A 72,089-nucleotide genomic window follows, 5' to 3' on the forward strand; every position below is an offset into this window, starting at 1 on the left:
AATAATAATAATAATAATAATAATAATATGAAACCCATATTTCTGAACTTGTTTAGATGTTGATTTCCATCCCACCAAAACCAGCCTTTTCACCTCCACAAAGTTATGGAATTCAGAAGAATCGCAGAACAAATCATTTGACAGTGTGAATAGATCCTCAATAAAATTGGTGCAATTTCCTTTAAAAGAGATGCAGAATAAATCTCATTATATCTGGAAAGGTGATTGCAGACAGGAATGCAGAGGAGCATCCCATTTACACCATTCCTTAAATTTCAAAACAGTAAACCACTGAAGAAAATAAAATCTCTTTGCATGTTCTTTGGTCTCTGTGTGCTTGTGAGACCAAACTGGCACCATCACTAGTGCCATAGGCTGTGACCACAAAAATGTGATACTACAGCTAACAAAGCACCAATGTCTATATGAGCTGTTCAGAGTAAGCAAGCATATGCTCTGATCCAAAATGCATTCATGTGGAGGATTGAGTAGATCAGCCTTCAGGAAGACTATCACCACCCAACCTTTATCTGCAGGGTCCCAAATGTTAGGGCCGCTCCTAAGAAACTGCATACCTGAGCTCAAACCTCAAGTCCCAGAGTCTCCATGAAGGAATCTGACTCCTGAGACTTGCCCATAAAACCTTATTTCTGAGCTTTCCTACATTAAATAAAGCCAATTTATTAGGTGAGGGAGCTTGTTTAACAATCAGGTTACATTTGTTTTCGGTCACCTGGGAAACATAGGTTTTAGCCCTTGATATAATAAATCATTATCAGGATTCTGAACATATTTGAACACATGGGATGTTTTGCCCCACACTGTGTTTTATAAAGAAAGACTTGAGCAGTTTGCATCTGGATCTAAATTGCCTTTAGGTTCTTTGGTATATTTGTAACTGCTGTTTCAATGCATCCCTGATGCACAGCACTCTCTTGATCTACTTGGGCAATGTCAAGATTTGCTTCCTAGTTGTTTGAAATGTACAGATTTATGAATGAGGGCACTTAATATTAGCATAAAGAGAAAAAGCAGATACACAAACTTTGTCAGAGTTAAGGATACTGAAACTGAAGGTGATGCCATTGTACTTCATTCATTTAAACCTGAGTGGCACAGATAGGGAAAACAAAACAAAACAAACAAAAACAAACAAACAAACAAAACAGATTTAGATTTGAAAAGAGACCAAGGCTTAACATTATTAATATAAGATTGGCTTAAAAGCAAACTTTTCAAAACCACCCAATAATCCTCAAGTCCCAGTGAAATTTGGTTGTTTAACAAGGTTGCCTTCAATACACTAAATTTATATTCTTAAAAACTCTGAATAGACATAGTTGCCACTTCCTTTGTGAAATTGGCCAAGTATTATCTCTCTATGCTTCAGGTTGCTTATCTTTAAATAAGGATTACACTACAGAAAGATAGACAGGCAGACAAGCTTTTTTTCATTCATTACATACACACATTACATTATACATGTATTCAGTCAATAACTGCAAAAGGAAAGTTCTGTTTTTATTTTTTTTTTACCCCCATGATTAGGAATTGTCATCATAAGGACACTTAGACTTTTTATATGTTTGTAAAATGCACTGAGTTCTATGATTTTGTTGCCACCTGCCCCATTATTAGCTACAACATGTTTCTGCTTTAAGAAGAAATACATCACACAGTGTCATATCATCTTCAGGGAAATTTTATTGTTGCTTATAGGCAAGAAAGTCTGTGTTCTTTACAAAGTGAACAAAGGGTCTTCAGAGGTCACAGACGTCCACCAAGTTACCCACCCAAATAATGTAGTTTTATACATCGGGAATCTAAATAGTTGAAAACAAATCTGTTGTTGCTGCAACACTAGAATATGTTGCTAATAGGTACGACAAAGCAGTAATATTATACCAGCATTTTTTGTATTTCCACTTCAAACAGTAAATCCGACTGAATTTACCTAATACTTCAATAATCCAATTATAACACTTTACTAGCAGAAATCATCACCACATAAGCCTCAGAGTCTGTTAAATTAGGACTGTGTCGAGCTGCTCACCCAAGATGCATTTCAAACTGATGAACAAGTTCCTCCAAATTCATCAGGCTCATCTTATGCCACCATGCTGGCCATAGGGAATGAGCATAAAACACCTCCTTTCACACAGGGAGACCAAGCTAGTGAGAAAGCCAGACCAACCATGGCAGTAATGATAGGTGCAAGACACCAAGCAATGAGACAAAGCTTGCCATTTTCAAATCAAATTAAAATACAACAAACTTCTCTGTTTGTAACTTGGCAGAAATTGTGCATTTGGATGTCAACCTTGGAAGCTGCAGATTTATTGACTGAAATCCATTTATACTAAATACTGTATGTTCTAAACACAAATAGCCAACGTTTTTCAATACTGGAGAATTTAATGCCCATAAGCGTAATTTCATTTATCTTTTCACAGTCATATGACTTCCCTTTACTCCCTTACACCATAAATCTGCCCACAGTGATTGCATTTCTTGCATATCAATCTAGCTCCATTTTTTCCTCACATGTAGTATTTATTTAATGGATCAAGGGAACTATCCTTCAAACAAAATGGAATGTTCTATTCACAGTTAGAACATTAATATGTCAGTAAAGTTTTTTACCTTCAAAGAAGGAGAAAATAAATCATGAAGACTTAAATCCACACAAGCTGTTAATGAGCAATGATGGTGTGATTTTTCAAAAATAACATGAATTAGCCAATTTCTAAAATTTAGACAAGAGTTTCAGTCCACATTTAGTATTTATTTATGTATTTATTTATTTAATTACAGCTGAAATACTTTTTTGGCACTATGATAACAAATACCCTTCTGGTTGTTAAGTTCTCATGAAAAGTACCTTGTTACTAAAAGAAAGCTTAGAAAAATGTGACGCATCATGACTAGAAGAAATGTTTTGTCAGAGTTGCTTCCTAGTCCCTTAAAGTAAACCAAAACCTCAGATTAAATAATACTCACAGAGTAAGTTTTATCCTGCTCCCCCAGTCTGGTGCCTCTATGCAGATCTGAATTTCCTCAAAGCATCAGTTGTTCAGCCAATAATTGAGCTGGGCCCACCTCTATTTTTTTTTCGGGGAATTGTACAGCTAAATATCAACGGCAATTAATAGTGAGAGTGTTAAAAGACAGCTTATTACTGAAAATTCTACTGACATTTTGTGTGCAGTATGTTTTTCTTTACTAATTAAATACAGTGAACTATTTTCTGAGGGTTAATACATTTCACAAAATTTCCAATTTAAAACAAGTCAAACACAGAATATTTATTTGTGGTTATGTTGCACTCTAAAACAGAGATGGGATAGAAGAGGTACATTTCATAAGAAGAAATATAAATTGTATCTATTCCATGTTTCACAGTTGGCTGTGGAAAATATAATCCTGCCATAAATCTACAAACCAACCCCAAATTTGTACTGCATTATTTTTAAAATAATTGCAGCATTTCCACATCCCCTAAAATGTGCCATAAATCCATAAAAATTATCCATATGTTATATATCTCAGAATGAATTAATTACTTTTCACTGTACTGTAAAATACAGATAAAGGAACTCTACCCAGAAAGTTAAAAATGCCTTTAATAGATACTTTTCCATATGCATAATAAGGAATTATTTCACTTAGGGATTATCTGAAAACTGAATTTATATGACAAACAGTTAAAATATGGATATTTTTATTTAATTTATTTTATTTAAAAATATTTTTAGCTAGTGCTCCTGCCTGTACAAGAGCCTGTTTCTATGTTCACGTCTAGAAATAGGTGAGGACAGGCAAGTTACCTGTGCTGGCAGCTCTGGCACAGGTTACGGCACAGCTCACAGCTCAGACCTGCTGAAAAGCCCGCAGCCAGTGTTTCTAAACTTCCCATAGGAGTGCTTTTATTAAGGGCTTGCATGCAACCCATAGCAATTTTTAAAATATTCTTCTGATTATTTAGAACAGCAGAAAGAGTCTCGTGTTAGCAACGTATATGAACCCTTATGTCTTGTTAGTACAGACAGTAAGATGTCTGACAGAGAGAAAGAGAAATAAAAAGGAAAAATCATGGTGGAAAATTTGAGATACTTGTAACAAAGACCTTTTCAAACTCATTCATATATATATATATATTATGTATATATATATAATCCCTTTCCATTAGGGTTCCTAAATATGTTTAAAAAAAAAAAAAAAAAAAAAAGGCAAGCAAGAAACTGGAATATGTCTTTAAAAATAATTAGAACAAAATCAAATCTGCAGATTCCCCATAGCCCCTCTGTTTAACCACATACTCCTCTAGTTACCGTTGCCCGGACCCTTGCCATCTAATGCTTTTGCTATGCTAATTTTCTAAAGAGGATACCAGAGCGGTATGCAAGGAGCTGTGTCTGGGAGGCAGCCTGGCTTCCATCAGCTTGTCATGCCAAGGCCGAGAGCCCCCAGCCGCAGCAAAGCACAGGGAGGGGAACACGGGGCCGCAGGTCTAGGTGGCTGCTCACCCACACAGGGCAGGAAAACACTGGGTAGGGGAGAGCAGAACAGTTACAAGCCCCTTATTTTAGACATTGAATATCTGGAGGACAGCTGGAAAAGATTTAAACAGCGTTTCGATCTCTCTCCAAGCAAGGGGTGCCAGCAAGAAAAAACAAACGTAGCTCTCTCTAAATATATATTTTTCGTGACAAAAGCTGATTCTCAAGTTGTGGATGTTTTTAATATAGACAGAAAAAAAAAATAACTCTGAAAAAACTATTCAAGGAGTGTTATGGAAAGGAAAGACTGTTCTTTCAAAAAACGGAAGGGACAAAGTAAAGTAAAATCCTAGGAGAGCTGTGGCTGATCCAAGACTAAGAGACAACCTCTCCCCCACCCCACTCCCACTAAACGTGAATATTGATGAAGTCACGGTAATGCCCCAAGACAAACATTCAGAATCAAACCCTGCAAAGCAATTAAAAGTTTGTGATGGAAGCACCAAGGCCAGGGCGAAACATACGGAAGGTGAATACTCAGGATGCTTCAGATTTTCAGGTTTGGGAACACACAATATGACAAGGTCTGAGGCAAAAACATTGCAGTACAGAAAGTGAGAGACCCAAAGAAAATAGCACATAGAAACACGCATGCTGTGACAAACAACTTGTGTCAAGGAAAAGCACAACCTTCAGAAGGTACAAGGTCTTAAGTGGATTACCCTGCTTGTCAAGACATTTTAACTAGACATATAGAGTACTTTGTGAAGAAGTAGGACAAGTAGCATCACTACCTTAGAGATTTTGTTTCCAAAGAGCCAATAGAGAGTACAGAAGTGAAAAAAGAAATCATTTACTTGTGACAACACAGACATTTATTAATTCTGTACTGAGTGACCATATCAATAAGGGGCTAGGCATAGATGAGACCAAAGTAGTTGGTTAGTAACATTTGGGATGCTAGAAGCTGCCAGCTTTTCATACTTGCTTAGCACTGCACACAAAAATCTTGGGGAGAGACAATGCTACAGCAGCTAGACCCCCAGCTATAGAGCTACACAGGTATCTGGCATCATGAAAGAAGCTTTACCCCAGATTTCTCCCTTAAGTTGGGATTTTAAAGGCTGCTAACATTATGTGCTGGGATGATATCTTGAACTCCTCGTGTGTAGAGACAGAGCAAGGAACACTTACAGGAACACCAGCAACTGAAGGAGGTGGAACCAGGACCTCACTGAGAACAGTATGCAGCTTCTCCAGCACTTTGAAGACATAATTTTATCTCTACTATATGTTTCACGATAGCAGCAACAATTCTTGCAAGATGCTTTGTGAGTGGATCCTCATATCACCATGTAAATTTGTGATTTTTCTCCATCTAGTGAACATTTTCTTTAATGATGTGTTTGAACAGAGCCAAGCATATCTAAGGTCTCCTTGGTTGGGACCTTTAGGAAATTTTTCAATATGAAAAACACAAACAAGAAGCTAATAGCAATCTATCACGTCTAAAATCCATCCCGTAATCACTCTGTGGTGCAGCCCTGGCTTTTATGTGGTTTGTTAAATGTCTTGCATACTGTGTGGGTGTTGCATAAGTAATAAATAATAATAACTAATATTTGTAATGCTCTTATAACAGTGGCTAAACCACTAGCATGCTGACTAATACTGTCTCATTGGCTCCCTATACTGTCTGCAATCCATCTGCATTCATCTCGCTCCTACACAAAAAGCTAACAACCCGAGTGTAACGCAGGAGGGGCCCTCCCACAGTGAGGTGATAATGAAAATTGCAAGTTAATAATATTAATAATATCTTCCTATGAACATGTTTATTTTAGGACAGGACATTGTTCCTCAACAGACTGTGTATTTGCACGTGCTACCTTCCTTCCCCTTTCAAAGATATATTCCATATTTCACCAAGGAGTCAAATGCATTTTTCTCCTCAGGAAGGCAGGAACCAGTCAAGGGACTGGTCATGGAGCAGTATTGTTGCATGTAAACTGTTCATCGTTTTGATCCTGGCTGTATGTATCTGATCTTTCCTGAGTCAGAAGGCTCCTTTCTTCATGGCACCTCCTGGGCTGCCCTGGTTGGAAGATGAAGCAGGAATTGCCTTGGCGTCAGACTTCTAGGTATGGATTCCAGGAGCACAGAAAGCAAAGCAGACAGAGAAAACAGCAAGGAGGGAGTTGAGGCGCAACAGGAAACTATTTATACAGGTACAGGGATGTGGAGAAGTCCAAAATTTTCTTATTATTCTCTTGGTCAACAGTTTTGACTAGCAGAAAAGGGAAGGTGAGATGCAGGTGCTCACCTGCAGTTCCTGCATCCTAGACAATCTGTCAAAATGCTCTAAATACACTGTTTTACAGAGGCAATCTTTGTGAGACTGGCAATGAAAGATAAACTATGATCTGATTTGACACTTCACTTTATCGCGGGTGGAACCAGGCCCCAGATTTTTAATACTAATGCTTTGGGACATTGAAAATCCACATGTGAGGCTTGGCTCTCTCTCTGCTGTTTACATGCTAAAGTGACATTCTGATTCAGTCTATCTCATCAAATTCATGATTTCAGAAGTTCCTTTAAACATGTCTGCAACATCACGCTAACTTTTCAATACCTCTGTGTCAATACATGCCAGTTGCTTAGGGTTATTTTTTTCCTGTTGGAAAGAAGGTCAAACCAGCAATGCAAATGTATTAGGGGGAAAAAATGAATTCAAGTAACATTACTTGTTTCTGGACTCAAGATGCCAGTCCATCTTTAAATCACACAGCTGAGTATTCAATTCACAAATACAATGAGGGAACTTTTAAATTTTAGCTGTCATATTCTGTTATGTTGCCTGATGTTAAGTTGCATTGTACTAGCAGTGAATGGGATAGGACTGAACATAATTCACCACATTATAAACAGCATAACGTAACTTGACAACTGAAATTTAAAAGGAGGAAATTCTTAACTGTAGAATCATAATGTATACTCCCATACATTTATAAACCCAGCAGCAAAAGATCCAAGTATAAAAGCTGATAAGATACTTATTGCCAATAAATAAATATTGTCTCATTTTGTGGCATGCAGACAATTTGTGGTATTTTTCTTTACATTTTAATTTCCTGATTGCATGGCTGCCCCTTTCCTTTCTGTGCTACTTAGAGAGGTACATGGTGCTGGTATCATCTGAAAACTTTGTTCATACCTCAGCCGCAGGGCAACATTCACTGTTCCGGATGCTGTTTTGTTTGCTGTCCTGGGCTAAAATAAAGAATGAAGTAACACATTTCTTCAACATGAATATGCTAACAGCCATAAATCTGCTCCCTGGCATTACTGTAGAACAAACCATAGTAAATGTTTAAAAATGTGCTCCTAAAATAAGCCCTGGCTGAGCTTTGATGTCACTTTATTTAATTCACATTGGCATTGCATACACAGCTCAGTTTACCAGAGAGGATTCATTCTTTACTGAAGCATAATTACATTATCAGATATTCAGTAGAGGCCATAAACCACAAAATGGAAATTAGACCGTCAATGGCCATTTTATACTACAAGGATTATTGTATTTTAACGTTTGTGTTGTCAACCACTGTGCTGGCAATCTAGCATGCGGACCCCAATTTTCAACATCACTCCAACCTGAATAAAATTTAAATATATGAACACCAAATTGAACAATCAATAACAATCTTTTAAGCCATATAAGCTTCTGACTGGCAGCAAACTAAGCAATAGTACAGAGGCAAATCAATCAGGAAGATCTTTTTTCCTTTCTAGTCCTATATGTTTTGGGCTGATGGAAACTTATTTTGGTGCATTGTTTCCTGATCTTCAATATAAAAAAAAAGAAAAAAAAAAGAAAAAAAAATTAAGCTACAGCTTTCCCTTCATTGCCCACTCAGATTTGTAAATGGAATTTATTGCACGCAATGTCCTCTTATAGATTAAATTAATGTTATTGTAAAGAGGTTTAATGCTCAAAGATATTTATGACTCATGCTGAGAAAGAAGCTGTACTCAGTTATGATGATTAATATAATTTTCCCAAGTTCTCACAGATGAAATTGCTCCATGTGCATATTTTGAGTACAAAACAGATAACCATAATTCTAAGAAAAGGCAGCCATGATTGTGTTACTGATGCATCATTTGGAATTAGCAAGTTGCTCATGGAGTGCATGAAATGTTTTTGCTGGGTTTGGTTTCTGTTTGATAGGCACGGGAAGAAGCAACATTCACATGATTGCAACCTGTGCTTGTGTTTTGATCCTAACATAACAAAAGTTGGTGCTTATAGTTATTTAGCTTTTATGGTCATCCACTAATAAGACAGATTGTGATTTAAAACTTAAATCCTCTGTCCAAAATGAAAGCTGGATTTGACAATTTATATCATGAAACTAAAGATTTACTAATTCCTCTGACACGTGGACCTGTAAATGGTGCAATCTCTACACTGTTGCAGTTAAAGGCTCAAAATGGATCACATGTGACCAGTTAGAAGAGCTCTCCAACACTTTTGCAAGGTCAGGGCAGATTAAACTAAGGATCTCATCTCCTTACCTTTTGTGGGTCAACCCTCACTAATAGTAAAGATTACAAATATTCATTCTGTTTATTATGGACTTCATTTTTACCATAATTAGATTCAAGTACTGTGGCTATGTTTCAAAAATACAGTTCCAAACTTTCCTTTCGGACATTTGGTAATCGTTTAGTGGTCATGTGAGAATAGCAAACTAAGGTATGTATCCTGCAACCAAGATATGCTTATTCCTAGAACTTTTCCTTACTTGTGAATTCCTTCACACCGTACCTAAGAAGCTGGTACACTTCCTAATCTTACCTGAATCAAACCAATTTTATAATGTAAATTTGAATGACTAAAGACCATAGATGTCATAGATATTAGGGAATTGATACTACTTCTGCCAAAAACAAGGACTTCCCATCCTGTGTCAAAGAGCTTTGAATCTGATCTGAAAGTGATGTGAAGCCATGAAGGGAATTGCAATATCAATGCCTTCTATCAGTGAACTGATGCATCTTACAAAACAGCGTAGTCATACAACTTGACAGAAGTGCCAGAAAAGCGTAGTCCTATTTTCTCACACATTTTCACCATAGTGAAACTGAAATAAACCTGTTCAAGAAAGGTCCTTAACAGGAAGGCTTCCTGCCTCTCTAGGTCCCACTGAGGCAGGGCTTCCTAGGTTACACATCTAAATCTTACTGACTTTCTCTAGGCTTTGCCAAAGGAAGAAGTGAAGAGTATATGGTACAATCACTTTGCTGAATGCTATTCAGAAGATAGTGCATAGATGGTGAACTGGAATTAAATCGTTTACTTAAAACATATTTTTAAAGTTATATTTAAGATTTTTTTAAAAGCTTTGGAATAAATGTTTCTCAAAAGAAATACAAATAAATTTCTTTCTCACTTCCTTATGTCATTGTCCCTGCATTTTAATTTCCAGAGCCATTTGAAAACTAATTGCTATAGGTTATTTGGTTTAATCTGATTGGGGAGTTATCTATTTTTACCTGCAGTTAAAATATGTCAAAATACCTACAGATATTACTATCAATTTCTAATTAGTTAAAATAAAAAGAACACATTGCTCTTTACAAACACATTCTCTTTCCATTGGCTCCTCTAGAAGTAATCTGGTGTGTATTTGTGATGCTCATGCTTAGCCATTGCTCCAAATTAGAGTAAAATCATTTAGGGTAGAGATACTAATAACAATAAACATGATTTTCTACAGTGATATAAAGTAAGGCAAACATGAATTTTAAAATAATAAGTAGTATTTCCAGCTTCAGAAGTCCAGAAAATTCACAACTCAAAAACCACTTCTATCTGAAAACTGCATATGAAAGCATAGAAATCATAGACTGGGTTGAATACAGTTTTGAGAAAGCAATGAGATATTTCTAATAACATTGCAATTTATCGCATTATCTTTAGGAAATATAAACACTTAATTTGTTTGCTAAGGTTACTACTGAGAACCGTATGATGTAACTACACAGCTATAGTGCTTCAGGATAAATATCTATCACAACGGGAATTCTGACAATTCACTAATATACATAGATTCCATCCTCGGAAACAATCATTTGCAAGAGTTATAAAAGCAATGTAACCATGATTTTTGAAAGGGGAACATCGTGGATAGGGTTGCAGATCTCTATCTATGCTATCTAAGCATATCAAAACTCAGATACATTTGGCCTAAAAAAAAAGCTATTCTGCCTTCCTACTATCTGCAGTCTTGGGTGCCAACTCCAAACACGATTCAATTTAAAAACAAACAAACAAATAAAAAACAGTCTGTCATTGAGGGTTTTGTTCACACTAGCCAATACTAGATGTTTGCAAAGGCTAAAAAATTATTTATTTATTTATTTTAAGGGCTAGATTTAAGATAGATTCAATTTCTCCAAAATGACATCATTTGAAAAAAAAAAAATATCACACAGTATACATTCTTTCATACTAATTCATAGCTAGATTGCTATAGGAATCCACGCAGCATAAATATAAATATATATATATATGAGATCTATACATTGTGTCCACCATTTTTCTCAAAGTTTTCCATAGAAGGTGCTAGTCCAGTAATTTCCCAGAAATCTTTTTCCACGGAAAATTTTATTCCAGTTTCTATCCCCCTCCCTCTTTCCTATAGCTCTTGTCAGCTATCATTATAAGCAAACAACACAAAAGCTTAAAGACATACCCTCTGGTTAAAAAAAAAAAAATCCCACAGCTTTCAAGTGTGAACTGGATTAATCACACATAATAATTATACAAAGTGATAACACTTATTATAAGATCATATAAACACCATTAAACCAACAGTGGCAGTAACCTTTAGGAAGGAAAAATAAAGCCACCAAAAATAATATAAATCAAAGTTTCTATTGGTAAGACTTTCTGGACAAGGCTTCTCTGAAACCCTTAATGAAACTAAAGTGCAGCATTTCAAAGCAAATGACAGTCACAGTTGATTTACATGTTCCATGCGTCTTCAAAATATAGTGTGAAAAACATATACAAAATAAGGGTGGAGAAAAATCTCTGGTCTCCAATCTCTCATCCTTCAGCCTCATTTTTAAAAAAAAACTCTTTTTTAAGCTTGTTTTCTAGATCGTCAATGTAATTATAAAATAATTCATACTCTCAATATTAGCAATTCTTTGTTGAGCTTCATGCAGCTCTAAACCAAGGCTTTCAAAGATAGTTTTTTTATTGCATTAGTTGTGGCTTCAAACATATCAGCCTTTTCCTTGCAAGTGCTTTGTTTTTCTTAAGAAACTCCACTTGGTTGAAAGTTTTGTTTTGATCACATAGTATCACTCATTTTTATAGTTTCCACTAAGTATCTGAAGAATAGTTTCCAAGAAATTCTTCATGGACAACTGCATATTTTCAAGCATAAACAAATCCTGGTGCATTCTGATACCAAGGAGAAGATTTGTTACCCCAAGTCATTGGGTGAAAAGAAGACTGTGATACTTCCACAGTCACAGAATATGTCCCTATGGATACGTGGATACTACTGCTTACAAACCCACCATGGCTTCCCCCTTCCAGCTTGATCAATGTTAGAAGCTTTTGAAAAGGTTTCAAAGTCAAGGAGGGGATCATGATCCAAAGATAAAGATCAAGCAGAGGAAAAAATTAGGGGAAGCTGTAGAGCACTATGTAAGCTACAGAAGTGTAAGGAAGATGGAACATATTATATATGCAATTATAATTATATGCATATTATATATGCATTTTTTTTACATTTGTAGGTAGAAAGACAAACATCTTGACAATTTAAAATCTCTAAATATTTTTAACATACAAAAAAATATAATTAACAAGCATCATGGGCAGACTTAGGGCAAGGAAATGACTATATGAAAGTCCTGTATATGTTGAAACAAGCAAAATAATTGAGGAGGATACAAATTGTGCAGACAAGCTTTTATGCAGCAAACCAAGTGGTTAAGGAAGATAACCCTAATGGTAGCGTTTCACCTGGAGTAGAGTAGGAATGAGCTACAGAAGCAGTTTAACTTAGAGTGAAAGAAAAAGAGAAAGAGAGAGAGGAAGAAAGAGAAGACTTCTATCCTACAAGAGCATACTACAAGAAATACTTTGAAACATGCTGCCGTGGAGTAAGGTAGAAATAAAATTCATTTAGGATAGCAGTGAGGTGGGAAAAATAAAAATCGTATTGCTGAGGAAGGCTGGTGATTTTACCTATAGTGAAAAAGAGGATAAATTTGGGGATAGAAATATTACATTTTGTTGATGATTCTTGTCTCACATTTTTAGAATTCTTCAGCACTTCTCCCCACATTTCTTCAATGCCACTTTAGCTGTCAAAGCTTTCTCTTCTTTTACATTTTAACATGTAGGATGCTTTACCTCAATGGGGACAAAAGCAATCAGAGGATAGCTATGGAGAAAAATGGAGATGCAGGATCAATTGGAAGGAGAAATGAGAGCAATTGAAGATTGTATTCTGTGGATCAGCCCAGAGTAACAGAAGCAACATGGGATTATTGGACCTTCAGAGTCAATTTGCCAAAGCAACTGACGACAGCCTCTGACAAGAGAGTTAGCAAAGAAATCATGGAAATTCTCAGAGAAACCTCCAACTTGCAGAAATTCATAAATGAAAGATCAACTGTCCATTGGCAAATGTATATATAATTATAGCACTAAAATCAAGTGGTTTTAATCTTCATAGCAATTAACAACATGTACAGCAGCTACTATATGAAAAATAATTGCTAACATAAGAAAGGAACAGCTTGTTCGCTGAATTTCTTTCCTCTCCTTTTTCAAATGAATGGCATTTTTCTATTTGCCTATTGTCCAAAGAATTGTTTGGGATCATTAAATATATAAGGGGCTCAGATATCTATATTTTACCTTTATGTCAAATATTTACATGTCATACATAGGACCTCACCAAGGAGTTGTTGTGATTAGTTGCCAAGAAGCATCAAGAATCAAATACAGTTGTTAGTGTTTAAGGGTTTTCCTGTTTATTTCTACAAACATACAGGATAAACACTGTCAGTACAAAGTAAACTATAGAGTACACATTTTTTTCCAAAACTAATACCCCATAAAAGCCTAGGATGGTTGAAAACTACATTTAAACCAATTCATTCTGGTGACTAGTACCATTTGTGAAGACTCAAAGGTATTTCATAACCCAGAAACTATGTTAACTAGTTAAAATTATCATTAAAAAGCTACCCATGGTTTTGGCCTGAAATGATGAAGATCATCCTAAACACATCAACAAAAAATTGAGGGAAAAAAAAAAAAAAAAAAAAAAAAAAGTAAAACAGATGATATAGTTTTAACAAACAAAATCTTCAGCTTAGACTATAAAAAAAAAAAAAAAAAAAAAAAAAATCAGCCATGTGTACACTATCATAAAATCTAACCCACCACACCAGGGACTGAATTTTGAGTGACATTCAAAAGATTTTCATTAAAGCATCCATTTGTTTCAGTCATTTGAGAACTATTTAGTCACTTAACTCTCCCAGCTGAATTTTTTTCAGATGCCAATTGACAGAGGAAATTCATTCCAACTAAAGATAAATCCCTACTTTGTCTGCCAAGAGTTTTCCTGCCATAGACAATTATTGGTCTAGAGGGGACTTTTTCTTTCTTCTTGAAATTTAGCTCCTTCTAAGAAACCTATGTAAAATTAAGTACTTCATTAAACTGACAATCTGGTAAGTCTACCTTTGTGCTTTGTTTCTTCCAAGGCAAAGTTAAAGAACATATGAAATGGAGGAAACATATAGAGTTCAGTAAATTTGTTTTTTAATTCAGTAGCTAGAATGGTAAAATGGGGACATAAGAGAAGAGAAAAGATTGGTTTATGTCAAACAGGCACTTTCTTTTGAAAATAAAAGGTTTTCTGATAAAGCAAGCATTTATTTCAAAACAGATCATGCACAATTAATTTCAAAAATAATTAACTACATAAACTCTTATATTACTTGTTTGTAAATTTTATTTAATTCTATGATATCAGATACTGTATTGCTGGGCAGAATTTTTCGAAGCATGAAAGGTATTTGCAAACGCTGGGTGTAAATTTATATTTTAATGGCAACTATTCCGTGGCATCCAACATTGTTTTGATATCACATTTTTAGATGAGGAGGAATCTCTGAGTTTACTAAAGGTTTTTGAAAGAGATGCATAAAACAATTCTGTTGACTTGAGGTTATCAAAGATCAGAACAACATGTAGAACTTGTCATCAAGTAAGAGCATTAGCAGTAATGTTGCCTCTCTTTCAATAAAGGCGATTTTTTTTCTATTTTTTTTTGTATTTGGAAAACTCTACATCTTATTCTCTATTATGTCTCGTATCTCTGTGTTCATTGCTGTTAATTATTGAAGACAGTTACCCATTAGAGAAATGAATTTGCCCATGTTTGTCTTCTGAATTCTACCCTGACATGCTTTAACTGGCCAAAATATCCTGAAAATCTTCTCCGAAGTAAATGACAATAAAAAAAGTAGAGAAAAATTAGAAAGTTCATCATTTTAAGCACTTAAAATACATATGATAGCATAAGAATATTGGATTAAAAACACTCTAAATTGGGCCTAATGGAGACAGAATTTGGTTAGTTGGGATGTTGATAGAGGATAGTCATAACTGCAAAGAAACAAGCAGTGAAAAAAGGTACAGGATCAAAAAAGAAAAGTCATTGGACCCTAAGACAAGGAACAGAACAGGTAGAAGCTCATTTTATAATGTCCATAATGTAATATACATTTCTTTGAGGACTAATTTAACTGTAATTTATTTTAAAAATATTTTTTTTTAAAAAAAAGGTCATGATTAAAAAAAAAAATAAAAATGTGTGTTCTTAAAAAACTTCAGGGTTTTCTAAGGAAAAAACTGAAAAGGTTTTGCCACATTCATTATTCACAATTACATCAGGAATACTTTGTCACTGAGGTAATGTCAAGGAAAAAAAGAAAAAAAAATAAGTATGGTAAGGTAGAGCAATAGCCTGTCTGCCACAAGGCTGAACAAGATGCATTAAAGTGGGCCTAAAGCAGTTCATGAGATGTGTTTCCCTTTCCCCAGATGGTTATGGTAGAAACAGAGGCTCCAGTATTGTTTTCTGTGTTTTCCCATTGAATGATTATCTATCAGAAATAAATTTCCAACAGGACTGCATTTTGTGTTATTTACATATTTTTTTTTTTAACAATTCACCATGTCTCAAGAAAAGAGCCTGAAGAAGGATTTGGAGTTGTCACATGCCCTTATTGCATCTCAAGGGGGAAAGGTGGGATGTGTTATATTATATAATAATTCTCACTGTATGACAATTGTATGTTTTCATTGTATGAAAACATCTCGATAAAATTCAAATTATTGCAAATTTGGGCGGGGGTTGTCTGTTTGTTGGCTTGGATAGGTTAATTCCAGAAAGCAAAAGTAATAGGCTGTATGTTGTTGTTTTAGATGTCACCAACAGGAGTGTTGAGAGACCAATGAAAGAGCCCAGGGCAGTCATGGGAAAAATTCTTGTTGTCATCCACGGTCTCCAGGCCGTGCTCAAGGGGCCTGATGTGAATCAAAATCAAGATGGGACATGCACAGTTTGCATTTGAACACCAGGTGGCTTCTGGAGCTGGTATCTCCATGCAAAATGAGGCTGGAGAAGCTCATTCTGTGTCCTGCACCATTTAAGAATGGTCATTAATGGTGAAATTCATTTTTCTACATTTTTCTCCTAACAGAAGAAAATAGATCAGTAGGAAAAAGAAACAAAAAACAACTACAGACTACTAATATTTAAAACATAGGGTTTGGTCCTAAATCCCACATGTGCCTGGAAATCCCACTGCACTGTTCCTATTTTGGTGCTTAATAATTAGTCATTAACTCCCGTCCTGCGATGAACAGAACATACTCATCTACCACTTGCTTGACAAGATCAGGCTCATGTTGATTATTTTAACAGACTAATTTAATTCAGGTTTCGGTAGTTTCTCTAGGAATTTTCCAAGCAGAAATTTATCAGATTCCGTATAAATCTATGTCAGGAGGAATTTTAATGGAAATTACTACATTAAGAATTCAGGATCGGGCCCTTAATAGCTGGTATAATTTATCATCTTTTTAATATGGAGAAATCAGTAAAATGAAATATTCTAAAGACATAGAAGTAATAACCCAATCAGTTAATATGAAAGAAAACTAGACAATACTGCCCCAACTAGAGATAGCCTGCCGGAAAGGCACTGAATATAGAAGCCAGAAAAGCATTAGTATTAATTTCAGGGAAATACTGTATCTATGTAAAAAATATCAGTTAAAAGAAAGAAAACGAATTAGTTCTTCTGTATTCTCTGTACTCATTTGGAGGCCTTTAGACATGGCGTTGAAGGAATGCTGGCAGTGGTGGTATGATCACAGTCAGAAATCATTGTCCTCACCTTCATCTGTGGGGGTGAGAGGAATGTTCCAGGCTATGCTGAAAAGGAGATTAATTCCTCTGGGAAATTTTCAATTTTGATGTTATAAGCAAGGAAAATAAGCAAATTTGCAGCACGTAGCTATTAACTGCATTTTTAATGTGCAACCAGCGTAACTTATATGTTTTTAAGGTAATACAACCCAAGTGATAACTCAGAATCAAGGACGAAATGTTTGAAAACTAGCGACTGTCATTGTAGTCATAATATTAATACAAATTCAAATAAAAAGAAAATACAGCCTATTTAACAATAGTACCTACCACCTCCCGTGTTTTCAATGAGGGATATAGTAAATGACTTTGAAAAGGAGTCTAGTACCCCTATCCTAGTCTTATCTAAAAGGAAACTGAGGCACAGAATTTTGCCTGCACAGCTTTAGAGGCCAGTGGCAGGACCACACTGGAAGGTAAGCTCTACAGTAAGCTGGATCTTAAACTTCTACCACTCATTAAGTTCCTGAAGCTTCTCTACTGCTGTAAAGGCAACACAAAGACAAAAAAAATCCCTGCCCCAGAAGGCTGCCAGCTGCTGTCAGAGTCTGAGAGACTCAAGCTTCTGGGCAACTCTAGATTTCCATTTACAAGGTGGGATTTGGACATGAACAGGCCCTTTGGGATCTGGCCTCAAATGTCATCAAATATCAAAAAGGCAGCTTTTTACTAGTGGTTGCTTTCAGAGGGAAGTTCCTTTCCACTGTGTGGTGATAAAAGATAAAGGATTAGAATTAATAGTATGTAAAGACAACATTTTCTTAAAACGTTGGACAGAACAGAATTGAAAGGTCTCTCTTTTTTTTTTTTTTTTTTTTTTTTTTTCTATAACAGCTAATTTCCATTTGCCTTTTCTAGTATTACATGAACTGTGATAGATTCATCTTTATGTGCCAAAAAAATAAAAAAAGGCCTTACCCAATTAAACATGCCTATGTTTCATGGACACCGCTACAGGGGCGGGATGCAAACTTCTGTATGTGACTACCAAAAAAATGGTTGTGTTGCCCTGGAGATGCTTTGCTGAACCAGAGTAACAGTATTTAACAATTTAGCTAACTGGTAAATCTAAACATACTACTAATTCCCATTTGTAATATGCTAAATTGTTTGCAACAAATTTAAAAACAAGCAAACCATGCTGTGAGTTGTCAGTTGAGCAAAATATTTTGTTTGCCATCTCTCTTACTGGGGTTAATAAATTAGCTTCTAAAATTCTGTAACTGGACAACTCATATGGTCTCAGAAAAGTTAAACTCTGCAGAGAAATCATTACCCAAACTTGTCAAAATTGGCATCTTACGATAAAATAAGAAATGTATACATGGACAAAACTTTCAGCTTTAAGCTGTAGACTTTTTGTTTTCTTTTTTCTTCTAAAGCTTACAAGTTTCCTTTGGGTTCAGGTATTTCTAAACTTACATTGAAAACACAACCTTGAGAAAAAAATAAAAACAAAAAGGCAAAGCATAGTACATGCTTTAGTAGCTTCCTACAATGCAAAAAAAAAAAAAAAAAATTAGCTCAAATCCCAAGGCCCATCCTCAGGAGCTTAATTGCTTCAAAGAATAGGAATCTTGTCAAATTCAGTCCAAACAAACATAATCAGTAGCTTTCAAAGCTTGTTTGACATTGAGGAGGAATAGAAAACAACATAGGAACCAAAGAAACATACATCGATGGTCTGTCAAAATTTTTTGTTAGACATGATGCTATTATCAAGGCACATCAGGATGAAATAAAGTGACCTAGCTGACCACAGGCTTACAAATGTCTTGGGAAGGAAGGAAAAACGGTGAATCAAAAGGTAGCTTTGTTGCATGTCCCCCCAGGCCGTCTTATTGACAGGGATGACAATGGTCCCAAGATGCACCATTATCTATGACCAGCAAGCAGACATCAAATGCTACCGAGCTGTCTCTGTCAGAATAGAAAATGCTGCTCAAAATATACAGGGCTTGTTACATTTTGTTCAGCAAAGGTTTGTCAAAAGCCAGGGTCACTCTGTGTGTGCACTGCCCTGAAGGGTAATTTTAAAAGGAAGGAGAGATGCACTTGATTCTTCAGTGTTTCTCCTGGAAGGAGACTTCGAGTCTGTGGATGACCAAAATGTTTTGAAAATCAAAGGATGACTCAGAAAAAAAAAAAGTAAAAAATAAAAAATAAAATAAAGTAAAACAAAGCTAATAGATGTTATTACGGCTGTGTTATTAGAAGGCAAACTACTTTTCTAAATAAACAGGTTGGGGAATTATTCCCATATTTAGATGTTTTTTTCAATAAAAATTCAGTGGATTTCTAATACATCAGGGGTGGATGCTACCGTAAAGGAATGACTCAAATTGTAGTGGATAAGTATGCCCTCTTCAAGGATCTGTGTTGTACCATTATGCAGTTAATTGCAGTAAAAATATTTATACTGGCGAGAAAAGAATTGTTAATATGGTACCCTTTGGAAAGAAAAGAGAGAGGTTGTATATACAAACTCCAACCTCAGAAATGTTTGGGTAAACTTTGTTTTTCTGTGAACATCTGCTAAGCACACACTGAGGAAAGAAAGTCCAAATGCACTTCACTAATTGACACAGAAATCTTTGTTTAAGAACTGTGTAGCTAAAAAACAAAACAAAACCTGACGGTGAAAAGAATATTTCAGGGAGTCAGAGGCATTATTGATACAGGAGAGGCAGGATGGAATTTGTTCGCTGGTTCCTGCTTGTGGGGCAGATCCTGCTTTTTTTTCCCCTTAATGGTCATTACTGCATTGCAGCCAGGCATGGCTTTAACATAAAAGTAAACCAGAAAAAAATCCATATTACTACCCTTCACAGACCACAAGACCTTACAACCCTGCAGCTCTGCCATTAATGTTGCAGTTGCATCTCTTTAATTAAATGGCACACAAATCCTTCTGGTGTCTGGTGGTACATGGGTGGATGCAGGGATGGGAGCAGAGCCTGGTGGCCCCTGTTCCACCACTGCTCCCCAACAAAGCGAACATCCCAAGAGCATCATGCCCCTTCAATGCCAGCCCACTCATTTCTCTGCTGGCTGCTACTGTTGAGGATTGTGATTCTTCAGAGCTTTTACTTGTATTGTTTTCTTCCTTTCTTTTTTAAGGATAAATAACAGAACAAGAAAAGGAAAAGAACATTCCAGTTACGGCCTTTTGCTTCAGGTTTGTGGCTCGGAGGTTATGGACGATGATCCACTGTGCATAGCCAGATGATTTTCAGGACAGAATTTAGGATAATAGTCTATCACATGCACTTCCTCTCATGCTAGGCCAGTCTCAGGATGATAGATATGATCCTTTTGCATTTCATGGGATGTGCTAAACCTAGTGCTATTAATTCAATGCCATAGCTCTGTTTTCCTTTCACTGGAAGTCACAATATGTCTCAAGTAAAGGTGACCCTTCTTTCCTCCTGCTGGAGGACTCCTAAGCTCCCTGAGAATTGAGGGAGACTTTGCACACCAAGTATTTGCCCACCACTGCTGCTTTAGCAATTTCACCAAAACACTTCTTCCTAGCTTTTCTTTCTTTCCATTGTTCACTATTTAGGTGGACTCACCTAATTTTCAGCACAGGGGTGGGTTAAATCCTACTTCTTAGGATTTTTTTTTAACTGTTGGTTATTGAGATTGCCATAAAAGGGGGGAAAAAACACCAATATGCTCCTCATCAGTAAGTTCAATGTTTCATTAAAACACCTGCATTAATATTACCCATTCTAGCTCTCAAAATAAGGAAACCTTACCAGTGACTTCTGTGCTGTATTACCCTGAAGGAAATTTAGAGCTTTAAGGTATCTTTAGCATTTTGACATCAAAGCCTTCACAGAAAGAAACTCACCTGATGCCATCTGGAAGCAGAAGGTGGCACAATTATATCTATAATCGCATAGATATAATTTGTCCACTGTTCAGTCTTGCATGAAACAGCTCCTTGAGAGCAAAGACTGAACCAAATTTATGTGAACAGTGCGGTAAGCTCATTCTGTCAAGGGTGAGGTTTCAGACAGGTATACCACGGAGACAGAAGAGTTTGTAATGCTCTTATTTATTAAATGAACACTCACTATTCACCATGACACTAGGCATTTTCATTATTTCTGACCACAGCAAAACACTTAGCCTCCCTTCCTGTTTTCAGAATCCTTCACTTTTTTCAAAATCAAATTGAACTGAAAAACAAAGTAGCATCAACTCTAGTTAATTGCCTCAGGGTGATCGAAACGAAGAACCTAAGGCTATGGCTATCAGATAAACAGCAAACATGAGACAACACTCCAGCTCCCCAGTTCAAAATAAGGAAAACAACATTATCACATCTACTTTTCTGCCATCAGCAAGAAATCTAAGTAATACCTGTGATTCTGCGATATTTGTCCAACACCACAATAACTGCATTACTTATTAAAATGAAGGGTTTACGATTAATGATAGCTAGGTTCTTGCTATAAGGATAGACACCAAGCAAATAAGTATGATTGCAGATGTTTAAGAGTAAATGTGAAAGGAAAGGCAAGAACGTTAAAAAAAAGGAGAGAGTATTGATTCAGTGTGACTGATGTGAATGAGTTAAATGATTGACTATGAAGTGTGAATTCAAATTTACTGTGAATGGAATTTACTGTGAGTGGAACAGAGTATGCATGACCATGACTGAGTGTGACTAGGTATCATTAGGAAGAACTAAGCGAATATGAGTGGAAAGCACTGATTATCTCCCCTGTAATCTATAAATAAACAGTATTGCAGGAAGTTTTGAAAAATGTATTTAATAAGGGATTTCCACTGCCTGAATAAACTTGCTGAGGCCAGACAGCTTGATCTAAAGGAAAATGTATCATTTTACTCAAAGCTCTGTCATATAATAATATGTGAGCTCATATCTGACAGGAACAAAATAGGCCTAAATTTACAGCAAAATGGAATTGCTAGACTTAAAATAGATAACTTTCCAATTATCAGCAAACAAATTTACTAACTCATAAGACATCAATTACTGTCTCTTCTACTTACGGGTATTTTCCTAACATACATATTTAAATCCAGAACTATAAGCATTTAGGATCCGCAAATTTGGGAATGGATGTTGACTTCTGAAGCTCAGTGTAATACATTTTTGTTGCCACCAAGTAGCTGTCCTTCTGCAATGTGACCAAATACCTAAATCACCACCAAATCTCTGCCCTTGTGATGAGTGACAGACTGTCTGATGTAGTTCTAGTTCAATTCACAGGGAGTAAAGTGTGTTTTACATCCCACATTCTCAGACCCTGGATGTATGAGCATGTCCTAGTATTTTTTCAGCTGTTGCTTTTCCCAAAATAATCTCTCTGTTTAACTCAGCAACTTTTAGTGCAACTCAGATCATCGGAGTACTGGGCTCTGGTACCAAAGATCTGTGCAAAAAAAAATTAAGATTTTAAAGGCGGATCCTGCCACAGATGAAAACCATGCCAAAAACCTAGATGCTGGTGTAGCCAGCATGGATCTTACCTTTGAATTCAGTAGGACCAAGATTTTGTTCTCATTTTCTTCAGTGTCATAGGATCAATTCCTTTATAATACATGTATGCTCTCTTTTCTCATCAGTTATTTGCCTTATTTGAGTATTTTTCTTTCCCCTTGTCTTTCTATATTCATTAAAAATCAAACAATCAGCAGAATTTGTTTTTTATGTCATCAGCTGCTACTTCCACTGAAGAAGAGAAAATAAAAACACTTGGTTCTGAGATTACACTGCAGTAAATTAATAATCAAAGCCAAATAACGTGAAAGAGCAGGGAGGCCATTTCAGCTGGCAGTAATCTTTCCTGGGAAGCCTGAACTCCTCCTTTCTTCTGCTAATATGCTGGTGACGAATTTACTGGGGTGAAGAAATTCCCCAGCTCTGTCTGAATTAGCTAGGGCTTAATCTAAGCCATGGACATGAGCATCCTTGAACCCTGTGGTTCTTTGGGCTAGAGGCATTTTACACTGATGTTCAGTGGATTTACATCCTTATAGCTTTGCAGGCTCTAAGTTAGCTCTGCAGATTAATAGTGGCTGAGGATGCAGCCCAAATTTTGCATGAGTTTTTGTTTGCATTAGATTTTGCTTCCAGCTGATTAATAGAGCAGGGTAGCTGTGCACTTCCATTTTATGAGAGCAGGACAGAAAATGTTACTAGTTTACTACTATTGCCTGTCCAAAATGAATAAATGATTCCCATTTGGCCCTTAATGAGCATTGAGAAACACCTCAAAATTGTTGGTGCTGTCACTCTAAAATACTTGCGCTTTTGTGATTACATAACAGAACTCAAAAAAGAAATTTTCCATTTCCATTTAAAAAAAAAAAAAAAAAAAAAAAAACGAGGTTATGAGGTTATGAGAACATACCTTAATTCATTAAGACAAAAAATGTACATTTCACAAGAGCATGACAAACTCTCTCCCCCATCCCGCAAACTCTCCGTCTCCTTATTAGTTAGGTCAAAGACTGAGTGTCTGGACTGTCTGAGCAATCCTCTCCTGTAGATGTGCATCTCCCAAGCAAGACAGAAAAGCCATTGACAGAAAACAGTGGGTAATTTACACTGCTCGTGCCTAAGCTGCACATGTTCCGTCGATAAATGGAAGACTTAATTCTTCAGGATAGCAATTCAGGCATTTTAAAGGGTTTCCTAATGAGGTAAAATTCACTAATGAGATAAAGAATAAAGAAAAAACTTTTTCCCTTACAATTACAGAAATGCAGAGTAAGTAAATTCCACAAAAACTTCCACAGCATTATGTAGTAGACATGTAATAAAATTAGATCATTAAGACTTTGTATTCTTTTTCCAAATGTATATGAAAACCTCTTTATCACAACTATGGTGAGTTACCTTTTTAGATATAAAGCTTGCTACTCAAGATGAGCACATTAATGTTACTAATTCTCCTACCTGGCACTTCCAGAATGGTAACAAAAATATTCCCCACTATTTTCCTTTCCTACACAAAGTTCCTAAGTTTTAACAAGATTCACAAAACCACCGACCACTGCAAACTGATATGCAAAATAATTTCTGTTTATTCTTTCTTGCACCTTCCAACAGCTTTCAAAAAATTCAACAGTCTTCTGTGGGGCAAAGACCAGGTTGCACGTTCCCTCAGCTTTACCAGCAAATTGTACTTTCTCACTCCAAATTTCAGCCTGAGAAAAATAAAAGGGTTTGTCCGCTTTTTGGGGGATGAGGGTGATTTTTTCCACTTTGAACAAAAGGTCTGATTTATGATTTTCTAAACAAGCTTATTTCCTGATGCAAAGGCTCTTTCTACAGCTTCCAGAAAGGTTAAGAATCGAGTGGACAATTAGCGCTCACTCTCTCTCTCTCTCTCTCTCTTTCTCTCTCTCCCTCTCCCTATATATATAGCTATATAAGTCCCTAACATTTAACTGAAGTGATTATTTCCACTGTTTTCTTTTCTTCTACCTACCCTTGAGTTACAAAATCAGCCAGGATTACTTCTGAATTGCATGTCATGTTGAGAAAGGACATAGTTTCCAATACACAGCAGGACAGAAAGAAAGGATGCTATGCTAAAAGAACAGTTACAGGCTGTGTTTAGCAGTCAAACAAAATGTGACACTCTTAAGTATCGGTATTGCCTCAGTAAGGCCAGGTTGTCTGTTCACCTTACATTATGCTACAAATTCTTAACATAGCTTTAGGTTATCCAGCTTTATTTAGCTGCCGACAGAAGGACTTTTACTATTGTGGATGAAGGCAACTGTCTCCAGAATTGATCTCATTAGCAAAGTTTCCATAGGAAAGAAGATTAGAGAAAGCAACTGATTTTCTTGACTTGTACTAGTATTTCAATGGCAGCGAAGCAATTTCTTCTTCCTCACAGGCATTGGTTTCAGATCACATTTTTAACTCTAATTCAGACCTCAAATAATTCTGAAGACAATCAGAATTATTAGTGACCATTCTCCTTTAGAGCAAACCAAGCATTCAGCATGGTCAAGCCCTAGCTTTTGATGAGCGTCATTTTTTTTATAGGCTGTGTATATAACATTCAAAATACAGTATAATAAATAAAGACAAAATAAATTCAAAATAAAGACAGAGTTAAATGCATTCTATATAGTTCCAGTTTAAAAAAACGGAAATCGAGTATGCAAATCCAAAGATTCCCCTAAATTTGACAGATGGAATACAGAAATTTTGTCAATGTCAGAAAATAAGTGCTTATTTGTAACTATAATATGCTAAAAAGACAAATGAATACTATATTTCAATTCTGCATATGTTTTAGACAACATTTTAATATATAGTGTTGTTTTAATGTCACTTAAATATCTGTAAATTCATCTACAATTTTAAGGAAAAAAGTCCTTTAATGAAATCTAAAGAAATGATTTAATTCCACAATTGATAAGCTCTATTATATATGTATTTTTTTCTAAATTAATTATTATTTTTTAATTTTTTCATAAATTTTGTATAAATTTTTTCTATCCTACCCAACATAAGAACAGTAACACTGCACAAGCCAGGAGAGGAAAGGAACAACCTCTGAGCTTTGCAAGATGAAATATGAGAATGGGGCATGGACAGGAAGAAAATAATATGGCAATTCAGAGGATTCACTGTTCTAAATGCCCTAGTTTGGAGAGAACTAAGGGGCTTAGTAATATCTACAAAGCTATGATGTGCTTCTGCCTGCTGCAAACAGCAGCCACACAAATCCCTGTTCATGCAGGTTTCATGAAAGGGTCCAGATTTGGCCAGCAGTCATTATTTTTGTCTCCAAGTTGCAATATTTATATTGAAGTCACATTCATAGTTGAAGCTGTCATCCTCAAGGAGAAAATTGTTGTAGTTCTTGTCCTATATATGTATGTTATATAATTCTGACTATTATCTCTACAGCCTCTCTGGCAAACTTTCCACCACTCTTCCTCTGTTAGGTCTTGAACTGATCATAGTCAGGGTTCATTTATATTTCTGATCACTGGCTGGACAATGTCCCTGGGGTGGTGAAGTCTACTATGGCAGAACACAAGTATAATTTTCTGGCTGCTATATTCTAATTCATTTAATTAGGGGTTTTCTTGGATCTTCTCTTGGGTGTGTGTCTTTTCATATTTAGAGGTTTCTGTAGAAAATCTATCTCCTTTCCAGAAAGACACAGGGAAGGTCCTTCTGCAAGTGTAGGTCTTGTTTGCTCTTCGTCAGATTAATATTCATAACATCAGCAGCAGCATATACCTTTCCATGATCTCTTTACAATTAGTAGCCTTGAGAAATAATTATGGCACAGCAACCCCCAAGAATTACAAACATATTTTAGATACACTAGCAATGGGGAAAGAAAAAAAAAAAAAAAAAAAGTTTTAAGGTCTATCTTTGAAAAGTGAGACCCTGACAAAATTTAAGTCCAAATAGTTAAAAGAAGCAGACTGAGCTCTAATTAGGAAACATATTGCCACAAAATGTGAACCTTTTCACATTTGATACCCCAGGCAGAGCTCAAGCAGAGGTACAATTATATCATCTTCTTTAAATAAATAAAAAATGGAAAAAGATATTAATCTGCATTGTACTGATGCTTACATGTCTGAAGCCAAACTTCCACTTCATTGTGCTATGTTCTCTATACACAGCACCAGAGTCTCTACCTTGAGAAGTTTTCAGTCAAACCAAGAAAAGGTGGGAGAAATAAAGTGTTACCTTAATTCCACTGACATATGGGGAGGTTACATGACTCCTCCAAGCTGATACAAGATGTCTGTGGCAATAGCCAGATCTGAGAGGGATTTTTTGCACCTGAGGAGTTAGGTCAAGCACATGGAGAGTGAAAGTGTTAGTGAAAAAAATTTTCCATATTACTTCTAACATAATACATATTTAAGGAGAGAAAAAGAGGGAAGATTTTCTAGCCAAATTTTCAATATTTCAAATGTAACTACATAAGTGTGGAGAGGAATGTCACTGTGTACTTCCTTAAGCCTAAATAGGAGCATATGTATTACTATTATTATTACTATTATTATTAATAATAACAAGTTAAATGAGAAATGGGAGCTAAGGTTAAGAAGAAAAATCAGTAAAAGATTTTCTGAGTTTATTATTAAAAAATAGTTTCAAAGAAAAGTATTTTTATTACAGAAAATTTAAGGAACAAATTTTAAATCAAATGTTTCATTTAACCTCCCAGTGATTTTTTTTACCTTTCATTTTTTGTGAGAAAATGAGTAACAATAACAAAAAAGCCATAACTCAAAGTGTTTCATTTGTAATTATGCTGATAGTTTTAAAAGCAACTTGATAAATTGTTACTTGAGACTTATGGAAATTAAAGAATTTTTAACAATCCAGACATTCGTGGCAATGTCTGCTACCCAAAACCTTAAGAGTGTACTCTAATGATTTCCTGCAAAAATCATTTAGTAATTTACTATTAATGAGTGATAGTGTTTATACACTTAGCTAAGAGGAGAGAGATTTTTTGAGGATACTATATTCTCTTCCCTCAATTACCACGGTATAATTACAGTCAGGAGAAGGCTTTCTAAAATAAATTAGAAATCATTGCTGGTGGTGCTTCTTGTGGCATTCCTAGCCACAATAGCTACCAGCAAAGACAACTAGAACAGACCAAGGTTGTTATCAACTTATATATCCAAAAAGACAATTACATTACCCTAGAACATGAAAAAGGAGTAAATAATAATTACATTATTTCTGACAATTTTGCTCCTTTCTGGGGACAGGAAAAATAGCAAACTAAGTGGTATACTGATCATGTTTTATCGACTAAGTCTATTTTGGTTCACTGAGCAGGTGAAAACCAAATTGCCTTCAGTAGCCAGCAAGAGCACCAGTAACATTCTTACCAAGGTTGTGGTTGTTATATGGAAAATATCAATAAATAAAATTGGGATGTTGTAAATAAGGATATCACAATAAGATGAAATATTCCATGAACTAGATCCGTTTGTGAGATTCATGTAGGAATAAAATTTATGATGCTTAATCTACTAGCTTCAAACTCCTCCAGGGTGCTCTCATTGCAAACTCTCAGAACTAAGGAGATTCTATGATAGCAGAGAGAGTATCTACAGCTTTATTATACTCCTATTTGAACAAATATCAGGATACAAATACCCCTCATCATTTTTTCCCTTACTTAGCAAAATAGTAAAAAGAAACTGTAGAATACATTAGGTGGCAAAATGATAGATAGGCAGCTTTGTCTTGCTTTGCACATTCACCAGAGTGATAAAACTTCACAGAGATTTGGGCGTTTGGTTTAAAAACATATATATACTTTTGGAGTTGTAAATTCATTTGATAAAATGAGGAAAGGTATTGCATTGTTAATTCTAACTTTATTTTAATTTTGTTTTACTCCAGATACCCACAGTTTGTTACTTCTCCAGTTATACAGATATACTGATACATTCTCTATTATCATAATTAATATTTACTTTTAGTTTTGCTTTATATCAGATTTCTGCTGTCATTGCAATAGCACCCCAGAGAGTGAGAAGTGCTTGACAAAACATGGGGGAAGAGTGGGCACCTTGCTTATTTTTGCTTGCTCTAATGTCCCAGCACGCAGCCACAGGCAAGTATCCAAGCCCAGTTCAAGGCATCCTGGAACCTCATTCAACTTTTGCCAATTCTGTGTTATGTTAAGAGACTCTCAGACTTCCCAGACCCCAGCATCAGCTCTAGTATTTAAACTGGAGAGAGTTAAATGGATATTAAACCTTTTTTATCATCCTAGCTACTTTATATCCTAAATACACAGTCTTAAAGTCCTTTCAGTGGGAAAATCCTCCTACAGTTGTTTGCATTGCTGGTAAGACAGTCAAATAAGACAAAGCTATTTTAAAGCAGACCATAATCTGGCCCATAAGAGTCCTCATGTTCTTCCAGAAAATATTTTGTTTTTGTGGTTCCTTTGCCAGTATTAGCTAAGGAAGCTGTGGGGCAAAAGGAATCCACCTTCCACCACCACTGTCCCACTGACCAAAGCAGTAGATATGCCATTGCTGGAGGTCACTGGAGGTGACCTACAGTGTACCATATGCCATAGCTCCATCCCTGACATGGAGCCAGCCAGGTGTTCCAAGAGCTTAAATAGTGATATGTTATTCTGATCTTGACTATTATTACAAAATGGGATAATCAAGTTGTCCAGGAAGATCATCTTTTCCTGTCAAGAAGAATGCCTCACTTTGCTATTATAAACTTGAAATATTCACAGTGCGAGGCTTACGATGAGAATCTGGTAATTCAGCACAAAGTATATAGATGCTTAATCATATATCTTAATAAAAAATTATACATTCATGGGCTAACTGAGACAGATTCTGATTACCTGTCTTTTGAGAAACAGACTGCTTTAGAAAATTATTTGGAGTACTCTACTATTGTACCTGTCATACACTTTTAATTAAAAATGTATTGATGCATGACTAAATTGTGCACAGTGAAAAACAGACCTATTTTAGTTCAATTGCAATAATGTACACATAACCCAATGAAGTAAGCCCATACAATTATAACAGGAAGACAGCCCCAGCACAGTTATACTTTTTCAGGTCAACCTCATACCAGATGTATACGCTGTAGAGCCAATCATCACAAATCAATGTGGACTCAATCAGCACAAATGAATTTACTAATCTACTCTAAATACCTGTAATGAAGTCGTTTCACTAACCTATCGTAAATTAAATGTGTAGAGAAATGAATACAGAGTAATGATTAACATTATTTTATGGAGTATTTCTTGACAAAGTCCTCTAACTAAGGCAATCTTCACCCGATATTTTAATACAACAAGTACATGCAACCAGAAGTACATTGGTTACATTCTGCTACAGCTAGAACTATGAAATGTTTACAAACATTGTCTTTTGAGGCCAACATCATCTGTTATTGTAATATTGAATTTAGACTGATGAGAGTTAAATGTGTTCTCAGTTAAAATGCACTGAAGAGTGCAAATTCAGAAGAAAATAGTTATCACATGGGAAAGAACTAACACCTATGTTGCAATGTTTCAGTTGATGACTAAATGCACAATTTGAATTATTTGTAAGATATGCAATGGCATCTAAGATGTTAGGACAAGCATGAGAAATATGTATATTTGCATAAACACATAGGGCTTTAGAGCTTCCTGAGAAAGTGTTGATAGAAACGTTTAATGATGAACGATTACTTATTAGTGACATCACAAGTGGGTTTCTATACATGCAATAGATGGACCTGGTTCCTTACTTCACTATAAGTATTTATTTAAGATTGGAAAATGGCAAACTGGAAATAAAGGCACATTCCCCATTCCCATTGAAAGAAACATGTTAAAGACTGAACAGATATTTGTGAGTTGCTTACGTGCTGCAGAAATGAGAAGACTAAAAATAGTAGCTTTTTCTAGAGTAGTATTCTCTAGATAGGTATTTTCCCTTTTGTACTTTGGTATTTTTTTTCTGTAGTTGAGGTTTTATTTACATTCCTCCCTAGTCCCTCCTTTCTATCCTTCTCCACAGCAGGAACCTTGCATTGCCATCATATTTGCGTCACCCACCTTGGCTTTCCAGAGAAAGACAAAAATAGTTAAAACATGCAGACAGTTTCTTGAACACTGCGGGTTGAATTTCATCAAATAAGGTTATTTGCAAGTGGAAAAAAAAATGTTTTTTCTTTTTCCTTTTTTTTTAGAAAAAAGGTACTAAATGAAACAGTCCTTGCATCACTGTTTTCAGTCTTTTGGTGTTAAGAACATAAAGATTTTTCCAGCAAAATGCTTTTTCACTGAAAATGCCAACATGCTGAAATCAAAACTTTACACGGGAATAAACCTTGAAAGTTTTCATACTCAGAATCAAATTTTCACCAAGATCACAGGATGACATATGGAGGACATGGAGGATCTAGCTTCTGCTCACTACTCTGCCTGACTGAGAAAAAGGCAAGCAAGTGCTTGAACAACGATGTTCTTGGCTCTCCTGATGTGCGTACCAACTTTTTCTTAAAGCTGTGAAAATCCTCGTGTGGGAAGACCCGTTCTCCTTTCTACCTGGACAGCACTCTGCCTTCTGTACAAAGACACTCCAGAAAATATGCATAGTATAGCTCCATTTCATTCTAAGGAACATTTTTTTAATACACTCCTCAGTATTCTTTACTAAAACAGAGTTTTATTCCCCCAGCATAGATCATGCAGATTTAATTTTACTCTCTTAGCTACACTGAGGAGCAAAACTATGGAAATCACATTTTTAAATATGGACATGTGTATTGCGCAAAATACTAATAGAAACTAGCCATTTTAAATACTCTTATAAATGCAGCCTGCATTTGGTCCCAGTCTGAGTAGCTATAACAACGTGATAGAGCAACAACCTGATACAGGTTTATTCTCCACTGTGACCAAAGACAAAGCACTGTAAATATGATTCCTTGTTACAAGATCCGTTGCACTGAGGAACAATGAGATGAATTTTAGCCTTAAATCTGAATTTCTTGACCTTTCAAGTCAGATTTCTAAACCTCATTTGAGCAGTGCTTTTTGATTATGAATATGTTTGTGAAAAGAAGAGCCAGAGGTGATATAATTTTCTTTTCTTGTTTTTTGTGTTTGTTTCTTTTTTTTGACCGTCTTTTGGTATAAATTAAATTTTTCCATTGTCATCCTTGTTTACTTTATTCTCCATAAAGTTAGCAATCATTACATTAAATATGGTCTAAGTGCTTTACATTGATCTGTTTAAGCCTGATGTTTTAATTTGAACAGAGGAGACAGACCAATTGTCAAAGCACTGAAATAAAAATGAATACTAAAAAAAAGATTCTTGAAAGAACTGTACTCACTTGATTTGTAAAATGTGCTATATTGTTTTAAATGTTAAAAAAACCTCAATGCACTTTAGAAATATAGCATGAGTAAAGAAGTACAAATAATTGTTAATTTAAAAAATAATAATAATAAAAAAAAAAACCACAACAATAGCTTGATTTTATTACATTATAAAGTAAATAAGCCAAAAAAAACCTATTTTATCTTAGTTCAAAAATTGATGGTCACAATAATTTCCTTAAGGATGTCACCCATAATAACTCATTACTTTCAAGAGCTTTAAAAGAAGCTGACTACATAGTGCTATCTATCAACTAATCTCGTGAATATATGTGGGTCATTCTATAACTATAATATAAATGTGACCTAAAAAGTGACACACCGATGTCATGCTATTTTCCTAAACATACCATGTTGTAAAAATAAAAATAAAAAATATATAATCTCCTGAGTGTACAAAGCAGGATTTCAAGTTTAGAAACCTAAATATATCTGGCTTTGCAAAGAAGACAGTGACGAAACATTAATACTAGTATGTGTCACATACTGAAATGCATAAATCGTCAGGCAGTAATACATTATTGTACAGATGGGAGAGGATTTCTACTTTTGCTCCTAATTCACTTAGGTGCTTTTAAAACCTTGCCTCTCACAGAGGTAAAACCAGGAGAGTTTTTAATTGTGCTCACCCTGGTTTTCAAGTCTGTCTTCAGTTATGAATCTCTCCCTTGTTAGGAAAATTCAGAATTTTTTTTATTTTTTTTTTTTAAGATTAACATACACATTACATAGAGCATCTTACTACTGAAAATGAATATATGAACGTATGATCTTGAAAAGTAGTACCAAAGTGGGTCTCAAAGATTATAGTTTTTTTTTTCTATTTCTGCAAGTAACTTACTTTAAAGTCTCTGAAATGGGGTAACATCCATCACAGTATATTTCATTAGTCTTTAAGGCAGCCTTAAATAACTGGGACTAAAAACAGATCTTGGTTGATATGGCAAGTATCTAAAAAGGATAACTCTGAAAATATCCTCTGCTGGGTTCAGCTTGGATTTTACCCAAATAAATTCAATCACCTCTCATTATGACTGAGGAGAGGAGAGAAGGAGAAAAGGGGGAAAAAAATCAGGAAAGCAAAGAGCAGCTCTCTTTAATCCATATAGACATGTCTACCCAAATCCCTCTGCTAATGTATTTCTAATTCAGATAGGCTAACTCATCCTGTAATAATGAGAGCTCCTGTGAAAATTCAGTGCATTTTTAGTATTCTTCAAACATATTAAGTACTTCTATACCATTTTTAGGGCTTTAGCAGGAAAATCTGTTTATATATATATACACAGCTTTTTGAGGTATGCATGCCAGTTTCCCAGTGTAATTTTGAGTCTATTTAGGAGAAATAGGGAGCTGATGGGCAAAGTCACACAATCAATTGTTTACTAAGCAGGTAGAGATCTACAAAGGACATTCCCTCCCCTTTTCTGCCCCTCAGGCATCCTTAACGCTTTGCAGCTACTAATACAGGCAGCTTTTTAGAGATGCAGAGAGACCTACTTTAGGCAAGAAATACAGGAGTACTTCAAAATACAAACTTTTTTTAACCCATCTCATCCAGCCAGATGGGAAGCTGCAGGTTGGGAATTCAACCTTAGAAACAGAAATGTAGACAGAAATTAGCAGAACTGGAGCTTTTGTGCAGCTGTTACATTCCCTTCCATGTTCTCTGCAGTCTGTACTCGGAACCATACCCGTTATAACTTCCCAATTCTCTAGTGTCTACTGTATATTCATGTAAGTTGATGTCACATTTCATACAACTGTATCTTTGATTTAGTGTCCACTTTAATTTAGCATATCGCTTAACTTTCTCCTTAGAAAAGATAATAATTGCTAATTAGCCGACTATTAGTCCTGCATTCACACTATGCATCCATCCCCTGCTTTTTCTCTTACAAATTTCTATCCAATTTTCTTACAAAATCTAAACTTTTTTCTATTTATTTCTATTTCTATTTTTTCTGTACTTTCCTTCATTCACATTGACACCTGGAGAACTGGTCACCTGTGCAAGTTCTTGTGTTTTGGACACTTGTTCTTGGAAGCAAATAGAGAATGTAACAAGCAGGTCATCATGAGCATAGCAAAAAACACAAACACAAATGCACAAACCTATTGATTGTTTTAGGTAGGAATTACAGACCACAGAGATGTAAAGCACTTCACAGCAAGCCAGGTAAACCAAGACAGACACATAAATGACAGGGCTTCTACGTGTCATTATTTATTTTTCGCCTTCTCGTGATTGCATATTTCTGGGAAGATACTAGCCTTATGATACCAAAGTTTTTAAATTATATTAGAACCATGTAGACAAAAGAATATTTTTCCTGTACTAGTAATTTAGCAAACTCAAACAAATATGCATCTGATTCATGTTTACAGGTGGCTCATCAGACATTTTAGCTGAATTTAAATTAGTAACAGTGACATACTGACACTTCTTGTCTTCAGTGACGAGTACACACAGAGTGTATTTTTCTTTTAAAATTCAGGTGCCTAATATTAACTAAGAACTATTAGATTTTAAAGGTCACAGGGCAGCTGATGCAATTTGCATCCATGATCAGGGAATGAATATCCCATAATCAAATAAACAGTACAGATGGACTGCTTTATAATGTATACCACCATGCTTATTTTCATTCATTTTAATATGTCATTATTTAGGTATTTTAGTTCTGTAACATTCAAGAAAATGATTAATGTTACTTAAAGATGGAATGGAAGTTTTTTGACAGAAAAGGTATAGCAAAAGACTTTGAAATTTAAAAAAAAAAAAAAAAAAAAAAAAAAACAAAACTATACAGACTATAGGAAACACACAGAGAAAATGTTGCATCTAAATCATCTTGTATAATTTTACATCACTGTGACATAATAAAACTATCAAGATGTTTGCTACCCTGATAGGAAGTATAACAGCCCACCTACTTCACAGGAAGAGCTATAACTTGTATACATTATCTGTGTTTAAGGGCTTGTCATTATGCAGGTTTTAGAATAAGATTTTCTGAGGTCATATAAAATGAAAGATACAAGAAGGAAAAAATGGTCCCACATTCAGATGGATGTCTAGAAAAGAGTATTATATGACTCAAGGATACACAAGTCCTCTCTCCTCTCTGCAAACACTTTAGCAAATCAAATAAAGGGTTTACAATACAATCAGAGCTATTCATTACTACTATCCTTTTACATGCAGTTGTAATGGCATAGATATTAGTGGCTCTTCATACAGATGTGACTACTAAAAAGTGCTGGGTACTTTTTTTTCTAATCCCACAGAAGCAGCAAAGATGTACACAGATTTCTCAACTCCGTGGTCACTCTGTGATCAGGACATAATAAATATTACTATTAAGTCCATGTCTTCCCATGAAACTAGGTTTTGGAATAGAAAGACAAATAGACGTTTTTTAACACATATTTAAAGGTTTAAGCATATGCAGAACATTTAGATATAATGCTCCTTAAATTGAACAATGTAAATAAATATTAGCTGTTTGACCTTTTTAACTGACAAACATTTTTCCCAATTTAAAAATACACAGACACATTCCATTTTCCCAGCTGAGTCCTTCACAAAATGCCAGTTTTAAAGGTAGTATAGTTTTTAATGGTTCAGTAACGATATACAACACCATGAAAACAGGGGTTTATGATGGCCTTTAGCTACAGCAGTGTGAATGGCGCCTCTACAATTTTATTTGGTTTAAAAAAAAAATACTTGCTCAAGTGATGTAATAGACCTTTCCATCAAATTTCCTTTCCTGTTTTTCAGAACTGCACATGTATTGTTTTTTATATGCCAATGAGTTTGTTGGTGATAAAATGCTGCCAAAAGCCGTCTTTGATGAATGGCAATAAATTCAAATGTCTTGAATTATACTGCACTTTTTTTTTTTTTTTTTTTTAGGAGAGAAGGCAAAACATACAAATTTATCATAATTCATGCTATCTATTTGACCTTGCAAGTATGAGCCAAAAATTCATAATAGCAAAAAAGCAACAGTTCCAGCTAGTTATTCTTTTTACTTCTGATTCTGCTAATCATAACACAGAGAGCTCTCACCACAAAATAAAGTAAGAATAGTACATTTATGCTTATTAATCTAAGAAGCATGAATGGAAACATAAAAATTAAATTACTTTGATTCAAATCCCCTTTCAAAAGAAAACATTCTGATGAAAAAAAAAAAAAAAAAAAAAAAAAACCATTTGCACAGTGAAAGTTTTGTAAGGGTTTGGGTAAAACAGATGTAACAGCCACTAGAGAAGCCTGATTTCAGAGCATATCTGCTGCTGCTTGGAAAAGAAAGAAAGAGTATTATCTACATGTTCAGGGTGTTGAAAATTCATTTGATATTTGGAGCAAGGGGTTAATTTGAAGGCTGTGGCACATGCCTTAGTTCATTGCTCTCCCTTGCTTTTTGGCCATGGCACGGTATGGTCTATAAGATGCTCTGAGCCCCATTTTTAAACCATTAATTTTGAACTGAATGTTACCTCCATTATTTTACTTATCTTAGCCTTCTATTATTTAGTGAAAATTAGAGAAACTACTTTGATATACAAAAAATATCAATACTACAACATTTTCCATACAAATGTTTAAACCCCAGTGGATACAGGTAATTTTCAGACCAAATTTTTGTGCCATTTCTATGCAACAGCATGAAATTATCTCCCCTTTTTCATCTCACCTCTGTAAATAGCTAAGTATTAATGAGATCCTCTTAAAACCTCTAACTCACATATACCTCTCAGGAAGATAGGTACATTTCTGAGAAAGAAAAGGATTTAAAACCACCTGTAATCTGAACACTTTTTCTAGATGCATCATCACTACAGCAGCCATACATGTGGCCAGTTCAATTTTTCAGTGTATCAGAAATGTTTTATCATTAGACATTTAAGGAATATTAATCAATAATATAGCATCAGATTTAATACGCTATTGATTGCCTCTGCCTTAAATACAGAGGAGTGTAAATTTGATTAGGGATTTGTTTCAAAATAACCATGATGACTTCTGTATATACAGACCAAGAGTTGATTTAATAAGTTTTTAAAATAAGTATTCTATAATAAGGCATGTTTGCCACATACTGTCCAAAGACAAAAAACACCAACAATATGGACCGCCATAATATAAGGTCTTGTCCTTACACCTCTTGAAATCCCCTGGTTATTAAATGATAAAGTAAGCATAGTGCATATTTTTTAGCTGTCTTTCCTTTATATATTTGTATATACTTCTATCAATATTCACTACAGTCATTTGCAATCTGTATCCCTCCAACTTCGGCTGTTTTCTATCTCATATAGCAACTGAACCTGTACCAAGGTCATTAAGCAGCAAATGTGTGAAATAGCCTTTAGCATACTTTCAGCAAAATCTTCTAATTGTTTTTGTCTCAGTAGGTAGATACAAAATAGTTTCCTTAAAAGAGAAACAGAGAAATACAGAAACTTGTCTTTTTTCTTTAATGACTTTTATTGATAGTTTTGTTTTGCTTTTACTTTGGGCCCGAATCCCACAGACTTTCATATCTATGTAGGCATTTTAAATCAGTAATTTATGTCATAGGTTGAATCACATAATAATGGTATTTATAGTTTATCATATTCACATAGCTTTCTGGGTGTGTACCTCGGAGGCAAAAGAAGCAAATTTTTATTAACACATGTTTATACATAATTGACCATTTGGGAAGTAGGAAGAAGAAATGGCTGTGATTTACATAGTTTAAGAAATGTCTTAGAGCACCTCACCCAGTCTGGAGCTCCCACTGTGACAGATGAGCAAATGCCCATGGGAGATGACAGCATGGTATTTATGGTATTTCCTTCTGAGACAATTAAGTAACATATGCCAAGACCATAGGGATTATCTCTGAGCTACACAGTATGTAACTCTATCTGAGGAGAAATATAATATTTTATAAATTTGACAAACCATAAGAAAGAAAAAATTGATTCAACCATTTTAATAATGCAGTAACTTTTCTCTGACTTAATCAGACATTTCTCAATTTTTTTGCAATAAAACAGTGATAAGCTAACATCCCACATACTACTTCAGAGATAATGTGTGGGGCTGGAGAAGGTCTCACACTCACACACAAAGCACAGGCTGCTATTCTGTGATGAAACTACATGACAAACGCTTAATCTAGAATAGCACTGATTTTACACCTAGAGTAAAGAATATAGCAAACTTAAAAATCCTACATTTTTCTTCACTGAAAGTCAATACCCAAAACAGGAACTAGTATTATTTTGCTTAGAAAATCTTCACCAATTTTGACCTTGTGCAACTATTTACTCTTTTCCAAAGTGGGTGTAAAACAGAACATTACTGTTCTATGAACAATTTATTTTATCAATACACACAACGTAAAAAATTATTTATGAGTATACTTATATCCTTAGGTGTACAAGAACTCTATATACTATGCCAACATTCTGCATTTGCACAGCCAATAGGATCCAGGTTATAGTGCTACAGTATCTATACATATTTGCAGCAGCTTTTCCAGTCCAAGAATTAATTATTTGTGTTCTTGTGTTAATTTTCATGTTTACTTTTTAGAGCACTGGATTTTCTTGCCCTCCGGTAGAGAAAACTAATTCAGAGGAATGCTTAATGCATGCATCATTCTGCAGAAATTTTGTTCATCACAAAGCAGGAGAAAAATACATTTGTTCTACATATTCAAATGTTTTTAGATATTAGGTGAATGAGTACAAGTGAAATCAGATACACATTATAAAATTTAAAATGTCACATGGACCACTTCAGAAACTTTCACAAGTAAATCTGAAATTTCTCACACACAAATAAAAGAGAGAATGGATGAAGACAGAGACTTCCAATTTACCAAAAGATCAGGTTTCACATAATATCTTCACAAATGTCAAAAATGAAGACGAGATTAACCATATGATCTATTTGTCTGATAGATGTAAACTCTTTAATTTTCTATATCGTATTCTGTATGTTTAAATTATAAATTACAAATATTTCAGAAATTTGCAGCAGTCATCATTTTTACCACTGTATGTGCTCTGGCTGTTCTTCTGCAGCCCCTACCATAACAGCATCTTAACTGGTGGATCTAAGACCATTGTATTTTTGTCCACAAATTATAATTAAGTCATTTGTTATGTATCATATGTTCAAAGAGTTGATAATTTCTAAACTATTGCAGCTGAAAGAAAACACACCTCTAATGGAGTGTTTTGTGGTGTTTTCCACTACATTTTTTTGATGAACTTCTTTTTTTTTTTTTTTACTTTATACTTATTTCATCAAACTTCTATTAACATGAAAATATGTATCATGATTTTAACTTCAGAAGTTATCTAATGGATAGTGAGAAACAAAACCAAATCCCAGAAGACATATTGATTAATTCATCCAATTATTGTAAAACTTGAGTCAAGAATATAACAAAGGTGTTAATTACAAAATAGCCAAGATGTCAAGTCTACATTTTATTTCAACAGTCTTGGGTATAGCTTCTGTTTCATACTACAGATATAGTGTGATAAGAAAGTAATGCTCCAGAGAGGACATTACTGAAAGTTATGGATGGGCCAGTTTGGCAACTAATAGATCCTTAATGGCTTTCTGAACTAGCCTATAATCTCTGGTAATACCATCTCTAGAGGGTCTTCATGATGTATTATGTAATAATTGTAGTGCTTCTAAATATAGTTTATATTACACTGATTACTGCACCATTAAATTATTTTTTTTGTGTGTGTGAGATTATAACGGATTTTTTTTTTTAGTTTCTTCTGTCAATAGAGAACTTTTACAGTTATTTTCCCTTATTCTGGCATTAACTTTATTTCAAAATACTTTGAGTGTTGATTATTTTGAATAAAGGGTAATATCTTGGAAGGAAACCTTGTCTTTTTTATTCTTACTGATTTTCAAAAGTTGGTTTGTACACTTATGGTCTGATAGTGACAAACATTTGAAAGAGAATGAAAGCTTCTGTGGGACCTTTCATTTCTGTGCTGCTGGCCCTGTGATGTTAAACATCCTCACGTTTTTTCTTATCCATGCAAACATATCAGATGACTCGCCTGGCTCCTAGGTGATTTTTATGAAAGTTGTGCTCTCAACATATAGGCATAATTGAACCCAGTAGAGAGTTTCCCTTTGATTCATACAGCAACTCAGTTAATAAAGTTTCACCCTTCTCTCCAAGATGATCTGCTCTGGCAGGGCCTGACACTTTTTTCTGTGAGGCTGCAGAAGGGGCTCAGCACAGACCAAGCAGTTGGTAGAGGCATCCAGCCTCTAACAAAATAGTCCTAGGGCAGAATAATCCTCCCAGCCCCTGTTTGCCTCACTCCTCTCAGCCCAACACTCGTCAAAGCCCTCCAGACACACACTTCTCACCCAAGCACCAAATACGCAAATAAATGTAAGTGTGGATAAGGCCATGATCTGGCTGTATCATGTCACTATCCTGATTTGCAATGGTGAGGGTGCAGAAGACCTTCTATGCTCCCTTATTATTGTGGTTTATTTCACTGTAAATTAATATTTTAAATTGTAATTATGAAATTCAGTAAAGCTGTTTTGTATATTATAATGACATTGCAGTTTATGTCTGAACAATATTTCCAAAAGACATGAAACATGCTCTGTCCATAGCCACCCTCCCCTCACCAGTCAATTCAAAAAATTAAAGTGTATGTGAAAGTATTAATTATACTTTCCTTTTGAAGAATCATTCCTTTTCATGTGAAGAAACAGTCTGGCAACGTGGGTGGACAGGCATCAGTTCCCATAGATATTCATTTCAGTTGCAAACCTATTAAATAAAGGATAGTCGATATATACTTAATATACAGAATATCTCATTTTATTGAAAAAGCACAATAGGCCTTTCTGTTCCCTTTTTCCCCCCAAGAACTCCTCTTTTGGCACTTTCTGAACTGCCATGCAATTACATGTTGCCTGCTAATGAATACTGAAATCACTAAAACTGTATCTGAGTGTGTAAAGACACCAAAAAGCAGTAAACACACATGAGCTCCTCCACTGAAGTCACCCAACGAAAAGAGGTTCAGATGCCAGAACATTTTGGTGTGACTCTTCTTGCAGTGTTTGTGAAGGCCCCTGAGATTAGCCCCATCGTACTAAGAGCTACTCCACAATATTACACATCAAATATCAGAGTACCACAGCCTCCTACACGCTCTGATTCTCCACTTAAATCAAAGATATGTTCACCCTGAGCAGTGGTGAAGTCAAAACATAGCATAAGGTTTTATGCTTAAATGTAAATTTTGATTTTTTTTTTTTTTTTCCCTAAGAATGGGAAATATGAAGCAAACATTACTGTAGGAAAAGAATCACACATTGCCATTACAGTGGGGGGAGTTTAGGATGAGTGCAATTGCATCAATATTATCGTAATTAATGATTACATCATGCTTTAGAAGAGGAGTACAGAAAGGTTGGTATTAACATGCAAGACACAGCAGAGTGATATCAATACTCATTTTACTGTTCAGATTTTTTTTAAAAAGCTAATAGCTGTCAAAAATACCCATTATAGGCTAGTCTATAATTTGTAGAAGTCAAGTAATACATTTTTTCTGAAGGTATAATGGATGCTCCATGGAGCAATTATTTTAGAAAGACAACTTCATCTCAGCTGTCTCATGCCAGCAGAACTATTTAAGAGCCAGAAATGCATAATTCAACATGGAAGAGCTGTCAGATTTGAGAATACCTTTAAATTATAAAAACTTAGCACCACTAGTCAGTTATAATTATAATGGAAATGTAGTTTTCTGTCGTTTCATCATAGCAAACATCTCTTAAGAAGCAATTTCATGTGTTAAAATATTTTGGCAAAGTGACTTTTGATTCTAAAGGGATACAGATTATCTAGTTTTATACCTGAATATTTTTCTTACAAATTGAATATAACAGCTTACATCGTACAAGATGGTAAGAGCAAGAGTATTATTAAAATCCCATTGGAAATTGTTACTATGAAACAATGAGCAGCATAACTCACTAGGACAGGTCAAGTTATGCACAAAAATATTATTTTATTACAAAATATGACAAGACAGTTTTTCATCAGACAGTCAATTATTTTATACAGTGCACAGTCAAAATACAGACGATGTTCTTCTTTTGAGTTTGCCTTCTTTTAGCAACCAAAAAAAAAAACAAAAAACAAATTAAGAATAGGCTTAGAGTCACTCAAATCATTTTAGATCAATAAAGTATACTAAAAGTGCACCCAGAAAATTAAGGTGATATTTTAATCTTTAATATTTTTTTTTTTTTTTTTTTTTTTTTTAATCTATGATATTGCAAAGATAGTTCTCATATTTTTGGACAGGACCTCATCAAAAAATAGCTTATGACTTAACTTAGAAACAAGCCTGTTGACTTATTGACTTATCATAAAGTTATATGGGATGTTCAACACATGCTTTTTATCAGTCCCCTCCCAGGGCTTGACCTCATGCACACAGAATGGTCAGAATGGTCACTGGCCATACTCTGGGTACCAGCACTTAAGTCCTCTTTCCTTTCTCACCTCGATTCCTCAGACTAACAGTAGTCCCCAGTACCACCTCACAGAAGATCACAAAGCCTGGAATTGTTCTTTTCTTTTATTTTTAATGAATTCTCAAGAATAAATTAAGTTACATTGACTAAAAAAAAAAAAAAAAAAAAAAAAATTAAAAAAGTTATATTCTTCTACTGGTTCCACTATTAAATTCATGAAATTGTGCTTTTGAAACTGTTAATAAAGACCTCTGTGTGGCTGTTTTTCAGACTAATTAGCTTTTTGATGTTGTTGTTGCTGATGACGGTTACACTACTGAGATTTCTATTGGCTTTTCTGCTCAGCCCACACATGCAGTGAGCAGAAGAGCATTTCTCCCTCACGGGTGATTAGTTGTGGTCAGTTGGTTTTATTTATATATTTACCAACTAAATTCCCTGATACTGTACACGTTCATGTACATGTTTAATTTTAAATAACTATCATCTAAGGTGCTCATGGTTCATTTTAAGCAGTTTGGGACAAAAAGAAAAATGTTGAATTTTGACATTAAATGTAACGATCTTGACAATGAGATTTCTATGCATTAGGCTGTTATAATCATTGTAGCCATATAGCCTCATCATCATAACGGAGGCAGGCAGGAATGACAGCCCTCCTTTTTTGTTATTTACTCCTTTTCTCCTCCCACAGTATCCGATGACATTACATTCAAGAGATGGAAAGTTATCTTATCATCATCTCCCTAAAGATACCAGCATATTAACAAATTGCTGAGAAACAGAACATTTGATTCAGAAAATATCAATTTCTTGTTTCTATGGGTGCAACATGATGTAGTATTGCATAACATAATACAAATTAAGGAATTAAATTGGTTTCATTTCATCTGATTTTCTGGCAGACTTTAATGTGTTAAGTATTTACTAAAAAGGCAATTGGAATGCATACAGCATACAGAATTATAATTTATTAACACATCTTCAGTAGTGGCACACATTATCTTGCACAGTCTCACCTGTAAATCTCTGGGTTAAATCAGGTTCTATCCCAATAGCATATTAAGTCTCAAAATAGACAGTAGTTTGTTCAACTAAAACATTTCCAGCATTCTGCAAGATCTACCTTCATTCTGCATCCTTTTCATGTAATACACAGATGTAATTGCTTAAAAGAAGCCTTAAAATTAATGCTATAAATACAAATTTGGGGGTTGCAGGACATCACACTGCAGACTTGTAATGAGTCAACAAAATTGTAAGTTTGCTACTCTATAGTACTCCACATGCAGGCAATTTACTAATAATGAATAATAAATATATTTTAATAGCTCCTCTGTTTGCTGTGCCACATATTTGATTTAAGTGTAACATGGGACTCCCTACATCCTCTGAAGACACGGTCGCTAAAGGTTATCAAAGGGGCTGATGATGATGATCCATTGTTTCAGAGAAACTACACAGATTTTCTTACAATCAATTTTTTCATCTTTTTTTTTAAATCCACACAGAAAGAGAAGTAATAATGCAGAGATGCAGTATCTAATAAATTTTCCACTGCATATCTACAGCTAGCTGTGCTGGGACTCCACACTTATGTGTCATACAACTGAGGAAAGGTTAATATTGCAGGATTTGGCACAGGGAAAGAAAAACACCTTTTTACTTCGTAACAGCAGAAGCTTTCTAAAACCCAAATTGTGTGGAGATGGAATTGTTTTCCAAAGACAGTTTTGGAAATTGTCTTACTTAGGTAAAACAGTTTAAGTAAGATACTTAGGTCATACTGACTTCAATGGGATTTGAAGAGCCCTACAAAAACACTATGGGACTGAAGCTGGGATTGCTGCATCAAGGCATGTAGAAACCAAATAGCCCATGCAGAGCTTGCCTACAACCATGCTGTACTGCAGTCCACTGGGAGATGAAGCTGTACAATCAGTGTACAAAATGAGATATTTTAGCATGTTTTCATTGTAAGACATACTCTAAATATTTTTTTCTTCATTTTACTTGAGGGTAAACATAAAGATGGAGCAACTCAAGGACATACTACCTCCTGGCTTCCTTTGACACAAAGTATATTTACAATAGGGCCTGAAAGTTTTTAGTCCAGTTTCTCAGCCCAACACTCTTGAATTCGATTAATGGAGACATTCTAGCACTTACGTCAAGTTATGCTGCATATAAATGGGGATAAAAGGATTACCAGGTTATAAATCAATTGAGAGATTCAGGGATATAAATCTCAGGGACACTGGGCTTCAGCATTAATGGAAATGCAGAATTCCATTGGCTAATCACAATTTAGATTGCTACCAGATACATCACTGGATTTCACAGGGTGTTTTAATAAAAAAAATCCCTAGCACTGGTGGGAGGGGGAGAAAGAAATAAAAATGCCTTTGAATGTGGCCCACAACAAACTGCTAACCCTGAGCTTATATAGTAAAGTATGCAGACAAGGCTGATTTCTTATACGGGAAATAAAGTGCATTTCAGTGGTGGTGGAAATCATTGTTCTGTTTTTATACAGTTAATACTAAAAAATTAAAAAATAATTAAAAAAAATGAAGCCATTGTGCTTAATTTTGTCTCTTAGAAAATTAGGCTTATTTTAGGCACAAAGCTTAGTATTAAAGCTATATATGTAGAGAAAGGAAGAGCTTGTAGGACAAACTCATGACATGGCCAAGTTAAAAAACATTTTTAATCCAATAAGGAATTGCAGAAATATAGGTTTCATTATTAAATAGAAGGAAAAAGAGGGGAGAAAATATTCCTTTTGACAAAAAGTGCAAGATAGACACAAGATTTCAGTATGCAAAAGATATTATGGAATACTTGAGGTGTCCTACTTGTTTCTTGTTGAAAAGGAAAGAAGATTGCTACAGACAAATCAGTTTGAAAGGCAGAAATAAATCCAGAACTTGGTGCTGAGGAAAATAGAAAGAGAGAGTAACAGCTGGGAAGATATCTCCACTTCAGCACGACTGAAGAGAGGGGAAGAATTTCGTGGGAACATCAATACTCAACTTTCCTCAAGGGTATGATATCTTCTGGCTTTGTTTTACACAGTACATTTCTGATGAATACTACACAAAATAAAAGCCAAGGAGACACTATGGGAAAGGGAATGTTCAGCTGGATATGTAAAAATGAGTAGCACAGTTTATACCCAAAGGGTCCTCTGTGACTTTACAAATACAATATGTAATATTTAGAGCAATCAAATACAAACAAGTTAAAAACAACAGAACTCATGAACTCATTAGTAAAGGGCTTTTGCAGAATATGATATATTTTAAACTTATCTAGCGCCTAATATTATCATGAAAATGACTTAATGTTTGTCTATGCATTGTCCTATCTTCTAGATAAAAAGGGGGAAAAAATGTATTTTAAAGCTTTTCCTTTGCAAGAAAGATGTCATATTAGAAATCTCTTGACTGTTGTATTATGTACAAAATATACCCAACAGAGAGACTCTTGTACGTTCCTATAAATACTTGCTGAACATCAGGATATTCTATTGGAAGTAATGAGAATGCACTGAGAAGGCATGACCCTGAGCAGCTTTAGTGGGGAGGGTGGCATGGAAGATATTAAATCATGCTTTCTTTTGTCATTGCCAATTATATATCCAGGTTCCATGTCAATGATTAATATATCATCATAGCAATGTATTATAGTTACAATGTGTACTGCATAATCACAGTAACATCACTCTGATGTCGTATTAGACACTGGCAAAGAGCCATGTTACGAGTAAAAATTGGGGCTTACCAAGAAATGTCTACAACATTTATTAAAAAAAAAAAAAAAAAAAAAAAAAAAAAAAAAAAGATTAATTTTAAGCCAAACCAAAGAAACAACAAATTTGAAGGAGTGGAGGTCATTTCCAACTGTTACTTCATAGTGTATTTTGGCTCAAAGCCAAAGAGACAGAAGGGGAGACCCTGTAATAAAATATCATTTACTAAATTATTATTTTTTCTTATAGTCAGGCTGAAGATTTAAAAACACTTTGGCACTTTCTGACGAGGTTGGGGGCTTCCTGAAATTACCACTGTTTTCCTTTTGCTAGGCAGCCAAATGTATACACCATAGTGTGTTGCATTTTAAGTTAAATATTCAGTCATTATCTAACATATCTGCAATAACAGATACAGATTTCAAAATTCATTATTCAGTGTGTTTTTATGACACACAATGCTTTTGTTCTTAATTGGAAGGTTCTCAGAAAACCAAGAATGATAAGATCAGGGAACAGAGTTGTGCACTATATAGATTTGTTCTACTGCAAGGAGACCAACAAATGTGTAAATGATCAAATTTGGATTTCTGAGATCTGTTTCTTTATTAGTTAACAGCATAATCTTTAAGTTTAGCTAAGTCACTTAATTACAGTATGCTCTCTCACTTTTCCCACTGATGCATTCCCAGGTTTGCAGAGTTGATGTCTGCCTTCATTCATTACTGTTCATAAGACAATTTGATGTGCTCAGATGGAAGGCATTATAGCAGGGCAAAGTATTATTATTTTGTAACGTGTTCTACACAGCAATTGCAAATTCAGGGTACTAGAAGTGTATTGAATTTTTTGTAGCCAGAAGGGACAGAGAAATATATATATATATATATATATATATATATATATATATATATATATATATATATATTGCTTTCTTTTAGAGAAAAAATGTATTTTATATTTTTCTTCCATTCCTCTTAAATTGGAGCTAACAGGATGCATAATTAAATAAGCACATTATATTTATTAAGATGAATTTGCTACAAGAAGCAAATTTTTAATCAGAAATTTCTGTCCACCAAAACCCATAATAATGACACAGACAGCACATAAGGTATGTGCAACTGGGCTATAAGTGCTGTGTCCCATGAAGTTCAGCCACAGAGACTTGTCTTCCTGTGGCTTATGATAAATGTGGCAAGAAAAAGTATTCAGAGAGGTTAAGTTGATGTGAGTAAACTTATTTTTTCCCAAATACAAAGAAATCATTACAAAAATTCTGCTCTATACTTAGCAAAAGCAGGTTTTAAAAATCAATCCACACAGCAGGACCCTGGCCAAGACCCCTGGAATGTAAAGCTTGAGTTTCTTCTCATTCATACCTCAGTAAATTCAGCTATTGAACCTATGAACAGCACTAACCCAGCTGTCCAGAGCTTCTTTTCGGTAGAAAACTATTTTGGTTGAAAGCATGGGCAATATTTTCCAATGTTCCTGTAGCTTGGTCACCATGGATCTAATTTGCTTTTCAGGCAACTAACCAGGAAACAAATTTTCTCTGATAGAACTTCAATGTTTCTATCAATATGACTACAACAAGAAAGGCTTACCTTGAGAGTACACTTTTACTTTACCCTGTTTTCCTGTATTAATGCTATTCTTGATATAACCACTTACTATATTTGCAAGGATGCAGCTTTTCACAAAAGTGTTCATTAATGTCTATGTACTTTTACTCTTCAGTAATACTGTTTTTCGTGCTTTCAAATTTTTTGAATTATTAAAAAGGAAAGTTGAAGAATTTTAGTTATTCTTCTATGTTGTTATAAAATAAAATTGATAAAATTTGCAAGAAAGTGAAAAAAGAATCCACTCAAAACTAAAATCATATTAGAAAAAAAAAAAAATCTCATTGTTTAGACACTTGTAAATGCACATATATCTAATAAAATACAAAGAGTTACTAGTCTTCTAAAAATATTACAACTGAGCCACACCTGATGAGGAACTGTCAGGATAAGGATTTAATCCTGGGTCTGAACTCTGTGCTTCCTCACCAAGACACATTTAAGGTTATGAGAAGAAAGAAGGAATCTTCTTGGATTTGCAGACTGGATTTTAAAACGTCAAGAAAAAGGAAAAAAGCAAAGCAGTAAAAACAACAACAACAACAACAACAAAAAAAAACTGTGGTGAGCACAAGCCATACTGAAAAAAAAAAAAAAAAAGAAAAAAAAAGAAAAAAAAAACTCGTACATTTGATGTGGAAGGTACTGATGATATACAATGCACATGAAAACATTACTGCATAGGATTTAAAAGAAAAAAATTAATTTAAAGCTGAAGCTGATTCCTAAATGCATACCTCTTAAATTAATACTTCTTTTCCTCTTAATCTTTTTCATACAGCTTTAATTGATCCTTGATAGAAATTTGTCAGTAATTTTGCTTGATTTCTGCTCGTTGCCTACTGTGTAGCATGACAAATGCAATGAAATCCAGTGCAGCCAAATACAATTGCAAACATCGAAATAAATGGTTTCTATTAATCTTCCTTTTGTCTTACTGCAGTATCTTATCTTTTTTATGGGAATAAGAGCTGTCTGTATTTGTGCACATCTTTGTAGATGTGTGTGTGTAACATTAAAAATATCTAGATGAACAAACGCACATTCATTACATGTTTTATATAAGTATATACAAATATATAGACATATACATACATGTAAAATGAATGTTTATATACATAAATATATAAACATATGTTCCTACATCTGTGTTCATGTGTCTGTACATACACACACATACACATAGACATCTCCCTAAGCTCCTTGCCTCCCCATGAACTGCAGTGCTTCTCTCTGCAAAAGTTTCAAAGTGCCTGCACATTTATTTCTGGATAAAAGAACCAGTTTGAGCTCCTGACCACTATTCTCTAACAAATAATTCTTTGTGGCTGTAATTAAGATGGCTCTGAAAGACTGCTGGGATGTCTTAGTGGTCTGGAGAGTGCTCCCCCTCCCCTGAAACAAAATCCTTTATCACATTTTTGAATTAATTATAAAAGTTAAAAATTAAATCTTTCTTGTGTCCCCCATAATAATCCTCCCAGATCAGTTTTTGTCCATATTAATGGAGAACACATCCCTAGTAAGATTTAATTTCAAACTTTTATAATTATGGTTAAAATTAAATCTTACTGTGGCTGTATTACACATTAACATGAATGAAAGCCGGCCTAGGAGGATTATCAATGGTACTCCTGCACGATTTATTTTTAACTTTTGCAATTAATTAAAATCTTTGGATAAAGATCTTGTTTTGGGGTGGGGGAGTCCTTATTAAGATGAAGCCCACAAAGCGTTTCCATTCTTGTGCAGGGTATTGGAGCCGTGAAGGAAAAGGCAGTGAGCTCAGAGAGATCATCCCACAAATCAATCTTCCCTGGTGAAGGGATCCACAATTCTGAGCTCCCTCTGCTCTGGAGCAAGTGGTGATAATACCCCGGAGCAGCACTTTGCTTCTAAAAATGCTCAGCGATACTCTGTGTGAGCGTGGGCATAACCTTGCACAATACTGAAATACATTGAGATGCACACAGAGGCTTTGTATTAACAATTCCTAGAATTTAATACCCTTTGGGAGCCTTTGGATTATTTAGGCTGACCTCCCAGATAAGCCAGCTCACAGACTTTTCCATGTGAATCCTTATTGCAGAAGGAATTATTCGTCTTTGCTGTGGGATTGGGAGCTGTTTAGGGCAGTCACTTGCCAAGCACACCTCTCCAGAGGGTGCCAAGAAAAGGAACCAAAACAGTAACAAAGGTATTGTTTCCTTTGATAACAAACTCCCAACATCTGCATTTCACTGAAATCACACTGAAAGTTTCGGAATACCCTGCTCTGTGCCAGATAAACTACAGCACCTGTGGGATCTCCTGCCACAGAGCAATTGGGAGCTCAGGGCTTTCCTCTGACTTTAACTTATGACCCATAGGATTTAAAATAAAACTCACAAAAATGTTGCCTTATTCAGAGAAGTTTCTTCAGCCAATGTATTTATTCTTCCTGATAAAACACATCCTACATTACTGAGAGGATATATTAAGCCATAACACGCTTAACATCCCATTAAGTTCCCTCTGACAAGCCAGCATGTCAAGCCTGCAATGTGTTCCGCAGCACCTGACTTCTATGAAATAGGCTTTGTTTACAATCAGTTATGCTTTAGCCCCACTATTGCATGCATTCTTTTTCAAAATCGATATGCCTCCTTGAGAGTAACTTTTTCAAAAACCGGCCTTTGGATCAGATAGCTTTATGATGACTTTTATGTACTCAGGTAGCTGAAGCTATGGCAGCCTCCACTCCACACACTACCCAGGTCAGTGCCTAGGGCCAGAATACACCCAAAGCACGGACAAAAAAAAAAATAAGGCTTTTATGGAGATTGTTGTATCTTAGAGACAAATAAATGAACGGACCAGGGAAAGGAAGAAAAGACCAAGCAAACTGAGCAAAACTTCTGTAGCCTGGCCTTGAATTAAATCTGTGAAAGAGAGACCACTTGGCTGGCTGGAAGCATTGGTCTGCGTACAAAGATGCTGCTCTCCCATATCATTCTTTCGGCAATCAGGAAATGGGAACTTGCCCATTCTTTGTAAATATGAAAGTATTTATATTGCATCAAAATTATCTGATTTCACTATTATGTTTTTCTTCTAAGACAAATCACAGAGCTCAAAACTTTGGCTAACCTTATTTTTTTCCCTGTAATTTGCTTTAAGTTATGTGAGGAGAAAATCTCAGTCATTGTGGATATCTGGGGTCCATGACTTTGTGTTTCCCAGACAGTATCATCTGAAAAACATGAATTTTGTGACAAACCTGTAAGACATGGTCTCATTTGAACATGGATGTGAAAGCTGAGAAAACAATCTGGCACCATATCCAGCTTGGAAATTACAATAACAGTGCAAACAAAATATATTAATGGATTTTGTACAGTGAGAGGGTGAAGCTTCTTCACCATTATCTGTGTTCTGAAGGAAATAATTTTATTTCCTTTCCATGATGTAGGTAATTACCTGTAGGCATCCACTCATTAATCAACTAAAGTTCCTTAAAAAGAAAAGGTGGAAACATCTCAACATCTCAATTTCAATTACTGTCAAGCACGATGTTATTCAGTGTTTGAGTGAAGGGAAAATTATTCACACTAACAACAAATCCATAAATATAAGGATGTTAGTGGAGGAGGGGAGAGAATTCTCATATTTGTATCCTTCAATTGGAGGAACTGAGGCACGGTATCCATGTTTGATAATTTCAAGTAAGAATAAAATACTTAGTCCTTACTCCTTTCTTTGCTGTTCTGGTCAGCATGAGTCAACAAGGAAGAAGCAGTTCTAAAAAGAAGGAATAAAAATCACCTCAAGAAAGTTTAGATTACTGAATTAAGTTTATTAAATGAGTGGGTTTTGAGCAGCCTTCTCCTGATTTTCTGATACCCCTCTGAATTATCAGATGAATGTTGAGACCCTTCTTTTACTTTCTGTCCTCTCTTAGTCCACCAACAAAGTGCACCCCAAATAGTACCCATGGACCTGGTTACCACTATGATATATTGGAAATTGTTACCTACATCTAAGCAAAGTAAGCACGATTTCAAACACAAAAATAAAACAGCAATCAATTCACTTGTTTCTTCCCTACCTTGCATGTTGCCCTGTGTACTACTGCATATCTAAGAGCCATCATTATTTACTCTGGGGAGTCCTGTAAACCATGTCATCATGAATGCCAATGAATTTTCTGGGAATGATTTGAAATGTTTCCCATTAAACTCTAGACTTAACATCTCAAGAAGAAAAAATAATGTTTCTACCACATATTTTATTAAGCCCTTTAGGTCCTTTTACAGGAGAGGAAATACCAATTAACGTATAATTTAGCAGAACAAAATATTATCCCATTTCAACCAGTACCCACTTCCTTGAAGTTTATTCAAGCATTAATAACCATTTAATGCAATTTAACTACACTGAGGTATCCGTTACATTAATATCATATATCCATCAGGAAATTAGAGTTTTGTCTCTATGAATTTTGTATTACAAGAAAGTCTTTATAATTTTATTCTGCACTTTATGGTGGCTAATTTAAGTTTTTAAAATGGTTCAGATAGCTTCCCAGTCTCTCTCTTCTACAGAGTAATATGACTAACAAATTGTTACTGATGTTAAAAGATCATGAACATATCATTTATTAAACAGGGCTGGAGAGTTAAGTTTGGAGGAACAGTACATTTCCCATACAATCACTGTGTTTTTAGGATCCTACATCCAGCCATGGGAACAGCCTCCAGGTACCAGGATGCTCAGGGGCACAGGGCCCTGGGCTCCACATGAATAGAAACTCATTCAGAAAAAGATGCTCAGCACCATGAAGGAATGAATCTTAAAATCTTGGCTCTACAAAAACCTTTTATATGGACATTGGATTGCAAATATAGTGAGAAAAGGATTTCCCCCATCTCACCTGATTTGGAGATCATGAATCAGTAATGCCCATGAGAAAAGCTGAGGTTCTAAAGGGAATTCAAAGCAAAATAGCAAAGCCTCCTCAAGTCCTCAAATGTGGGATGAGCACACATAGGTATGATTCCTCTGAAGTTTGCTCCAAGAGATAGTTTTGGATATTTCAGCATCAGTTAGTTAATCTTTTTAATTACAAGGCTCTTTCAAGCAAAGCGTTGATATTTTGTCAAAATAACAGAGCAGCTGAAAATGACCACACAAATTCTGAGATGATGCAATTTATGCATTGACTGAAAAAACTGTCGCTCTTAAAGATTGGACTGTTATGTAGTGTTCAATCCACCATGGATTTTCTCTGAAACTTTGCCTGAATAACTTAATCTTTCCTATCCCAGTTAAAGAGGAATGAGAACAGTGTTTTTGCCTCTCCCAGAATTACGAATGTAAAGGTTTTTGTTGTCAAATAATTTTCTTAATAAATATTCACTACACTACACAATTATATATGCATAATGAAATATAAATATATTAATTATATATAATGAAAAAAATGTATATGATATATGTACTTGTGCACAGCAAGATGGGCAGTAAGTCTTCATTATGGATGATATTGTTATTTATTAAATACAGAGTACCTTCTCTCTTACTTTTACAAACTGCTCTACTCTGAAGGTAGTCTACCTATTGCACTCACAATTCTTGCTCCCCATACAAATGCTTTTGCATGGAAATTATCTGATAAGAGATGCATTAGATACAACACCAGGTATTCACTAAAGCTGTCTACATCTGTCTTCCCACTGCTACACTTGCATCCTGCAAATCAGATTATTGCAATTTACTCTTTTGGTAATTGCATTTTTTTACCAGAAAATAACCACATACATAATGCACTTGCTAAGCACTGAGGATCAAACTATACAAAGAAGAATGGAGTTGCAGTATGCTGTAACCACACCCAAGAAGTTGGGTTTTCACATACTGGTTGGAGGGTCAGTTTCTCCAGACTGTCTACACAAAAGGTAGTTAAGGTTCATGCATAAAGCAAGTGGCTGTGAATCTTTGTCACATAAGAAGGGGCTTATGGAGGGACCGGCATGGAAGGAAGGGAGTAACCCACTGAGTAGAAGAATCTGGACATGCAGGTATGAAGCTGGAGATGCTCCCCAGTGACAGCAAAGTGTTGCCACCACGAAGGTTTCCAGACAAGTGCAAATTCCCCCAGTACTGATTACGAACTAGGTGGTTCAAGGGAAGAATCTTCTCTGTAGAGCCTTTAAATAAATGGATCATGATGGAAAATATTCTGCCTTTTATGTTTCATCCAACAAGATAACTATAAATAAGCTTACAAACCTCCCAGTAGTCACCAAACATGTAACAGTGTAACACTGCTACTCCTATAATTTTCCTGCAGTATTTAGAAATAACATATGCCTGAAAAATACTTCACTGCTCAAGTACTGCTTCTCCTCATCCCTTTTCCCAGCACAATATGTTTTTCTGTGTCAGAAAATTACAGATTCTGAGAAGATGAATTTTCCTGGGGTGCATTACTCAGTCACCTGCACACTTAAATGAGATGGTAGAGAGTGATAAGAGAGTCTATATTAAATTTCTTTTACTGACAGGATCACTATAGAATAAAAAATCTGTCACATAGTTGATATGAATCTCCTCCTTGTTGTGCCTTTTGGCATCCGTGGATAATTAAAGAAGCCTGAAACTGCTTTTTCTGCAAGTTCTTTCAATTCTTTAGTTCTTTTTATTTGTCCAGCAGGCTTTGGTCTTGTTAAACTTTGCCTATTGGAGGGAAGAAAAAATAGGCCCAATATATTTTATAATTCCAGAAGTGTTATTTTGCCAAAGGGAACTGGCAAAATTCTTTGGTGGGATATTCAGCAGTAGCAGACAGAGCAGCCTCACAGTACAGCTCAGTTTAAGACCTGGAGGAATCACACCACCTAGATATTATAAATGTGTTGTTAATTTTTTGGTGCACTTGAAATTTCTTTCTGTGGTACTAATGACAAAGATGGGCAGAACACCATAAACATTTGTTTGAAAACAGAATAATGATAACATTTGATACAGGAAAGAAGTACAGGGCACTCACAGCAAGCTTCAAGTTGGTATTCCCTTTACCTATATTATGAAATTTTATTACAACGGAAAAATATTCCACTGTGATATGCACAGAGGGAGGAAATTTCAAACAGAGAGGAAAAAAAAAAAAAAAAAGGACTACCCCTCTCTTGTGTGTTGCAATGATTTACGCTAGTTTATACTGCAAGTTCCCACTTAGGTTCTAGTTAACAATCTTCTCAGTACAATTAGCTTGAACCATCTCTACCTAACCACCCTAAAACAGAATGTATACTGTTTACCCAGCCTCAGACTGTAACCTGTAACACAAAACAGACATTAGAAATGCTGTCGATGTGAGAGGAAATAAGTCTGCAATTGCCGAGATACTTCAGTCTGTCTAAAATCCCCCCCCCCTATTTTTTTTTTTCAGAAACCTCATGAATTTTGACCAATTTATTAGTCTTGTGGAGTACATACATCTGGGGTTTGTACTCTTCTTCACATAAGAATCTTCTTTACATATGCTTAACATGGGTAAAGGAGGAACAAAAATAATTCCTCATGAAAGGATTCACAATATTTACATAAATTAGTAATCCCTTATCATACCACTACTTTAAATTACTGTAACAATAAGAAAATCTTTTTAGCATAATCATTAGTTAATGTTTCAAACTGCAGATCACGTCTCTTGGATATGTGGACATTTAATGCAATCTTACAGCTAAAATATAATTCTGTATATCTTTGGGGAAAACAAGATACTTTTAATACCTTGTGCAGTATAGCAAAGTATAAAGTCAAAGTAATGTAATTCTATGGGGACTTAAAGAAAAAGTCTGGCCTGGAAAAAACAATACTCAAAAATATTACTGCGCAGATTTATGTCATTTGGGTTATGTAATATATTGCGTCGAAGTGCAATATCATTAGTTCATTTAAATATGTTTAAACAGAAAATCAAAACACGCTTTTATTTCCTAGAAATTCTATTGAGAAAAGTAATTGAGAGAAATATTAGTGTTTTATGACAAAAAGTTTTAGTTTAAGCATAATTTAATGTCATAAACTTTGCAGATTTCAATTCTAATAAAAACCGCTCATGAACTTCTTCTAATAACAGCTCTATATGCAAGAAAAAGCAGTCAGTTTACACAGTTTATACTGTTAAAATGGTACACCAATAAAATGCAAGGGAAAAAAATCAGGGAAAGTTGAAAAATAGAAATCTTGAAGCAATATAAAGGAAAAAAAAAAAGAAAAAAAAAAGAAACGAAAAAAAGAAAAGAAGAAGAAGAATATTGCTCATGCAACTATTTAAAATGATTTCTTTAAAATATGCCATTTTTCCTCATCAGATCTATTGAACGACAAATGACATGAGGATGAGCTTATGAAATTTCAGTCTAAAGCAATTTTTATTGCTAGCACAAATTATAAGTAATATGTGCTTTTTGTCAACTGCATTCTTCAATAATCTAATTGTATCTCACTAATGAGACCTGGGTTGGGAAATGTACCAAGGTTCCCATTCCCCAGGTCAGAGGAGACTGAAAACATTGTGCAGCAGATGTGCTTTATCTCAAGTGCAGGGCAGCTGCATCACTTGGTCAACCCAAAGAGCTACAGAGGCAGTTGTGCACTTGAGGTCTTGCTAGAGGTAACGGTGTGGTGGCAACTGGGCAAGGGGGCATATTCATCCACCCTACCCAAGAGTCTTGCACATGATTGTAGCACAGGATTACTGTTCATATTTCAATACACACCACTGCCATATTACTTCAGCAGGTGGAGAGCAAGGATGTAAGATATAACTCAGGGTTATCCTTTCTGTGGCTGTTGGGACACCAGAGGCTATTAAACACAATGAAAAATCACCTTTAATGTAAACTCCACCTGCACAAATGAAAATATTTTCCTTCTCTGGGAACCAATTGAATTTTCCATTAGATTTCCTCTTTCTGAAGAGGAACCAGAGGTAACTTTCAAACCCGGCTTTGGAAAGGACACACATTTTTATCTAGAAGACACATACCTACAACACAACACATAGCTAAATCTGGAAAGCTTGTATAGCAATCTTCCAGCACCAAATGCAACCACTGGAAGAAACACACAGTTTTCTATTTTTATAACACATATATATAACACAATGTTTGCTTTCTCTGAGCAAACACTACTCTTTCACCTTTTCTTTCCCCTTTTACTTATACTTTGGCATAAGAGCAGTTTTGTGTGAGTTTGCGTGACTGCTGTCCTACAGCAGTCATTTGAGTAATGTGATCAATTTTTTTAATAAATTAATTTATGTAAAATATAGTCGAAATTTCTCCATAGAAACCCCTGTATAATCTTTAGTGACACTAGGAGAGTTTACAGCATACAATTGAGAAGATAGAGTAGGAGTGAAAATTCCCATCTATTACAACAGATGAAAAGCCAAAACAATTAAAACATAGTTTTCATCACGTTTGGACTTTAGTTTATCCCAGTCATTAGTTGCATATATTAAAACCATAGAGTACAGTAAATACACCTGATATAATCAAGAAAGCATATTTTTCTGTGATTCTGTGTTTTTTCTTGAACCATTTCAAAAAAAAAAAAAAAATCTGTTCTATTTATGCAGGGTTTTGTGAACCAAGTGAACAAAAGTATGCAATATGGAAACGTATGGTTTTGTCACAAATTTCATTAATCCACCATTTGTTGAAAACAATCTGATATAAAGCAATTAATCTCATTGGACCCACAGGTTAAAAACAAAGCGAATACTGGAAAGAAATGACAGGGGGGAAAATCACAACTGAGAGTTCTTGTTATTGTTTTGGAATTTTTGCTTTCTTTGTTTGTTTAGGTATGCTCAGTCTGAAGGTTGAGATTGTACTTGGGGAGCAGATCATTAAAAAATTCCAACATTTCAAGATAAGAACGACCTTAGAATGTTCCATTTGGACCTATGCATAAGCCAGGCCCACAGAAATGCATGCAGTAATTTATTTTAAAACTCTTAACTTTTGTAAGTTGTAGCAGTGAGTGTTGATTAGGAATAGGAAGAAATCCAAACCTGAGTAGAATTCCCCTAATCAGCCTGCTCTGGGCAACTCAATCCCAGTGGCCAGTTGTGAAGGTTTTTCTAAGGAACCAGATGAAGCTATGAATCCCAAAGTGTTTCCCTTATTTAACTGATTTACACTTCCAGACATATGAGATTCAAGAAATCTTAATTGGAATTTAAGAAAGATTAATCAAATAAAGAGTTTCTTAAATACTCTGTTCAAGGAGAAAATATTTTGTTCATGAAGTCTGGGAGTCTGCATTTGTTTCTTCCACCTTCACTATTTGATGAATCATCAAAACATCGATAAGAAACCGAAGATTTAATTAGCTATTTTTTTCACTGCAGAGCACTGTGGGAGAACAGAATGACACGCTCACATCCATATTTCTGCTGCAGCTCTAACAGGAGTTGCAAGTTATGATTTCCCAAACTTTTCTACAGTTGCTTTTATAATCTCTTTCTTTTAATATTTACTTTTTAGGCTATAACTTTAAAATTCTCTCTAAACCTATTGAGAAGCTGGAAAATAAAAAGCAAGAAATCCAGGGATTTTACAGTAAAAGCTATAACTCCACAAGTTCTTTGAGTGGTTCTATTTCTAAAAGGCAGAAGGGAGAGAAAGCTTTAAAATTTGAAATTATTGAAGGGAAATAGTTCTTTTGTTAAATACATTTAAGAAAAAGCATTGATATGGAACTTAGTGTGTTTTCTAAATTCTTTATACCACATGGCATGATTCAATGCTTCTGTTTTCTTTCCATGGTTTTGGGAAGTTTCCACTGGAGACATTGCATGCAGTTTATTCAGGCACGTGAATATGAATCTCTTTGCCAGGTAGCTCTACACATTCTCTTAGCAATAACCCTCTATTAAACATCCTCAGGTGTTGATTAGTTTAAAAAAAATGAGGTCTGGGGTATTTGATACTGTTTTAGATGCTGGGGAAGAATTAATCTCTTAGTCCCTAGAACTTATATATGTTTGTTCAGGAATACAGGGTGTGTTTTTGTATACTTTCCAAAAAAAAAAAGCAGTGTTTCTTGGAAATCAGAGATTTGTTTCCTGGGTGTTTTATTTAAAATCCTTGTAATATTCTTCCTCATTTGCTACAAGTTGACTTGGCTTCTTTACAGCATTTTTAGCAGTGATGCATGGTCAGAATCATCTGGTATCCAGTAGCTGAATAGATTTGATGATATTGGCTGGACATTGTGTTTTTGTTTTGTTTTTGTCACCTCATTGAATATTTTTTTTCTTTGTGCTATCTCCACAGGACTATTTCACACTTTTAATTTTATTTTTCTGGCTTTTGATCTTTATTTCAGCATTAGATTAGATGTTCACCTTTATGAATACTGCCATTGACACACAAAATATTATACTGAAAAGAAGTTTAAAAAGTTTCTTATGAGCCCACTTTCATTTCAAAGCTCTGTATGCACAGCCATGAATATTATGGCTAACACCTAATTAGGATGGTAAGAATTCTTTTGAAATTGCAACCCAGTGTAGGTAATGCCTAAATGAGAAGTGTAGGAAAAACAGGCAAAAGTTTTGTAGACAAAACCAAATCAGGCAGATGATATACATATGTTTTAGTTTATTGAGCAGATGCAGTTTAAACACTCTCTCCCTATCCGTGGCTACTCATTCCCATCAACATCTCAAAACCACAAATGGGAATACAGTTTAAAAAGTGAAATAAAAGGTTTTTTCTTTTTTTTTTTTTTTTTCTAGAACATATACACAGAGTGGCGTAAGCAGTTGTTGCCACACACTTCATCTGCTGTTTTCCTTGACAAAGAGCCCATGTGCATACACTGTGTTGTATGTGGCCAGCAAGCCTAACACTTCCAGGAAGAGTTCAATTTACCGTGCATGCCCCAACCATGCAGGCGCTGCTTGAGCAGCAGGTTGGACACTTCCTGGAAACACGAGACTCACTGCACTTGTTCCCTGCGGATGACATTTCTAGGATTTCCAGATGTCCAGCAGACCATTTGGACCTACTGCTTTTCCCAGGCTGTCAGATGTCCAGAAATCCTGAACAAATGTATTTAAGTCACTGAATTTCATGCAGACAAAATTTCTAAGTGAGGAGGAAAAAAAAAAAAAAAAAAAAAAAAAAAAGTTCTATCTGGGGAATCTTAAACATATGCTAACCCTACACTCTTTGGGTTTCTGAAAAAGGAAAGAGCAGTAACTTGTAAATGTTTTTGCAAGACAGTGATTGTCATCCCTGTTAAAACCATGAAAATCTATCATAAACACAGCACTCATCAAGAAGAAACTGAAGTTGAAGGAAGAGAAATGAGATGGAAAGTAGAAAAAGGAATGAGAAATAAACAGTATGAAGTACAAACCTCAATGTTGTGCTCTGATTTGGAGGGAAGGTATTGGGGAAGTTCCTTAAATAAGAGTTAAAAACAAGTCATTAATTTTCATTTACAACTTTGCTGGAGAAAGCAGGAGCATGGTGTAGTCTGTAGGGGATAACAAAGATAATGGATGCCATCCATACAGGGAAGGGCGGTAATAATTCCTAAAAACTATCATGTGCCTTTGGAGACTAGATTAATATAAATAGAATTAAATATAGAACAATTTCAATGTGGTATATTAATCCTAAAGCAGATGAGAAACATGACTGTTTAGGATAGCAGATAGGTAAATGAAGAAGAGATGTTAAAAGAGGAAGGTAATTTTAGCGCAAATATAAATGGGAATAAAACTATTGTCAGTGGATTTAGACTGAAAACTGGAAAGAAGTTCTTAAGCATGAGAGAAACATCATTCCTGCACAGCTGCTTAGTGGGCTACACTGTAGGCAGGGCAATGAAAGGAAGCTACTCAACTGGTTTCAGGATGGAGGCCAATACATTTTATGGACAAAATTTTAAGATGTGATTTTCAAACAGCAGCCAAAAATAGAGCTTAAGCTCCAATTTAAATAGATCAGATTTTGATAATCTCAGAAAATTTTGTTAAAATATTAGGAAAAAAATAATAACAATAAAGCTTGCAAAACTTTCCTAGGAGATCAAAAAAAAATTTGCTAGGAAGGCTAGGAAACCTCATCAAGGATAAATAGCAAGTCTTCTGTGCATAAAGAGGTTGGGGAAGAATTTTGAAAACAACTCAAACGCTGCTGACTAGACATCTTTGCATGATAAGGACCAGATGGAAAGCTCAGAAGTGCCTAGATGAATTCACTTTCAAATTGTCATTTAGCATTAATTATGCCCAGAAAGCTGCCTCACATTGACGTTTGTATTACAAAATACTACAACATGAATATGTCTACGTAAAAGTTTATAATCAAATCCATGCAAACTATTTAAATATTGCAATGCTGTAAACAGATTAAAGATATGATTTTACTTAAGTATTTGGGTTTGCAGTGAAACATTTCACCATTATGCCATGTGTGGTTTTTCTGCTTAACTGCAATCTACGAAAACGCTGTAATAACACAGCTTTCTGATTAACCAAACAACTAATAACTGAGAAGACATAGTGACTAGCTATCATCCTTATGTAAATAAGGAAAGCTTATTTTTGCTCACTAATAGCCGCACATAACAATGAAATGCTTTTAATAAGTTTTAAGAGGATAAGACCAAGGAATCAATTTGGTGAATGCCCTTTTCAATGACCGCACACCATGTCTACGGCTGTATCATGACATGTTTGCATTGTTATTTGGCTGTAAACAAAATGAAAAGATCTGTCATTGAAATTTAAACAGAGAGACTGGTTACATAAACTGAAACATTCTCAGCCCCAGTACAGTACAATCAACAGTCTGAAGAGACTGTACAGCTAAACAAAGTTCAGGGATGTTTTTGGATAGGGGAGAAAGATTAATAACCAGAAAATAACTCTTGGCTCCCGTTATAAACTCTTAGGAATATAATTTAAAATTTGTGTAAATCCAAAGATTGATGTTCAAGCTTATGAAATAACCATTTTTCTGCAGTGTTGAAATACACACCCACATGGAAACAAATCTTTTTGCTAGCCAATTTTAACAAAATATACTGCTTTTACCAAAAAAAGCAAATTAAATAAATCTGACCTATCTGTTCTCCCAGATAATTGTAACTGCGGTCAGTGAACAACAAATCTTCTATAAATGGTCATCTTTCCAAATTACGCTGGCTTCAGAACATGCTTGATTAATTGCACAAGCACTGCGTGCCTACAAATGCAATTTGTCTGCAGGGACCAGCACAGGATGCCCAAAATGTTCCCAGGAATCACGAGGGAGAGGATTTCTCACTCTGTTTGTGTTTGTTGCAGGTAAACAATGTCATGCTTCATCACAAGACCTTGCATCTCCTACTAATCCCAAACAGAGTGGTTGCCTTGCCCTAAATGGCAATAATTAGGGCAATTAGGATGAGGAGACAACAGCTTGGAGCAGCCTCCCTCTAAGAGAAACGTGATGGCATCCCTCCGATGGCATCTCCTGCTGTTGGCAGGATAGTGGGAGCTGGGAACCCCCCAGCCTCCAGGCAGCTTTAGGCACTTATTCAAATCCCCGTGCCTGGTGTGGCCAAAGAGTTGGAGCGGGGAGATCAGGCTTCTCTCACCAGAAGCCAGCATTGGGCTCACTTGAATTTGAGGCTGGTCTCCAGATCAGATGGATGCACAAACCAGGCCACTGCTTACAAACTCCCTATATTAAAAGCAATGTTGTTGTCACCACATACAAAACATTTACAATAAGACCATCCTACTCACTAGCATAACTGGAGTATATCACAGTAAATATCTGTGCCTTGGAAATGGGAATGATGAATCACGGTCTAAGCAAACTCTTTTGCGGTAGCTATCTTCTTTAACAGAACGTAGTAAAATTGTTCAGGTTAAATTTTTAGAAGTGGCACATCGTTTATAACTGGTCTTTATTATGGGTGATTAAAAGATTATGCCCACAACTCCATCAAATGTGCATTGGACATTAATGACATGTAGCAACTCAGAAACAAGAATTTTTGACTGAGCCCAGCAGAATGGTTAAATGGATATTTCCACTACGAATTTACAGTGAAGCACAAACAGTAACCACAGAGGCAGTGGGAGGCCATTTTTCCTTCACCTGCAGGGGAAATAACTATCCTGTTATAAACACAGAGGGAAAAATATCTGAGAGACAGAGCTGATAAGTAAGAAGCTGCACAGTTAAACAGGCTAAACAACTTTCTGTACAACAACCAACACCTCCACTCCATAAATTCCTCTAATCCAGAATGGGCACATGATGAACAACATCGAGCATGGTTTTAAATCTGGAAAAAATCAAAATGTTAGTGCTTCAGGGTATAAGGGCCAGTATTTGAACCACATGGACTGGAGCTGCTTGTTGCAGCCCCATGTACTCCCAAGCTCATGTGGGGAAATATCAACAGCTCCCACCTCTGTCTGCCCCCCAGTTGCACCCTGGTCCTTAGGCAACAACAAAACAGGACCCACATTCCCTTCTGCTTTGGCAAAGCCTTAGCAATCTGTGTGTTCAGCAAACTCACTGGAAATTTAGAACCAGGTCCTGTTTCATTCCAGTTGTGAACGCCCAAAGGAAAGCAGTGTTTTTGATGAATGGTCCAGTTTGTGGCACATCTCTGATTTCCCGTTTTCTCTGTAATACTACATCACAGTTCAATTTGATTAATACTGAAAAACATTTCAGGGTAAATACATCTATCCACTCAGTCAACCATATCAGAGGAAATAAAAAGAAAACACATGTTAATAACACAAGATATGTAGCTTAGAAACAGCAGTAAGTGTAAGACATCAAAAGAGGTTTCAGAGTTTGTCTTTTTTTTTTTTTCATCTCTCCAAAAGGGGTTAAAGCTTTCTTCACAATAAGGACTAGAAGGAGCAAGAAAGCATAACCTTTATATTTTAGAATAAAACACATCTTAAAGTTGTTTTAATTATAATGTAAAATATATTAGAATCACTGTATTAGTCACCCATGGTATGTGGGAAAAGGAAAACTATCCCAAAAGCTAATCCAGGCAGTCATAGCACAAAGTTAACAAAAAGTTGCTGTTTTGCAGAATTTAACTTTAAAAAATTACACATGCACACTGCCCAGATTGACAGCATGAGCTGGAACAGCGCCAAAAGAGCAGCTATGATTTATTATTTCTGCAGCACTTAATCCAAGAAATAAAAAGGACTTACGTGACAGATGATCATAAATGAACTATTGGGTCAGACATCCATTTCTTAATAAATAAATAAAAAAAAACATGACTAAAACAAGATCCTGTAAAGCCTTAGCATACATTAATGTGTTATAACTTTCCTGTTATATTTTCAATTTTCTGAGTTTTAACAAACTAAGAGATTATTTTTATTTTAAAACCAGACTAGTTTAAATAAATATTTACCAAATCCCATCATGTCATACTGATTTTCCTGATAATATTATCACGGATCAGAAAGCACTGACAAAGAATTGGGATGGAGGCTAAAGCCCTGACCCTACTGAAATGAATGACCAAAACCTCATCAAAGACATGGAGTTTCATAGTAAACTCTCTCCTCTTCCACAGTGTGAAGGGGTGAGGAAAGAGGACTACATACATCATCCTGGCAGAGACCAGAATCTGCCCATAGGACCAGCTGGTCTTTAAAGCTAAGTGTGGTCTGAAACCAGGAATAAATATATATATATTTTTATATATATAAATTGGCTTTCTACATGCAATATCATGCTCTACCACAGTTTTCTCCTGAAAATAATAATAGAGCCACAATGCACTCAATGCACTTATTTCTGTAAGTTTGGGGAGATTTCAGTGCAAACACCCTTTATTCTTTTTGTGACTCCTCATGGTAAACGTATAAACTACCGTGCTTTGACGTTTAGTCACCTGAAATCAAATCTTTTTTTTTCTCCCTTTAATGTATTGATAAATCATTTTCAGCACATAAATTTCCTTTTATCATAAAAATTTGATCAGAAAGCAAGAAAAGGTACAATAAATAGCCAACTACATGTTAACCGGTGTGCTTTGATACAGCTGAACAAGCTGTGAAAAGGAATATTGTTCCTTTAATGGAACGACTGAAATGGTGCTTAAAACAGATTGGGCTGACAATTTTTGCAACCTTGGTGTCTCCTCCAAGATTTACAATGGCACAGCTCCCCTTTTTAGCAAATTAAACCTTGTGTCAAGGCTTAAAATTAAATCCAAACTTCTTTTCTTCTCTGTACAGAAGGAACAAATTGGCACCACATGCCGGTAGTCAAGGAGTGCTGATGGGAAACAGAGTGAAGTGAGCGCCCTCCAACCTGGAAGGCGTCACTAGTCAAAATCAACTGGGATAAACAGTCAATTCCACTTAAAGTTTGACATATAAAGGCTTGTAAGATAGAAACATTCAAATATAAGAATTCTTCTGTACCACACAAACCTGTCTTGGTGCCAACACTTAAACTTTCTGTGCTGTGCAAGCACTTTGTGGAAATCTGCCTTTAGTACAGTTTGATGTTATAAGATCCTGTTTTGCCAAAGCCTGTTTAGTTTGTTCCAGAGGAGAAAAAAAAAAAAAATAAAGAACGCAACAGAGACCAGAGTGTATGAACAGCAGTGACTTAATATCATATTGCCTACTGTTACCAATAGCATTTTTTTTCATTATTCAGGATTCTCTTTAACATTTCAGAGCTTACTTGAACAGATCTAACAAATAGTACATAAGGGTATTTCTAAGGATTGACATATAAACTGCTTTTCATGGGAAAAAAAAATGAAATAATGAATAGCTTTTGTAAAACTACACAAAGGTCAGACCTCCCTCCAGGTGAGGAAGGTACTTCATATAATTATTTTGATGATTACTGAAGTAGGTCCTATGTCTTAACCATGCTGAAATCTACTCTGTCCACTGTTTGCATGCAAGATTAACCTTCCATTTCCACTCAATCCATGAACTTCAGTACGACTCTCAAATGTTTAAGCAACATTTCTCCTTCAGTTCTGGTCTGATTTAGTAACCAGCACAGAAGCTGCTGCAGGAAAAGGGCTCTTTCTGCAACATTGTAAGTTGAATAAACCTGAATTTAAAAGCCTCTTTATCTTTTTAGATTAACTGTATAGATATGAGAGGTAGTTTGAGAGGGGTCCTGTATCCCTCCTTCAAGTTTTCCATCCCTTGCTACTTCTAGTTAAAGTCATTCAGAAATTATCAGCAGGCCCTCCAAACAGCCAAACTAATAGTCCCAGAATTGAAGGACAAAATAGATGAAGCTGGACTCTAGAGATAGTGAAAGAGCACTGGAACAGTGAGCATGAATTCATTGATTTTTCCCTGTATACATGCATACGTGTACATTAAAATAAATATATATATATATTATTGATTTACATTTTTAAACCAGTTGAACCACACATATACTTTTTAAGCTGTCATATGTGTTTTTCACAGTGACGTCAATAAATGTAAGTAGTGTTTCCCCGTATTGAAATGAGTGTCTACTTGCAAGATTTTTTATCCTTCCCCAGGACGCATTAGCTAAAATATAGGAATCTTACAACATAAGCATCATTTCTAACAAACCTGTAGCAGTTTAAAAAGCAACTTTTATTACCAATATTCCCAGCATTTGAAAGGAGCAAGCATTGCAGGCTATCAGCAATTCTAATGCTAAACCTGCCTGCACTGGAAGTGAAGACAGCCAGTTGTGAAGCTCTGTTGTTTCCAAATTACCTATTTCAAGACAGGGAGTATATTTGCAAAGATTTTTGTTAAGCTGCTTTAACAAAGATTTTTGTTATGCTGGTGGACTTGAGTGTTAAAATGAGATGAAAATAAGACTCAAAAGCAATTTTGCTGAAAGGTGAACTTTTCCATACTAGACAAGCACAAACCCACAAATACGGTTGCATGTTAACTGGAAGAAGTGATCTGCCAACTAGAAGGAGGAAGGCAAGCCTGACACCTCCAGCACCAGACCAGGCTCTCAAGAGGTCTCAGGTAAGGACCAGGCTATCGGGGTCTCTGCTGAGAGAGTAAATCTCTGCTTACCATGCAATCTGACTAAATGCCCAAATTCCACAGCAAGCCCCTTACAAACTTATTTTTCACTGGCACATAAATATTTCATTGGGATCTTCTCATTATACCAGGCTAATTTCAGATGGCAGATGAAATATCAAACAAGGTTACATTAAAATGTGCGGCCATGCTGAAGATTTGCACGACTTAGCAGGAACTTTTATTTCATACAGCATTTCTCAGCTAAAGTTTCATTTCTGTTTTGCAGTTCACCTCTATGTTTAAATAATAATTATGGTTGTGACATACAGTGACAAAAGCCAGAAAATTCAAAATTAGCAGAGACATACTCTGTCCATTGTTTGAATGTGCTCAGCTGGTTTTGCTTTACTAATACCACCAAGACAGAAATTTTCATTTCCCAAAAACACAAACTTCTGGCAAGGGGTTACAGAGTGAAATAAATCTTATTCTTGGAAGAGATTTTTGTTTGACACCTGAATCATTTCTGCTGGTTTCTCTCCTTTTTTCCTTCTTCAAATGGAGTCTTAGAACTCTAAGCCAAAATACAGAGTCTTAGAGCTATCACAACAAAAGCTCAGCATCCAATTTTTCCTTCCAAATACACTCTCTTTCTAAATGTATCAACAAAACCGTAGCCTTATTAGCCTTTACAGAACTGAGAAGAAGGCTTGCCACAGCAATATCATTTTGATATGCAATGGCTTTCTGAGTGGGTTTGGAAGCAAAGAATGTATCAAAACACATACTTTTAGAACTTACCGTTTCTGATTAAGAAGGGTACACTTCATTTCCATTTATAATAGACTGTCAAAAGCTAAATATATCTGACATCAGCAATAATACTACACATTAAAACTGGGAATAAAGGTTTTTCTAGTTTTCTATTTTTACTGACTCATTTTTTTTTTGTTTTATCTCACATATATATACCTTTTATTTCCCCTTCTAGGTATAAATGAGAAATGCCCTCTTTGTAATTTTAGATACACACATTATACATCCCTGTTTTCTTTTTACATTCAGCAAACATGAAAATGGGTTATTATCAATATTGTGGTTTCATATTGTTATTCCAATATACTATACGTTCCTTAAACAAACATTTTTTCTACTTCTGGAAAAAAAGAGCCCCTAGATCTTGTTATTTGCAATCCTAGAATATTCACACGATTTTCCAATCTCCTCATTAAGTCCCAATCCTTATGTTTACTGGAACTGACGGGAAATTTGCCATTTCAGTGTGCACAGGTTTACAGTTTTGGTTTAGTGGATTAATTCCAGCATAATACTATTGTATCTGTTGGGTTATATCCCACAGGAATTTGGCCCACAGCTTCACTAATTAGTATATGCTATGATAGGACACTGAATCTGCCAAAGCTTTGAAGTGGATCTGCTGAAACCATCACCTACAGTGGATCCCTAAAGACCAAAAAGCTTAAAAACCCAAGAATGCCAGGCTTTATTTGAATAAAATTAGAAATTTAACTTTCAAATACCAAAAGCTCAAAGTGACTTGGGAAGGCAGGGCTGAAGTAGGAAGCTTTTGCACAACTTTCTGCCCATGTCCTTGTAAGAGGATCCTTGCTTGTGTGGCTTTAATTTATCTGCTTCAGACACTTGCTGAAAACTTTGCCCAAGATTTTGCCTACAAGAAAAGAATCCTCACAGCCTGTTTTGGGACCTGACTGGTGCTTTCCACTTCTCACTGCTACCTGGGAGCCTCACGGTGTGAGTGGCAGGCTTCTGTGTTTGCACACATGTCCCACCACCCTTGGCAAACCTTCCCACCTCTTCCTCCAGGCAGGCAGCCCCCAGGAGAGGAGCAATCCCACCTGCACCCAGGGACAGAGTCATCTCCAGCACACTACTTCACTGACAGCTCTGCTGCATTTGCAGGTAAACCAGCTTTCAAAATGTGTCTCCACGCTGCTTTCCCCTCTGGCCTCCACTATTCATTCCACAGGCATAGGTTTTCACTGGGAAAATAGGGAACACTCGATAAGCTTTTCTGTTTTCTTATTTCCTTTCTTCTCAGAATTGTCCTCTTCAGCCCACTACAGTGGTAAAGGGAGCTCTGCAGATCTCTAGCACCCTGTGCTGGCGGGAGATTTGTGCTTGTCTCTCAAAGCTATAGAAACCACTTAATCTCTACAGTCCACTGGAACCACCCTTCCACAAAATCTCAAAGCATTTGTTCTTGGTTACCAGCAAGACCTTCAGAAGCAGGTTTTACTTCTTCCCTTTGAGTGTATGCCCACATCTCCTTCTGAATGCCTTAGGAGCCCCTTCTCATCCCTGCCCCCTTCTTTGCTGTCATTGCCTCTCTTGTTTAATGGGGACAACTTAAGCTCACACCATACAAGTATTGAGCCTCATCTCTTATTTCTAGCCAGCCTATTCTTAAACCTTGCACAGTCTTCCTATAAATATCATCTAAATTAGTTTTGTGGAACAGGTGTAATTCTCCAGGCTGTCACCATTTCATAACTCTGTACCGGGAATATTATTTCCTCTGCACTGGAAGATCTCGCTTTACATTTCAGGTTGCTATTGCACAGTTCCGTCAGAAGTGACTGCTTTAAGTGCACCAGCCCCTTTTCCTTCCTCCCCTCATCTCCTTCTGTCACCACAGGCATTCACATGGACTTTAACAACCTCATGTTTCCAAATCACTATTAAAACCCCAGATTCTGCCTCTAGTCTATGACTAAGCCCAACTCCCATCACCTATTTGCTATATTTTCAAAGTCTTATTTTGTTGTGTGTGTTTGTTGTTGGTTTTTTTTCCTCCCTTACTGCCCCACACTCCTCAGATGTTCTTGCAAACATCTTATTAATAGCCAGAGCATCTAGGGGGAAAACAACAAGAAAGCTGACTAGTCTTTGATTGTAGAGTTGTTTGGGTTTTTTTAATACTTCTTCTAGCCTACAGGGATGTCTTTTTACCTTTGTTACATTATTAGCTTTAACAACTGTATTATTTATTTTTGTTGCTTTTCATTCTGTAATTGTTAAAAATCCATTAAACTATAGTAACTGAATAATTTCAGATGATTTCTCTCCCTCTTTACACCCAAGAATCAAGAATTAACTAACAGTTTAATTAAAACAGATAAACTGAGAAAGATGTTAGTTCCCCTGAGACGTTTGCATACACATCTGATATTTTCAGAAGAATAACTGGGGGAAAAAAATGATATTTTAATTATATACAATGCCATAATTTTCATTTTTCTGCTTCAGTAGACAATGTGTTGTCTTACCACCTAGATCACAGACCTAATCCCCACCCAAGGAGGTCAGCAAGGTTCTGCAGTGGAAAGAGGATCAAGTACTTTCAGAGATGGTTTCAGCTTTACTTGGATTGATTTAAGGGAGAGGTTCTCCATGCTTATAAACTGAGGGCATTAAACATTAGGGTCAGACTCACAGCATCACATCTCAGAAGCTTTGGGACCACTAACCAAGCAAGGTACTGATCACCTTGCCACATGCAATTATTTCTCGATGTGATCTAGCAGTAATGGCAAGTTCATATTTTCCAGAGCAGGGGTGCTTGCAAAGCCTCCATTTCACACCAAGAAGCCTGCTGTCAGTAGACATAGAACTCAAACTGCTCAGTGTTTCCTGAAACCATTACTGTGCCCACTGTGGGCATAGCATGCTATAGCATGGTTGTTATTGATATCTATTATAGACAATATTATCAGAAGCTCTATTTAATGTATGTACTGTGAACCACTGTTATAGCAACATATGCACAGTAACCTAAGCAATGAAATAGTAAACAGCAAATAGCGCACCAAGGAGGAATGCAAAAGCTATCTTTGCTGGCAGTTTTGTGCAGATCAGAAGCTGGTGGCTTTGGCTCCTTGATGCAGTGCGGGTTTCCCAGGTGGATGGGGGGCACAGCCCATGCAGGGCAGATCCCCGTGCACTTAGAAAAGCTGTGGGGCATCACACAGTTTAGCACACACAGAGAGAAATAACAATCCGAAGCCTAGCAATCACAAGTGGATTGCTTTTTGCAACAGTCCACAAGCTGAAAATCTTCATGCCTTTCCCCTAAAGACAGTTCAGGTTGGGGAAAAGAAGCTCCACACTATCTCCATTTACTTTCCTCCACAGCCATCAGCTATATCAGCCATAGGATTAGGATAATTAGACACATTACATCCTCTATACTTGTCAAACTTGGGAAATTTGTTCCTTTTTTAGCTGAGGTTACTGTGAAAGCCTCAATTCCAGGAGATGCTAGACTCACGACAGCCCCTTCAGGTAGGAAAGCAGCTTTCCAAGACTCATTTCTACAGAGAACAACAGCAGTAGATAATGCACTTGCCTTTCAAGTCCATCAAAGTTCCAGTGACACATCCATCCCACTCTGCTCCCACTGCACCAGACAGCTTTTAACTGGAAACTGAAGCTTGGTGCCAGAGAACATTTCAGATCCCCGACAGCTCACCCTCATAATCCTAGTGTAATGTGGAGGCTGACAGCACAGTCCTGCTACATACAGCCAAAGGTGTAAAACTCTGTGCTAAATAATCTTTAGTATACTTACATTTCTTTTTCTCTTCGTTATTTTGATAATAATAAAAATGAATATAACAGAATGCACATTTGAAAATTAGGACAATATTTCCCTTAGTCCATTTTTAAAAGATTGGGTAATAATTTGTCATTGTCCAATATGACAGAAATCATAGATTGACAGACATCAATCTATTACTAGATTGATGTAAAGGAGAAAAAGCTGAAATCAACAATGAAAGAAAGTTCTTTCATAAAATCTCTCAAAAATCTTGAACTAAAGATGAAGTAACTGTTAAAAACAACCTCAGATTTTAATGCATTCTTAACAATTTATTAAATTAAAATGGATTAGAAGGGACATATATTATTCTTTGCTATGAATTGCAATGTTATAATGTAGACTGTAGCTGAGAAATTATGGAATCAAGGTAATCAAGACAGAAATGCACATGTTAAATGACAAATTGAACTTTCATGTAAGGATTAGAAGTGGCGACAAATATTTTTATATTTACTTTC

The sequence above is a fragment of the Aythya fuligula genome, chromosome 6 (genome assembly GCF_009819795.1).
Source record: "Aythya fuligula isolate bAytFul2 chromosome 6, bAytFul2.pri, whole genome shotgun sequence".
Taxonomy (NCBI): domain Eukaryota; kingdom Metazoa; phylum Chordata; class Aves; order Anseriformes; family Anatidae; genus Aythya; species Aythya fuligula.